Source organism: Oreochromis aureus, linkage group 4, assembly GCF_013358895.1.
Source record: "Oreochromis aureus strain Israel breed Guangdong linkage group 4, ZZ_aureus, whole genome shotgun sequence".
In the NCBI taxonomy this organism is placed as follows: Eukaryota; Metazoa; Chordata; class Actinopteri; order Cichliformes; family Cichlidae; genus Oreochromis; species Oreochromis aureus.
Window position 1 is genome coordinate 11,039,701 of NC_052945.1, and position 60,948 is coordinate 11,100,648.

Consider the following 60,948-nt stretch of genomic DNA (forward strand, 5'->3'; position numbering starts at 1 on the left):
CCTGCCGATTTCTGTCCCATACTTCAAGTTGTTATGATTCAGATTTGCCAGAAGGCTTCCTGTGACAGACAGAATGGCACGTGAGTCTTTTTGATTAAACGTGGAAAATGCAGAATACACCTTTAAAAAAATTTTTTTTTAAAGCTACTGAGTAACCTCTTTTTGTGCGGATGTTTTCCAGCCTGAAGGTCTCGGGTGTCTCAAAGGCAAAGATGGAATCGCTCTCTTGTATGATGTCGAGATCGTCATCATCGTCACAAAATGAACGATGAAAGCCGTCGTAGTACATTTCAGTCAAAACAAACTACAAGAGAAAAAGAATAAATTTAAACATTGTAGCAATTATTCTGTATTAAGTCCATATCAGTATTACAGCAATTCAGTAATCTTATTAGCAGCCGTATCCTGCTTTAGCTGTAATTTACATATGCTCCCAAGCCCTTTTTTGTCTGCGTTAACATGCTGCTGTAGTACTAAGAACAAATGTTAGAACTGCGTATTACCTCCCAACTATAACCTATAACAGCCAGGGGCTTGGAGCAAAACTCGCTTCCTTTTTAGAACTGGCTGTGTCGACACTGTGCCCGTAATATAGTCTCACTGTGGCAGACCCTGATAAGTGACAGGAATAGCACCTGGTCCATTGGGATCTTAGTCTCGCGTGACACAGCATCTCTGAGGCGATACACGGTGCTGTTGAGCGGAACAGCAACTCCAATCCTCATACAGTGAGAGTACTTCCCCTGGTACACCACCGTCACATACAGGGGCCTAACAAAAACGAAACAGGAATAAGCAGCACAAATAAACACACACACAAAAAAAAAAAAATAATTCACACAGCCTATTCAAGGCTGGACAAAATGGGGAGGGTGTGGTGTTGCAGCTTGGCCTTTAAGTAAGCCGGAGCTGAATTGATATGACGGGAAGGGTGCCACACTAGACGCAGGCACTGTTGTGTAACACCTCACACCTCTGATTCTGCATGCTACCTGAAAGTACACACTAAGATAACATTACGCCAGCTTTGTTTAGTCCATGACGCTGTCTTTGTGTCCAAGGGCTACAAAGCCACTTTTTATCTTTATCATACTGCAACCATAAAAATACCTTGATATGTAATCCAAATACTTGCAGCCTAAAAGCGTCTGGACAGTTACACAATATTTGTTCTTTGGCGAGTCCAGAACAATCAGTGTAAAGTATAATAATGGATATTACAATAAAGTAAATATTTGGATAGGATCATATCATAGAACAGAAATACCTATAAGCCTTCTAATAGCAGAGCCCTGGTGATGCCCAAGCTCCAGAGGTTAAAAAGTAACAGGATGGTGACGCGCCAAAACCCTCATATTTCATAGTTTGTGGAAATCTGTTTGTCAGTGACCTTTAGACATCGCCATACAATTTGTAGCTTCCCTGGTGACATCTTCCTCTTTCTTTCACTTAGCTAGGGAATCATCTTTACTTTATCAAAACAGTAAAGCTTTGTTCAAAAACTCTTGTCAGCGCTTCTTTTGTATGCTTTTGAAATTTCCGTCTGGGTCTTTCAGTCTCTGAGGCTTACTGAGTGTTTGTTTTCTCTTATGAATGCTTTAAGGTTCTTGTCACATATTCTCAAATTCTCTTCTTCGTGGGAGGATTCGTGCTTTTTGGCCTTCCAACTCATCTCCAAAGGATTTTTATTCCTTAAAATGTCAGACAACCTCCATACACATTCCAACTGTGTCACCTCTGAGCCACATGTGAGCTCTTTTCTTTAGGGAAGAGATTACTTTTTAGCTAATGGAATTCATGTTAAGAGGGCCATATCAAATCCTTTCAGTACTGATGTAAACCTCATCATGGCTTTAGACCTTCATGTAAAAATCTATTATTTTAATTGAAATAAAATGTGAACATTATGGCCTGAAGAACACATTTTTTTTTTAAATTTATAGAATGAGATGTATGCTCTACAACACAACAAAAAAAAATCTACTCCTGGATGTTTAACATGCCCACTTTTGCAATCACATAGACTGTATATTCTGTTTTACTTCCAGTGAAAGGTATCATTCCTCTAAAGACCTTTAAACACAACATGTCTGCTTAAAATGTAGAAATGCAAACAACCTGGTAGAGCAACAAACACATCAGAAACATGTAAGAACATGTCATCAAAGTGTTGTTAACTGATCACTCCCTGACCTATAGCACAGCTCAGGGGGAGAAACTCACCGTGTGTGAGGCAGCGGGATTGGTAATGAGATACAGAGGAAGGGATCAAAGGTATTGCTCTGCTTTTGGCAATGTGGGCAGGTAAGAGAAGACCTGTTGGGAAAACATTAAAAATCTTAATGTGGTGCAGAGACATCGCGGTCACACTGTCAGAGCAACAGAGCTTCTACTGAACGTAAGGCTTACCTGTACTGAGCCTGAAACAGTTCTTGTACAAACGACCCAGCAGAAAGGGGAGGAGATGGTCCTTCGATGCTTTGATCGTCTTCTTCAATAGGTGGCTGAACAACAACAAACAGGTCTGTTTAGTCTGATTACTTCATCATAATAAAATTCTGGTCTATCAGGGTTTACAAGCTTCTGTGGGAGCTATACAGTCTTGTTATTGAGTAGCTCTGGGGAAAAAAGAGAAAACAAAGCCTGGCAAGCCTAGATGAGCCAGACTGTGAATGCCGCTCATTTGGAAGCTGCACCAAGTGACCAAAACACCTCGAACACTGATGAGATATAAACTGAAACAAAATAGCCTTGGAATGAAAACTGATGAGTTGCAATGAGGAGAAAATATCCAGTTAATGATTCACAATTGTGGCTTGATTAGGGGGGGTTACGAACATTAGAACACCAAATATTTTCTGGATTCACCTTAATAGCAGGCCTGCTGTTGGGGTTGACGGTGTTGAGATCCTCGTGTACTCTGTCCAGCAGCCACAGCAGAAACTCTTGAGCATCATGCTGAGCGTTTCCTTTAAACTGTGTGGCATTTTTTGACACAACATTCTGCAAAAAACAACATGGCCCAAAAGTTACGATGCCTGCCAAAATCACCACCGTTTATCCTGAAATGACTCTGAATATCTAGATCATTGAGTAAAGCTTTATTAACAACAGGTATAAGATTTGTGTGGTGTAGGTACGCAATGTTTTTACCATACACCATTATAAAAATATAATCCTGGGCATCTTAACTTAAAGAGGACCTGTTATGCTCATGCAGAACTACTCTACATTAGTAGTTGTGCATCAACAACAGTTCAAAATAATCTTTATTTCTCTCAGATCCCTTATCACCACTCCTGCTCATCCACGATCTAAAACGAGCCCATTCAACCTCCCTTTAAGCCCAGTTTATTTGAAGTGGTTGGTTGCATCAACAAACAAAAGCAGCCACCGCAATCACTGACATCATACAGAGCCAAGAGTAGAAAAACAGGCTGAAGCAGGCTGAAGCTTAAGTTTGGCCCAAAGGAATTACTTGTTTATATAGTACACTGCCCTCATTGTTTGAAACTTTGGTCATGTTAAATATGACTATATACACTACTGTAAGAGTATAAGATAGAAAACATGAAAAAGCATAATAGGTCCTCCATTTACTGGTGTTATCTCACCTTGATTTATTGATGTCACTCTTACCTTGAAGTCCCTGCTATGCTGGGGGGTATACTCAAACGTCCATAAAGCCCGCACAAGTCCTGACAGCTGCTCTGTGACCTCTCCTTTGGCCAGAGGACCCTTCTTCTGCAAATGCACACCATTTGTCTTTGGTTGGTCCTCGTCGTCCTCCTCGCCTTTGTAGTGCTCCAAAACGAGGTACTCAGCAAAGAGTTCAGTGTTACTGAGGCACTGCAGAATTGCATTCATGAAGCAGGTGTTGCCGTGGTTTTTTAGACCGGACACCCCAGGAACCCTCTCCCTGGATAGAAAGCCCCCCAGGTCCCCATCTTCCATGGGTACATCTTTACTTCCAGATTTAAACGTGGAAAACCCTCCATCATCTTTGTCATCCTCGGTTTGCACTTCGGATCCAAAGTGTGACAGCGCTGTGAGTGTCCTCAGGAGTTTACTCATAAAACTGCCCACAGAGCGTACAGAGCCTCGCCTGAACAGCTTCTTGCTGAAGCTGGACTTCTTGTCCTTGGTTGCCGCTTTACAAGACATGATTTCCCCTCTCACAGACAGCTCACAGGCAGACGGAAAACTCAGATGTGCTGCACGGAGTCCGAGTCATCTTGCTGGCTAACTGATGCTACATCTCAAAATATGTAGACAGCAGCAGTGGTTAACGTTAGAGCTGCAGGGAGTGTTAGGTGTGTTAGCGGGTAACATGTTCACTAAGTTGTGTCTTCCAAAAGCATGCAGCGGTCTTTATGTTGTCGAAAAACGTTAGCTAATCCTCCACAACAATCCTGCCTACAAAACAAACCAAACGACCTAATGGCGGAAGAGATGCAGCACTGACATCGCTTAGGTTAGTTGTTTATGCCTGCAACTTGCTTCAAAGTTACCTTGTTGTTGCGATCTACTGCCCTGCAGCACCGAAGCGACAGCGGCTGTGCTGAAGTAAAAACAGCAGCGTTAGCTAATTCAGCTAACGGTTCAACAAGAGCAGCAGAAACAGCGGCAGTGCTTTCCGGCCCAGCCATCACGGTCCGATACGAGCAGACAGTCCGCCATGGTATGCAGACAATTACGCTCTAAGCAGAGAGTGTGCGAAATCCAGTTAAACCTCACATCTTCTAGCACATTCAGAGGCACATTCGGGCTAAGCTACCAAGTAGCTTGTCGTTTACTTCTTTTTCTTCTTGTCCGAGGAGTAGTCGGCAGATAACTCTGTTTAGAGCTAATATACCGCCACCTATTGGCTAGGAGTTGGGTCAGCGGCTTAAGATTATTTTCTTTTGTTAACTGGGAAAAAGTACCTACCGTAGCTATCATTCAGTTATAATTAACTCTAAAGGGCTGATCAAAGGTTTCATTTTTAAGAGATATATTAGTTTCAGAAAAGAGATCTTAAGAATTTAGATTCATGACAGTATTGGGCTGTACTCATCACAGGGGTGTAATACACGCAAAGGCCTAACCATGCTGATACCAGTCATCGTCTGTCTCTTATATTGATCATTTATGAATCTGTTTGCAGTCATTTGCTCTGTGTCCCACTGTTGACACTGTTTTTTTGTTTGTTTGGTTGGGGGGGGGGGGTGCATCTTTAGTGTCATTTTGTGTCTCTTTGTGTTATACTTTGTTTTATTTGGGGGGTTTTGTCTCTCATTTGGTGTTTTTATATCTCATTTTGTGTCACATTTCGGGCTTAGTGAATTTCTCTTGTAATCATTTTGCATCTCTTAATTTTCTCAAATTGGTTAGATCACATCTTATTCTGGGATTTACAATTCTAGTCTGAAGTTGCACACGTCATGGACATGAGTAATTTGGGGATTTTAATGATTTCTTTGAAGTGTTCTTTTTCCATGGTATACAGCATATGCTGTATACCATGGAAAAAGAACACTATGTACTTTACAAAAATGATAATTGGGTGCACAATGTGAATTTATTTTGGATTTCCTCTAATCCACAAAGAGTCAAAAGTAAGCATACAGGCTCTAAATACATACACCAACACTAATATTTGGTTAAATGTCCTTTGGCAAGTTCCTCAACCAGAAACTTTTGGTAGCTACTAACCAGCTTCTGACATAGTTCTATTTGGATATTTAACCACTCTTGTGTGCCAAACTTAAGTTGGCTGGTTTCTTGGCACAGACCTGGCTTTTAAGCATTGTCCACAATTTTCAACACAACTTAGTAGGGTTGAGGCCAGGGCTTTGGGAAGGTTATTTCAGAATTCAGTGTTAAGTTGTTAAGTTGTGTGCACACTGGAAGCAACTGTCTCATCACGCATTACTTTCAGTTCACTATTCTGCCTGAAGGAGGTGCAACAAGCATTAAAAAAGGAAAAGGAGAGCCACAAGCGTGCCTATTTATCTGAGTAACTGAAATACAGATATTAGAAGGTGGTATATCTACACGTGTGTGAATTTTGTGTGGCCATACTAGCGTATGGTTGTTCATATCTTTGTACATTTTCTCAAACAAAGAATCAAAATAATTAACGCAGGATATGTCTGATAAAATAATTGTCGTGACTGTGAGAGAAAACACACTGTGTGTTGCTATTTATTTATTTATCACTCCAAACGCAGCAATTCATCATTTAAAAGCTGCTTGGTCAGCTTTTCTAATGTCCTTGTGTCCAACTTCTAAATATCAAAGCAATGGTTTAATTTTATTTTTACTCACTACCAAAAACCTTCTTGCCAACAGCATCATGTGCTGCTGTTAAGTGATACCAAAGTACTGCTGCTATTCTCATAATATCAATAAATGCCATGCAAGTTTTCTTGGGATAAAAACATTTCTCTGATGGTGAACTCACTATACAGTATAAACAGTGACACTAATCATTTCCCTGAATTCCATGTGTAGAATGACACAGATCCATGAAAGCAGCAGAAATTAAATATCCAAGTCAAATCTGATATTAGGTGTGTTCAGTCTGGGGTCATATGCATTTTACTCTTAGCTAGTTAGTAGCAGCTACATTGTCAGATTGACTGTTATTTGTGAAGTGTTTTTGTACATGTGTTTTTGTGGGTCATAATTTAACTCATAACTTAACTTTGTTTTGATGCTCTCAAAACAGTCAGGTAACATTCTTGCTACTAACATTAACAGGGTTACAGTTTTTCCAGACATCCCTTTTTACTGAAGATTAGAGAACAAAGTGGGCCAATTGTAACCTTTTTTTTCGTCAAATAAAGCATACAGTGTTGTGCAAAAAAGTTTGAGCCACTCCACCCTATTCATTCATTTATATTTTGCTAGAAAAAGGAGAACTAGGTCCAGTGATTTATTGAAAGATGTTTGTCGTACATAGAAATACACTATATAGATGTAATTTAAAAAGAGTATGTGCACTTCTAAAGAACTTTAAAGCCAATGTTTGCTATGATCACTTTTATTCTCCAACACAGGCTAAATTCTCTTAAGAGGTTTCTAGTAACTCTTTGAGTACTCTCCAGGCCTATTTTGATGTCGGCTGTTTTTTTTTCTGTTCTCTCTAAGCTGTTGCCAATCCTGTACTTTCCAGATTGTATGGCATCATAATTCCACCAATTTTGACAAAATCCCTAATACCACTGACTGAAATGCAGCTCCAGACCATGATCTTCACTGCTGTACCTGTTTCCTTGAAGCAAAAAGTTCCAATTTGCACTCGTCACTTCATAAGAGCTGTTGCCGCTGATTTCCTGTCCAGTTATTGAGTAATTTGGCATACATCAGTCTTTTCTCCCTGTTTTCTTTTCTTAAGAATGATTGCTCGACAGCCACCCCATGGACACAATTTCTGGTGAGGCTTTCGTGAATAGTACATGAGTCCATCTGTCCCTGTTGAAGGGACAGATGGATCTCTCAGGTCCTCTGTGTCACATCCTTCTTAAAAATGTGACTTTCAGTTACTGTTCATCTCCTGCAGATAAAGGCTAAGACCCATTAAATTCTCATTCGTGATCGTGACGAACTACAACTGGCAGTTTTCTCTGTGGCAGCATAAAAAGGCAGCATGGAAGTAAAAGTTTGGATGTGTCACCACTTTGCCAAGGTCTGGAAGAAGACACAAAAAAGGATTTACCACCAAAACTCAACCTTGCCAAGAACTGGAAACTGCTAGAACACCAGCGTCACATCTCCCACGTGAAGCCAGTTTTTTTATCACCATAAACTGAGGGTGCAGACCAAGAAAAAAATTTTAAAATTCAGTTCCCCAGTTACCCACATGGATAAGCCAAATGCACTTTGGAAAAATGTTTTATGGTCAGACAAACACTGAGCTATTTGACCACAGTGATGAGAGGTATATGTTTGGAGGAGTGCAGTTGAGGCTTTCAAACCTCAGATTTCAAGCATGTTTGCAGTGGCATCATGCTCTGGGGATGTTTTGCTGGTACTTTGGAAAGCCCTAATCTCATCTGTGAAAATCTGTTCAAAATTTATGCTTAGAAGCCGGGTCCCTTCTAGGAAACCAACCAGTTTAGATTAACTCTACCAATTCTGCCAAGAAGAGTGGTCAAATATCCAGAAGCTTACTCCTGACTACCAAAAATGTCTGGTCAAGGTAAAACTTGCTAATGGACAATTAACAAAAATGTTAGTGGGGAGTAAGTATACAATTTAGCTTGTATGTAAAATTTTGACCCTGTGTGAATTAGAGAAAATAAAAGATTCCAACTAACTGTAATCCCAGTTATTGTTTTTTAAAATCAATAAAGCTGTACGTACCTACTGGATCTGGATACCCTTTATGCAATGTATAATGGATTTATCTGTACAGAGAACGATGTTGCAACTGATATACATATGTGCTGAGAATTTGACGCTGTTGGGTGGGTTGGGGTTTTCAAGGTAGGAGAGATGACTACAGGGATTGCTTTATACATGTTGGTGTATCATAACTTGAAAACCTAATAAAACAAACAAAAAAGGATGTACACATAATCATTCAATCCCAGTAAAAGAACACTGCAAAGAAATAATCAAAAGCCCACATTATTCAAGACATTCATGCTAATGTTGAGTGTGCATAAGTCTATCTGTAGACAGAGCACTGGTCCATCTCTTGAGTTAGGTGCCTTTTTATGTTCCTCATTGCTCTGTGAATGGGCAGGTACAAGGACTGGACTGAAAATGACTGTAAAGGGAGCCAATGTCCACAGAGATGCTTTCAAAGCCTTTCAATATTGCTGCAGCTGTATGATAATCTAAATGGCACATTCTCACGGGTGAACCTGGTATTTAAACAGAGAAAAGTAACTTGGTTAAGAAGAAGAAAAGAGGTACTCTGGTTCACACACTGAGGTGTTTCACTACTCAGACTAACAATTACAGGAAGTGCATTTTAACCACCTTATAATGGTTGAAAAAACTGAAGTTGTTGGTGCAGTTCTCATCAAGAAAGTGCAAAGCCGTGCCTCGTTCAATGGAAGTAAATGATTCAATGGACTAAATTCCAAGATTATATTGAATATATTCTATAATTGCTCAATTGTGTGGCATCTGTAGGACTTTAATCTCCTCGAGTGCTGGACTTTGAAAGTCAATTTTGCTTTTGTCTTCCTTTTGAAAAATCCTTCTCTTATTATTTGCCACCAATACTTCAAGCACTTGGAGCCAGCTGGGGAAGTTCGCTAATGATGTGTCCATGGAAACAAGGCACAGGGTCACATGTGTCTTATCACTCAAGACAGGAAAAGCCCTGTGCTTGATTTTTTTAGATTTTAAAATGATGTCAAAATACATCAAAATCAAGGAACAGTCTACCTTTTTGGTTTTCCTCATTAGTAGATTTGATAAGGCTTTTGATATTATTCTTCCGACTCCAGCTTTAGAGTCCTTGTCAGTCTATTTTTGTATTATTCACAGGAGGCACTTGCAATCAGTCATGAAAAAAAAATACGTCTCATAAAAAAATAGAAAAGAAAAAAACCCCTGAAGAAATAAATAAATAAATCAAATAAACAGGCTCTTAACATTGGCAATTATCCCATCATGACCCTCCCAGTGATCAAGTATCAATTAGGAAAGGCTTTGAGCAGAAAAACAGCAAAATATAAGATTAATTTTGAAGACTGAACTACAGCTCTTATGTTCATGAATGCCAATGTGTTTACTCAAAATACAGCTGAAGTGCTCTGGTATTGTTTTGGCTTTAATTGGAATGTCAAGAGGCTCTAAAATAGATGTAAAAACTTTTGTTTGTTTATGCTGATTTGCAATAATATGCCAAATTATTTCCATAAAACATGTTGATGTTTTATGGAAATAAAACCTGGGCTTTATAAGCAAAGGTCGCCCTTACTTAATTTAAAACCATTGTAACACAATAACTGCTCCAGGCCTTTATGTAGATTACTGTCAGTAAACTGTGATAAATGAAATTCCCTAATAAGATAAGCTTTGACTTTGTTGACGCTGATGAATAGTATACATTAGTGAATTGCCAGTCCTACGCTACAAGATGATGCCTGCTTACACCTTCTGTTATGTCTATAATTAGAAAAAAGCAATGGTATGATTAATGTTCCTGAGCCAGTTTAAAGCACATACCCGTTCATTCATGTGTCGTGTGAGAAAATTTCTGACGTGTCATAAAAGAAATGACTCCCATATGCTGTGTTTTATCTATTTAACCCTTAGAGTAACATTATATTACTGCAATGAAAAACAGGCCCTGAACTTATTATCAAAGCAGGTGTATTGCCAAGATGTCTAATTTAGCTACGTAAAGAAAAGGATTATTTCCATCATTTAAATGCTAATCCCGTATTTTTAAATTAAATGGGAAATGATTATTAATAATGGATTACCTACAGTGGCCATTATATCCAATTGTGTATTAGTAGTCTACTTGAATTTTTTTGGTTGCAGAATGTTTACGTTTGTCCCTTTGTCCCACATTGCTCTGCCAGTGGAGAAATGTTCAACACATAATGTACATTCAGAACTAATAGTCTGTATTTAAAAGAAAGAAAGAAAGAAAGAAAGAAAGAAAGAAAGAAAGAAAGAAAGAAAGAAAGAAAGAAAAAGAAAGAAAAGAAAAGAAAAAAGTGAAATATTGTCTTTCTGTATGAAAATGAGACCTCAGTTTGAGAAACCTCTAATGTCTTTTTGGTATTCTGCATAGGGCATACTCTACTTTTATTAAAGTCCCGTTTAGGTGCAACAACGCTGTCAGAGCACCGGAAGAGCTAATTAAGCAGAGCAAAGAAAAAAGTACATGAATCTCAATCTGACTGACAGCTGAACTTGCTCCCCTCTGCCGCTGAGAGGATTATTCTCGGCGACATCCCTCAGCAACAGTCAAATGATGCCTTCAAGTGAACAACGTAAACTTCTGAATTTCACTAAAGTAGCTTGGTTAGTAACAATCAGCATGAAACAGGTAGAGGACAAGAAATACCTGTACTGTAAATCAGTGTTGGAAAGCGTTCATTTAAAAGAAAGAAAGTAGACTAGTAATTTTACTGACTTAAGTGGAATATGACTGAAAAAAAGTGACTTGAATATTAATAATAAATGATCAGAGGGACAGCTCAGGCTTGAGTTGAAATTAAAGTTCTAGACGCAAGGCTGAGATTGTTTGGACATGTGCGGGGGAACGATATTGGATATAAGGGAGAAGCATTTTGAAGATGGGGCTGGCAACCCGGAGGAAAACAGGAAGAAGACAGAGAAAATTCATGAATATAGTAATGGAGGACGTGCAGAGGGTTGGTGTGAAAGATGATAGAGGTGAGGTGAAAGTATGGAAGATTACCCGCTGGGGCGAACCCTAAAGGCAGCAGGAGGAGGAGAAGTAGAAGAAGAAAAGATTACTCTTGTATTCTGCCCAACTTGTCATCAGAAAAGAAATTCTCTGCTAAACCTACCTCACCTCTCAAAAGTACAAAAAATAAAATAAATAAAATTACTAACATAAAAAAATATGTAGACTAATACTTTTTATTTTTTAATTTTCACTTTTAAGTCGAGGTAGCAAATGTTGCCCATGTTACACGATAAATGATTCGACTGTTTCGTTTCTATTTCCTTTGCCTTATACTTTTTTTTCTCCTTATCGGTTAACCAGCCATATTACTTACTCGTGTATAAACAGTAACAATCAATCTACGCAGTACACTTTGTTTAACGATCGATTGTCCACAAAACGGTCAACGCTTAATAGCCATACATCCGACAGTATTCAAGGACATTGAAGTATCGCGGCACTTCCTATGGCCATATTTGGAGTGAGCATCGGTGGAGCGTGAGCACAGGAAAGCATTTCGAAGGACTAAAATGAGCTTTTGTCTGTCGTCTGTCATAAGAAAAAAAATCCAAACGTTGTTTTCACATAAGTTGACTGCGCCGCGTTCACAGAGGGAAGCAGCGTCCTGCTGCAGTGAGCTTTGATTCACAGGAACTCTGACACGCAGCAACAAAAGAACATTTGACACTGGGAAAACTGTCAGGAGACACAGGTAAGGTGTTTTTTTTTATTTTGAATCATTTAGCACCTTACAAAAATCCCCTCTTTAAACTAATTAACCAAAGAAATTAGAAAAAATGCGTCACACAGCTGCAGACTCATCGTCATTTATAAGGATGTTAAATTGGCACCTGTTGATCTGCATTTCCTGTAGTTGGAAATCATTTGAAATTAGTCTTTTTAAAGGATGATAAAGTTCTGTCCTGATGATATGAAAGTAGGCTCTACTGGAATAGCACATGAAAGACGACGTGAGGATTTATGCACTGGGCAGCATTTATGGCATTTCTCATAAAAAGATGCTGCACAATCTCTCTGCCATATGGCCAAAAGTTCCCCTCACTGCTCAACATACAGATCATAAACATGGTCTTCAAGATTGATCAGAAGCTCGAGCTGCCTTAGGCAGTAAACACTGGCATACATTAAATAATAAATATTCATTTTAGTAGAATTATGTTGGCCATAAACTCTCACAGGTAGATATGATTGTATGGTATCATCATTAGTATTATTACTACTATGTTTTATGCATGTGGTTTTTATAATTGAGCTGAGGGTATAAAGCTGTTTACTCTTCAAATTTCTATAGATACAATGCCCCACACCCATAAAACACACACACACACACACACACACACACACACACACACACACACACACACACACACAGCATCACAGCTCAACTCAAACCGTGGCTACAAACACATTTTTCCAAAATGTTTTTAGAAACAGAAAATTCTTATGCTTTATTTTGGTCTTCAGGTTCTCTAAAATAAGTTCAAATTCTTAGGAAGATAAAGGTAAGTTGGATTTAAACCTTTTGATTTGTTTTTTTAACCACTTAATCATGTCAGTTTTCAATCTTATTGAGCTTATTTGTAATGCTTACTGAGCTTTATGCATAAATCAATGTTCTGTCATAGAGATGTTTGTGAAGCGCACCCTGTCTCTTTCTCTCTCTCTCTCTCACACACACACACACACACCGACTTCTCTGCTTGAAGCGTCTTTTCCCCCAGTGAAAGCCGCAGCAATAGTGAGCTGGTAATTTACCTGAGCTATTTATATTGAAAATAATTACATGTACAGCAGATTAAATGGGTAATAAAAAGGATTATACCTCATTATTCACCATCTGTATAAAACTCAAAGCGCTGGTGGTGTATGAAACAAAACAAAAAACCCCCCAAACAAACACAGTGATTCTCAGTTTTGCAGAAATCATCTCCAGTTCATAATTCCTTGCTCTCTCTGGCCTCGTTCAGCTATCTCCTTATGAGCCTTGCTGCTGCAGGTCATAGCCCCACTTTAAAGTCATGAGTCCATTAGACATTAATTAATCGTTACCTCTTTTTATCATACAGGGTGTCAGTGGTCATTACTCACAAACCTGTCTATGTAAAAAGCCGCTTGCGCACACTCATAGAGACATGACAAAAGGTTATGGTAATGCTGTACAAACAGAGTATTCAGATGTTTGGTAGTACGCCATTAATTATAGCCTTTGTGACGTGTTGCATGTCTTCAGAGAATCGTATTGTAGCTCAGTGTCTTGTAGATGCAGATTGATGTTGTTGCGTAAACTATAGAGCATTATTGCCGCTGCATAATAAGTCAGTGGTTTCTATTTTTGAGAGTAGTGTTACTGCTGCTGAGCGTTTTCAGGGTGACAAAAGATGCATTGTGTGTAGTATAATAAGCAGGGATTTTCATTATTGTTTAAATTTTATATTTTGTGCGTGGCTGTCAGTGGTTTCTGCTGCCTTACTGTGCTGCAGACGCCCTTTACAAAAGCTCACTGCCGTCAATTCCTGGGATTTTCTCTGGCAATCAATTTCCAAACTGGAGTGCCTGTCATGTGCCTTGACAACACCGACTCTGTTAGCTTCTGGGAATAGACAGCTAAATGTTCAGTGTTTTTTAGGTGAATCATAGATTAGGTGTTATCTGCAGGTGCATACAGTACAGGTCACTACGATGTAATGTCTGCACTTTTTCCCATTGATCCCACTGAAAAGATTTTACAGAGAGCTGGCAGTTTAATCCATTTAGCCTTTTGTGTCCCCAAGGGCCAGCCACATAATAACATTCGGGGCCAGTGACGAGGCTCTTGGATTTGACTTAAAGGTGGTTTTTAACACGGGCAACTCTGCAGAATAATCTACTTAGAGTTATGATATGATCTGAATGTGTATCCCCTCCGGCTGCCATGCTTAAATTAAGTTTTGAGGAATATGCAGGTCAAAATAAGCACGTCTTGTTTTATTCAATTACATAAACTGCCATAAAGGGATGGTTAATTGTTCCCTTTTATTTCAGCGACTCAAGAGGAATGTAATAGCATTTCAACTATGTTGATCGAGGTGTCTCTTTAGAGCTGTTGTTAATCAACTATTGCAGAAGACGCTACACTTTTTTGAGGTTATTGATTTTTATTCTTTCGCTGTCTTTTGGACAGAATTGGAAATATCAAATGGGACCAAGTTAAAAGTATGAACTGTAGTTACTAGCTCATGAGTCACACTGAAATATTCTCAGGACTGAGCATTAGGTGAACTAATGACTGGCACTCAATAGGCAAAGCAGTGTTGTATGTGCACCTTACACATTGTTCTATGTATTCTTCTCACTTCTACTTGTGCTATGGGTCAAAGTGGCAGGATTGCAATGTGATGTCAGTATCAGCTTTGTATTTTGCAGCATTAAAGTGAATGCATTATAAAATCCAGGGTATTTTTTTCAGCCTTTGCAGAATTCCATTTACCTGTATTTACCGACTCCTTTCCGCTGCTGTTACCATAGAGACTAACCATCCCTATCAGCAAGTCGCCTTTGGCTGCCGGGCTCATTGGATCTCAGAGGAAAGAGACACTGGTGAGCCAGTGTTTCCCTGGCTTGATTTCGGCACCAGTGTAGTGAGAAAGGCATTTGCTTGGCTTTGACAGTGTTTCCTTGGCAGCTGGCGCCACACCAATAGTGGCACGTCGACCCATTTTGTCACTATGGGTTGACAGCCGAGACAGAGTGAAATCAGCTGGGAGAAATCCACTCCCGTAATTGAAATGAGTTCACCTGGGAGACAGCTGCTCTGCGGCGCCTGTTACCTGTCAACAGTCCACGCTTGCCAGTCTGCATGTAGTGGATATAATATGATGCCTGAGCAAGTCTTCCACTGGTGGCGCCATAGTGTGGAAGTTGAAAGAGATTCTTACCCTTACCACAAAATGAGCAAACATGCCTCAGGTATTTCAGCTGTGTGGCCTTTGTAAGATGTCATCTAAAGAGCATAACTCTGTTAAATAGATGTTCTGCGATAAAGCTGTGGCAAGTGGCAAGTGCACATGAATCCAGCTCGAACATAACATTTGTTAAAGTTACAATTAATGCTTTTTTGATTTTTATTTTTTTATTTTTGTGATATTAACTGACTGACTAAGAAACTTTTTTTTTGCAATATCTATTTTTTTATACAAATCATATAAATATTTGCTTTACAAGTACAAAATATCCCATACATACCCTCAGCATGAGCCTTTTGTTTTTCCACTGCACTTTGCTTTCTGTTCCGAATACTTAAATCTGTGGATAACTGCAACACTCGTCATTGTTCACTGTCACTTTCCTCTCATCAACAACTCACAATAAAGAACTGGAAGTCAAAGGAGTTTGCAAAGAAAAGCGTCTGGACTTCTTTAAGTTGCTTGAAAACGTTTCACCTCTCATCCGAAGCTTCTTCAGTTCTAAGGTCAAATGGCGAGAGTCCCAGATTTAAACTCAGTGGGAGTATCCCCCAAAGAGGGACAAAGGACCCCTGGTGATCCTCTAATCACATGAGCCAAGGTGTGAAAGCGGGTGTGGGACCTAATCAGCCAGGGTTTCGGGTGAGCTCATTGTGAAACCTGGCCCCACCTTGTCATGCTCACAATGAGCTCACCCGAAACCCTGGCTGATTAGGTCCCACACCCGCTTTCACACCTTGGCTCATGTGATTAGAGGATCACCAGGGGGTCCTTTGCCCCTCTTTGGGGGGGATACTCCCACTGAGTTTAAATCTGGGACTCTCGGCCATTTGACCTTAGAACTGAAGAAGCTTCTCGGATGAGAGGTGAAACGTCTTCAAGCAACTTAAAGAAGTCCAGACGCTTTTCTTTGCGAACTCCTTTGACTACGATGACCTGGATGACTGAGAACCTTCACAGAAATAAAGAACTGGAAGGACTTAACTGGCGTTTCCTGTCAAACACTGAAGAAGCAACATTTAAGCTCTCGTAAAAAGCACCCTGAAAATTAGGCCACAATTGCTTCCTTTATTAGCTACTTTTTGGCAGTCAACCAGGAAACCTAGTAATTTGGAGTTTCCAATACTGGAAGGTTACAAGTGTATCATATGAATAGGAAGCAAACTAAAAATGCCTCATTTATAGCACCACTTAGATATAGTGTGGTCTTTGATTATCATGCAGAAAATGTCAATACAAGTCAGAAAAATAAGTGTTAATAACTGCATTTGTAGGGGACTAGGAGTCTTAACCCTACTGATCAAACATATTTGAACACTGAGAATCTCAATCAATCATCCGATTAAGAATAACTTTTCTTCTTCGACTGCTTCCTTTAGGGGTCATCACAGTGGTTCCTCTTCCTCACCATATCCCTAGCATCACTGTCTTTCTCACAGACTCTTTGCATGCCCTTCACTACGTCCTCCTCCTCCTCTCAAAATGCTCGACTTTAGTCATTTCCTAATTCTGTCCTTCCTGATCACGCCAAATGAAAATCTTAGTTTCAACTTTGCCACCATCTCTAAACCATATATCATAGCAGGTCTTACAGTTTACTCAATTATTGTAAAACTTGAAAAAAATAATGGTGTTGTCGGGGCTGGCTGTGGAGTCGGGCAGGAGTCGGATCGAAACACAGGACTCTAAAACAAGAGGTAAACTAAAAAGCAGCTTTATTGCTGAACTTAAACTAACTACAAAATAATGCAGGTCAAAATACAGGGAAACCAAAACAACAAGCCTGCTATGGGGATAAATTGCAAGGGAGGACAGAACAAAGACAGAGGCAAACTGAGGGTATAAATAGATAAGAGGAGATTGGGGTAGAGTGGAAACATCTGGGAAAACACAGCTGAACTGAATCTAACTAATGAGACAAGGGGAAGCAAAAGTAGGAAGTAAAACAGGAGATAACAAACACTGGGATCAGGACTAAGACATACAAACTTGAGAGAATTAAAAAGGGACCCCAAGGCAGCACACTGAGAAACCAGACCAACACAGGGACACGACAGAGGAGACAGAAAGGGACACAGACATACTGACAAGCCTAGGGCAGACTGGACAGGAAAGAAAACTAACATGATAATCAAAAGAGGATAGAAAACAAAACTCAAACAAACACAAACAAACAATATAATACTTCAAAAGGACCAAATATAGAAGTAGAACGTTTCAATGCCCAAGAGAACAGAATCACAAGTACACAACAAAAATTAGTTTTAATTAAGTGCTGGCTCAAAGTGCCCAGGACCAGGAAAGATTATGTGAGGATGTGATTGAAAGAAATGTTATAGTTGGGAGTTTAAATTTAATTTTAAAAACATGCAATCTTTCTTAGTCCTGCTGTAAATCATTAGTTAAAGTAGTTAAAGTAATTACTGGCATGTCTATATGTATAATCACCATCACTGATTCAAAACAGCAAATTTACGCCTTATCACTACCATTTTGGGAAACATCGAAAATCGCTAAGTGAGTCGAAGTAGAGGAAATTCCAAGAGTTTCCGTCTGTGGGGCACTGGAAACAAAACACTGATGTTATCTAACAGAGAAGAAGTATCGACGCTCGAGTCTAACAAAGAAAAGTGTGAATTCTCCATGTGGACAACAGATGCCAGCCTCCAGGATCGATAGCATACTCTCCTTTGGCACAGTCAATGATGCAACTTCTACCCCGAGCTTCTGGCTTACTCCGAACCGGAAAGCCGACTGCATGCTGCTCTCTCTGTGCAGTTGGCCTGGTGCACCGACTGACAGTCACACACACAAATACAGTATGTTTCATTTTCTGGATTCATTTGGTGTAAGCAAATTCAATTCAAACAGGCAACCTTCATCAGCACCATCCAAAAAAGACAAAAACAAATCAGCATTGCCAGTAAAATGGGCGCCATCAGCTCAGAATCTCTTCCCACATATACACCAAGCTAATTATCCTCTAACGTTGATATTGTGTCTTGTAAAAGTCAGAACAAACCCTTCCCCTGGCTCACTCTGTTTCTTTCACGTCGATGCGCAGACACTGGCTGTCAAATATTGAAAAGGAGTCTGACTGTTTGAGGCTGTCTGACTGTCTTCTGAAACAACTTCTCCATCAATCAAACCCTCTCTCCGTTGTGTCCTTGTCATTTCTTTTTTTGAGTGTTCTGTCTCTTCTTCTTTCACTGTTTTTCGTGGCACAGACACTGTTGGAGTTGCACAAAAGCCACTCATTCATCCAGGTGGAGCTGCAATCTCAGTCCCATTTATACAAATTTCACATAAAAATTTAAAAGCCATAAGCAGTGTTGATGGGAAGATCTTAAGGGGATTCTTGATACTCTACTCATCAGTTACTAGACAGATACAAGCTGCGTGATTAATGAGGTTGCAATCATTGTAAAGCCTTTTGACATGAAGAGTGAAATGAAAAGTAAACACAACTATAAACTGTTTTGCTGCTGCGGTGATTACAAATGTAATGTTAGTGCTCAGAAATGTGGCAGCTAATAAGTACACCGTGCTCCTGTGAAAGTCTGGTAATCAACATCAGTTAAGGCTGAGCAAATAATATGCTGCTAAATCACAATTTTTCATATAATTCAAGTGAATGAATGACAGAGAAGAACTACAGAGGCCTGATGTCCAATCTACACAGGGGGGGAAATGTCAGGGTTTACCCCTGTGTCTGATCCAGGCACAAAAGAGGGAGGACAGGTGGTGATCAGGCAGGTAACTATTAATCATGTTTCCAGATGTCCACCTCTGAAAACCTCCTTATGACTTTTACTTCCTCTAGATCAATCTTGTTGACCAAAGCTCATTTCCTGTCATGTGCTGTCTGAAGTAAACAGTTCAAAACATGGTTTGGGCTTTTAAGGAGAGGTGAAAGTGGAATGCTGCAAAGAAAAGGCGTGTGCTGAATTCATAACACAGTAAAAAATAAATGGTCTTAATATGGTCATTTGAGACTATTTTACTTTGTTGCTTGCCACTCTTAAAACTCCAGGAAAAACCAGTATGTTAACATCAGAGGTGGGACACACCAGCCACCACAAAATACCATGTGATCACAATATTTTTGACATTTTTTCAGTATGGTAAGTTTGCAATAACATATAGTGAGATTTGTAACCTTTTTCAACTGCAAATGATGTCCTCAAATTGAAAGTTTGTCAATATCTGTTTTATCAAAAAGATAAAGCTGTCTCATTTGATGACACTGTCAGCAAAACCTGCCATAAATGTTGAGTCGAGTGCCCTTAGGTTGTGCTCATTGATAAAGACTAATTCAGAATGACAGCAAAATGTTGGCAATCTGTCTGCATTTATAAATTAGATTGTGAGATATGCAAATAATTGCTATCTCTTTGAGGATGATTGCTGTCAGTCCAAGCCTATTTAGTCACCACAAGTTTGTGTTTACTACCAGAATGTAAAAAAAACCCCCAAACATTTCCATGCAATTACCATGTAAGGAATTTATTTATTTATTAATTGTGACTGAGGACTCCTGTGACTGAGCCATTATTAGGAGCTAGCTTTATCAAGCTAAGTGTGTCCAATGTTGGATAGTGGTGTGTGAGATTAGCCTTCCTGTTCGTGGTATTTAAATTTATTTAATAAAATATAGATATTTAGTGTCCTTGTATCAAGAGAATATCACCATGCAAAATATCACAAAATTATGCTCTATTGATATTTTTCCAGTACCCCTGCTATGGATCAGTACCAAATTGATATGGCGTTAGATTTTGCCTGTAGAAATTGGTCAGCAAGGTTGAAATTGGTGAGTGTGATTGAGTGTGAGTGAAACTGAAGACTGGAAATAGAGTGAAAAGAGTTAACCGTTCTTCTGATATCACACTACAAAACAAGACAGGAAATGAAATACAGCAGGATAATCATCGTATCTTGATTGCGTTTTTAAATAATCACTAGAGCCTAGAATCACAATTAAAAAGAAAATATGTTTAATCATCCACACCCTAACTTTAATATTGAATTGCAAGCATTTGTAGATTAAGTCCTAATAAACAGCACATGTTTCCGACATACATAAAGAAGTTCTTTGCTTGACAAAGACAAAAAAAAGTGAAGCTTAAAAAAATATTTTTTGTGTCATAGTTTTGGTGCAAACTGTGGTTATAGGCTAACCACAGCTGATTTTTGATATTCTTGATATCGCAAGCTTTATATTGTGGTTCCTTCACATATTTGTGTTTACTCCTTTACATGGTGAAAATGACAGCATGTGCAGCTCATTTTAATATTTCCATCCAGAAGAATTTGTTTGATTGTTTGGCTCTGCACGGAGCTGTGACAGCATGTGATATTGTTATTAGGACATATAATTTAGTTACACTTGAAAGACACTATGAAGCCAAAATGAGAATTCACTTTATGGCAATTGGCTTTGAGAGAGAACTACTCAGTCTCAGAGAATCGCTTAGCAACACAGTGCCAATCTCTTTCAGGATGTTGCATAGGCTCAGATTTCTAAATTCATATTTCATACTCATGACAGCCCAAGGATAGCTTTCTTTATATATGCTCAGATCCCATTTTTGAATTTGTTGGGGGAAAAAACTGTCATGTTATGAAATAACTATATAAGAAATTAACTATTGGACATAATCTTGTTTAATTAAATGTATTATATGCAAACAACTGTTAGTTATTGTTTGCAAAGATAACAGTCAACCTGGTTTCATCCTGTGTAGCTCAGCTGTCCACTCATTGAATGTTTCAGTAGTGTGTGTGGCATAGCTTGATGAATGGCTCCTTACTTCAATAAGTCTAATTGATGCTGTTACAGATCGGTCATTTACGAGTTAAAACATCCATCATTCTGAATAATTGAATGACCAAGGTCAGTTTGAGATCAGTAAGTTCCTTTAGGGGATTTTGTTTTGTTTTGTTTTTTACCCAGATGGAATTAATAAAGAATTTTAATTGTGATCCTGACTTTCTAGCCAAAAGACAGATGAGAGGACTGATAGCACTTGTCCCAAAAATGAATAAAAAACAACAGAAAACAGCTGGTAGTCTTCTGAGCTCCAACCTATAGGGAATTGCCAATCTCTGATTTCTCAAAATCCACCTATCATTAGTCACCACATTCCGTAATATCTGTTTTGTGTAATGTACATAAAACAGAGGGTAAAGGCAGCCAGTTCAGTTATCAGTCTGTGAGCTAAGCCAAGAAGAGCAGCTGAAGCTGCCAGCATATTATTTACTAAGAGACGAAAAACTTGTATCAATCTTCTTAATCAAATTTAAGCGAGAAAACAATTACGTTAATGGCCAATAAATGCAAAACAATCTTGTGCAAAAGTTGCAAAATCTCAAGATGTTAAGATTCCCATTCATCACACAATACTGAATCCCCCAAAATGCAGCTACATCATAGCTACATCAGCCACCCATTATTTGTCTATATTTTCTAGGAAAATTGGGAATGGAATCTTTATTTATTAAGAGATTTATTGACCAATAGTGTTCCACTGTGTGTTTTCCTTTCCGTTTACTGCACTAGCAGCGTGTTTAGGATCATTGTTAAGCTTAAAAATGAATATGTTGCCAATCAAATCAGGTATTGTATGGTGGATCATGCACATACTGATTACCATTTAAGCTAAAGAGTTCAAATTTGCACTCATCCCTTCGTAAGATCTCATAAGTTCTTGTGTAATTTGGCTTACCTCAGAACAAATTATATTTTTGCATTAGGCACCTAGTAATAACGTGCCTAAAGGAATTTAAAATCATTTTTTAAGTTGTCTGATTTGTCTATTTTAAGTCAACATTAAGTGGCTTAAACAAACAAACAAACAAAAACAAATCAATTCTTCAAAAATGGTCAGGTATGAGAACTTGAATAATTAAGTTTACATCAATATTAACCGCTTTCAATATTGTTTTGATTATGCAAGATGTCTTCTCCAGTCACTGCAGGCAGGGTTAATACAGTAGGTCATGCTAGACAGATTAGCAGCAAATTAAAAGGAAGTGAATAACATTGATTATGTTGATACAATAGCAGTTGATAAGGAGTGGGATACATAAGTATTGTATGTAAGAGAAGGTCTGCTCAGGTCTATGTGTTATAAATTTGTCAAAATCAAGGCTCCATGCAAATGTATATGTGCCTGCTGAGTTACTGTGACAGCCTGTGCAGACACCACACTACCGTGCACTGACTTATAAAATGTATAACAGGAACAAATACTTGGTTAAGGTGTGCTGTCTGTGTTAGTGTCTGCAAGCGAGTACAATCCTAGTCTAGAACAGAAAGTGAACAGTTTGTACTTGATGTACTGGAAGCAGGAAAAAATGTGGATGACTTGGCAAAAGAGCAAATTATAATGGCAAGCAGCAGGGTCAAAGCAGCTGGTTTTATGATATGCAGTGGTTAGTACCTAATAAGTACCTACTAATTCCCAAGAAGGACAAATACAAAGCCCATTATAGGTTTTGGGATGACCATAGCTCACTGATTCCTGACTGGCTCATATTGTAGTGTGAACATGGTGTGATGATCTGGCTAAAGTTTTACTAAGAAATCCTTGGTCCTGGCATTCATGCAGATATTACACTGTCAACTACCACTTACTTAAAATTATTGTAAACCAGATACCAGTATGGTGGAAACTCAGTCCAGTCCACAGAAGCTCTGCCTCTAACTCATGTCTGGTTTCCTGACACACTAGAAGATCAAGCAGAGTCTGTGCCTCGAGCAATCTGAACTGTTTTAGTAGTACAATGTAGAATTGCATAAAATTACATCCTCACAAAGACCAGGTCTATAATTAAGACATTCATTTCCAAATTTAGTTTATACGTTACTCATTATTTTTTTTTAACATATATTTTATGGTTCTTTTAATTATAAAACACCTTTTGTGACCATTACTTTTATGCAGCCTTGTTTTTCCACTCTGTGACTCTTTTGTTTTGCATATTTTTTACAAAGTGCAGTAGAAAAAATAGGGTTCAATTGGCTCTGAGCAGACCAGACATAAAGGTGAAAGATAAATTGCATACCCTGCAGCATCAGTTAGGTGCAGACAGAAATAGAACACAGCTCCTGTTGAGGAAGAGAATAATTATGTTAAAGGTGAAAGAGGGTGATTATGCAGCTGATTAAACTAAAAGAAGTCTTCAGACCAAGTGTATTTCTAGAAACAAGTAGTTCTATGAATATTGTCTTGTACCTAAAATCAAATGTATTATGACAAACCTTCCCAGAGTTGAGCCTGCAAATTACTAACTCTCAGAGGTTGCAGCGAGTTGCAGTCTTAACATTTGTTCCCTGTCTCCACCTTGCAGTGAAACATCATGACTACGCTGCTGGACCTAAAAAGTAGTGTGCTGAGGCAGGTGCAGAGGAGCCAGTCACTAAGGAGCCGAAGGGAACCTCCTCCTCCGACTGCCAGCAGCCCCCTTACACACTGTCCTGACCCCATACCTCGCAGGTGAGTCAGCCGGATGCACATACATGTGCCAATGTACCACAAACAAATTAACAAACATTCAATCATATATGTTCACCAAAAATAAGATTTCCATACCCGCCTTCCACGCCACCTCTGGGGAAAAGGACTTTTGTTAGGCAGAAAGATCGAGCTGGAAAGGATGTGCAGCAAATTAGGGATATTAAAATGTACCAACGAGCGAAGAGAGTGCCAAGGTGGAAGGAGTACCTTGAGAAGCTCATGAATGATGAAAATGAAAAAAAAATGGATGGATGGATGGGTGAAGGTTATTGAATCAGGTGGTAAAAAGATGGTGGCCCAGGTATCACATCAGTGCAGGGATGGAGATGTCTAGGTGAGAGGGCAGTGAGCTTTTTAACCATACTGTTTAACACAAAGTTGGAGAGTTGGAGAAGAAGTGTACTGCTGTTCATTTTCAAGAACAAGGGTGATGTGCTGAGGAATAAAATGGTTGAGGAGCCAAATTTTGAAAATATGGGAAAGAGTTGTTAAAGATATGTTAGGAGAGTTCAGTGAGCAACAGTATGGCTTTATTCCGAGAAAGAGCACTACAAATGCAATATGTGCTTTGAGGGTGTTGATGGAAAAGTATAGAGAAGGTCAGAAAGAGTTGCACTGTTTCTTTGTGGATCTAGAGACAACATATGATAGGATAACATGAGAAGATCTGTGGTGTTTTATGAGGAAGTCAGGAGTGACAGAGAAGTATTTTAGGGTTGTGCAGGAGATGTTTGAGGACAGCAAGACAGTGGTGAGGTGTATGGTAGGAGTGACAGATTGGTTCAAGGTGGGGTTTGGACTGCATCAGGCATCGCCTCTGAGCCCCTTTTTGTTTGCAATGGTGATGGACAGACTGACAGTGGAGCTAAGTCTCTGTGGACTGTTTATTCATAGTCATTATTGTGGTCTGTCTGAGGTGGAGGTATTCTCTAGAGAGAAGACAAATGAAAGTCGGGAGATGCAAGACAGAATACATATGTAAATGAGAGGGAGACAGGTGTTACAAGAAGCTGCAAGGAGCAGAGGTAGTGAAGGTGGATGTGTTTAAATGCTTAGTGTCGACCATAGAAAGCAACTGACAGTGCACTAGAGAGGAGAAGAAGAATAGGGTGAAAGGGAAAATTTACAAGATATTAATTAAACCTGCTGTGATGAATGATCCTGGAAGAGTTGAAGATGTTAAGGTTTTCAGTGAGAGCAACCAGAACAGACAGGATTAGAAATTGGTATATCAGAACAGGTTGAGTGTTTTGGAGGCAAGGTTAGAGAGGCAAGGTTAAGATGGTTTGGAAACGTTGAATATTGAATTGCCAGAGAGGAGGAAATGATGAAGACCACAGAGAAGATTCTAGGATGTGGTGAAGAAAGGCATGCAGAGTTATCAATAACATCTATCTAATTTTGGGTCATGTTATAGCAGCCTTCAAATCTAAGTATGTGTAAAAAAAAAAAAAAAAATGTTGCTAGGCAAAGTAGTAGTTTTACATTAATATCCTATGGCTTCAAAATGACGTACCCGGCAGTTCTGGGTAAAAGTGTTCATAATTTTTTTTCTTTTGATCCCACACACGCAAAGATTTAATATTTGATAAATAAGCCAATTTTAGGAAAAGTGATGAAATATGAGATGATGGGGTTTTAATTTAACATGATTTTTTAAATGCCAAGAGGTCAAAATGACATGCTTAGTAGTTGTAGTGTTAACCAAATGCCTTAGTAAGGTGCTAAGACATCCATGTGCCACCAGCATAGCTTCAATGCACCATGGTATTGATTCTTGATTCAATTCTCTCTAGCTTCCTTGTTTTGAATGATGATGAATGATTGAGTCTTTCTCGGTGGTGGTAGCGAGTGCTGTTTAACATATTGATCCAAACTTTCACATGTGCACATGTGAGATCTGCTAATTCCATGTGATTCGCATCATTTTCAAACATTTAGTGGCCCCTTTCAGGCTTATTGTCATTCTAGATAAAAATGTGCTTATCAGGATAGAAATTGTCATGGTCCCTGTGTCTCCCCGGCCAGCCCAGTGTGGCCACAAGTGTTTGTTGTTTCTCTCTCTCTCTCTCTCTCTCCCCTACCTGTCTGCCTGGGCGGAGCTCTGACTGGGCTCCTGCCCTTGGCCCACGCACCTGCAGCTGATCACGAGTGATTTACAGTGGATCTCTGGCTCTTCTTAAGGCTGGGGCTCTGAGCTATTCGTCGCTGGAATATTGAGTAACCTCGGAATCCCTTTCCCTTGGTGCCCTGGGCGTGCTTAGTTGCTGGTGTGCGGTGTTTCTGGATTCCCTCGTGTGTGAAGAGCCCCTTTCCTGGATCCCCCTTGCCCTCTCACCTGTATATAGTCGCACCTGGTGTCGTGTATCAATAAAAGGAACTGTATTTTAGCTGCCTCGTCTGCGCTTGAGTCCGTCCACCAGCGTGACAGAAATGTTATGTCGTAGGATAGATCACTCCAAAAAACTTTGTATTGATTTATAGAGACTCTTCATTCCAAGGGGGAAGTGGGCCTTGACCATCCTTGTCACAGCCCCCTCCCCTCACTAGCAGCTGAACACTTAAGCAATCGTTGAGATTCATACCACTGAACTACACTTTATGAGGAATTTAAAAGTGAGTAAAGGTACCATTTAAAAAAGAAATGTAGCATTGTAGTATTAAAAAGTTACCTGTGGTATTGAAAATAGTGTCAAAGATTTTCCTGGGTATCCGTGTCAAGTTTAAATCCTAGTCCCAAAAGGTTGATTCTGTTGATCCAGACGTAATGTTTTCAGTGGGAGAAACATTTAAATCCTAGTATTGTGAAACCCTAGTCTCCTGTGGATACTCAAGAGTTACTCAGCGCACAAACATGACAGTTTTTGCAAAAGCCCTAAACACCATTACCATGAGGCAAAAATAAATCTCTGCCAGATGTAGAATCAGATGTATAATGCTCATGCTAATCTCCCTAGTGATAAGAGGAAGTCTCAAAGCTCATTTAAGGAAAAAAATAAATGCTTTTTCCACATTTTGGCACCTGCAGTGAAAGCACAAAAGACATAGTTCAGTTGCTTTAAACTAGACCTCTCCAAAATAACAAAACACATTTAATAGACGTTGAGTTTTCCCTCATTTAACAGTTTCCTATTACAAATTGAAACGTCTGCAAAGAATAACTTTTAAGTGAAACCTTTACTGCACTGAAGATCCATCCACAATGAATGTAGAGTCAGGATTTGACAAGACTTTAACATTATATTATTGTTAATATAATCATTCCGGAGCTGATGTTTAGTTCACTGTGTTCAGCCATCATACTTTATATCCTACTGTTAAATAATTTGCTGTTTGTGACTAACTGCAGATACTTTAGTCTTCCTCAGGTAGCGAGCTTGATCGCACTTCTTTCTAAGTAACTACAAAACTAGCAAGAAAACTGTGACCTTATATATTCCTCTTTTGAAGGCACTGTATTCTTGAGTGTATGAAAAACATTGCCTGGTTACTGTGGCTCTGTTACCGTCATGGATATGTCTGTATAGAGTTATGAGGATCATTAACGTAAAAGTGACACATTCACATGACAAAAGCGCCGTGATGGTGACAGTCTGATGAAGCCAGTAATGTTACAGATCCTATTTCTGAAATGAGATTATGGTAGATAGAAACCTTGTGACAGGCCAGTGAAATGCTAACCTCAGAGCTTTTTTATGCAGATAGCCAAGAATAGAAAACTAAATGGATAAAACCTATCTGAATCTCTGAAAGAGCACATTAATCTGAATCCAGCATTTTAGTCACCCTTTAAGCCAATATATACAGTGGTTGCCCTGTATTGTTCATCTTCATGCCATACACACATATTTATCTATACTCTACAGTATATCCACTAGATACCTTGTGTTGTTTTCTATTTTTTTTATTTTTTCTCTCTTATAATGCTATTTTTAATTAATTTCTTATATCTGTTACCATTAGCTTATGCTAGTTATGTTAGTGGAGTTTAGTTTTTTTCTTTGCAACAAGTGGAATAGGTAAAAAAAGAAGAAAAAAACAGAGTCATCTGATTTATTTCAGTCGTGTTTTGAAGCTTTATATAAAGCCAAAAGTAATCGTATGAACCTGAGGTTTCTATAGCAACCTAAACACAGGCTGCTGCCGTGATGTGAACTTATACTTGTAATAACAACCATGTCTATTTTTAACATGGAAGATAACCTCAATCGCTGCGTTGAACACTAATCAAATTTGAATTTGAAAGTGTGATGCTGGACATACAGATGATTTTTGATGCATTTTTCACATACATTTTAATTCAATGTATTTTTTAAGATAACTTAAAGAGGTTTTAATATTTTTAAGCAAAATTAATAACACATAATAGAAGCTGATTTGTGCTCTTTATTAAAGACCTGATTTATTGTCTTCATTAAGCCGTGATTCGACCTGACAGTATCGCACCTTTCTCTCATTTCCCATGCCAGCTTCTTGGTGCTGCAGCTTCCCCACTGAGTCTCAGCTGTGTGCAAACCCTGAGCCCTCATCATTAGAGGCAGGCTGTTGATCTTTGTTATCCATTCAGACGGCTGCTGACCTGGATGCACTTTCACTTTAATTGAGAATTTGCAAATGAGGCCGGGTGGATTTAGGCGGCTCCATCCACGGTTGTTGACCCAGTAGTACAGTCGACTGTCAGAGCCGAGCCCTTTCCGAGCAGAGACCTGCACATCGGAGGTGAACTTTTTAATTCAGTGGAGCAAATTATGTTTTTACCTCTATGTGAGCTGTTTTTTTAACAATGTGGAAAAGCACAATACACCGTCAGCAATCAGCTCGACTGGCGGTACAGCATATAAACCCACCAGGGTTTATATTTAAATTTATATTTTGCTTTTTTGTTGCTGTTGTTGTTGCTTGATTACTTTGCTGTCCGCTTCCACATCCATCAAGAGAAGTAGTCTTCATATTTCACACTTGACTTCACTGTGTTTTGAATCCCCAGCTTGCTTAATGGCTCTGACTTCTCAGTGTCACGGTATCAAGGCTCTCGTTTTTTAATAATGCAGAATAACACAGTCAATTGAGAGTGACATTAAACAGAAACCCCTAATGCAATAAAAGTCAACACCTGCTATTGCAAAGTCAGTCAAGACTAGTATATTTTTAATTTTTGCTTTACAAGTCCTTGAAACGAGCAGGACCTACCATGTTTTACTTTATTTTCCTGACTTCCTGGCTGTCTTCCCAAAACCTAGGAAATCTTAGTAAAACTTTATTTCTTTGTGTATTAATTAAATTTTAAAAGAGCTCAGTAAAGTAGCTGAGAATCTCAGCTTTTAGCATGTCAGTCAAATAATAATACTGCACTTATTTGAGACTGCTTCCAGCATCATATGAGTAGTTGTTTTTGCATTCAAACAAGAATTTAGATCGTATTGTGGGAATAACCAACCGGGGATGGAAAGTAACAGAGTAGTTCTGTGCATGCACTATTAAAAAAAGGCAGTTGTGCTTTCCACTCTGATTTGGATAAATATTGTAAAGTTGACTGTTTTACAAGCTCTGCAAAATATAATATGGTCTCCTAAATAGGTTATTTAAACATAGGCTATATATAAACATCCTAAAGTGTATTTGTTCCAAACAGCTCCACCTGTCAAGTATCAGAGGAGCCAAATACAGACTCCCAGGCAGACTGAATAAAAAAAAGGAAAGCCCTTTATTTCAGCTGATACAAATCCGAAGAAAGAAAAACAGAATCCAAAACAGGCAGAAAACACTTGGGGAGGAAAAACAGATGCTGTATGGACAAAGGGTACACATACACACTGATGGTGAATTAGGAATTTAGACACAGCTGGGAAGAAAGGAGACACAGGTGCACACAAGAATAAGCTTGGCACAGGGGAAAGACACAGGAGGATAGACAAAAAGGAAACACAGAGGATAATACTATAAACAGTACTAAAATATAGCAAAAACTGAAGCTTCAAAATACTGGGAATAATTGAGAACCAAAAGCTACCAAACAAAACCCACAGACCGTAACACCACACTGATCAGGATAAAATTTATATGCCGTTCCTACAGGGAATCCTTATGTTACACAAGCTCCAAATAATGACCATATGTGGAAGTAGTCACAGTGAGACAAAATTTCAGGTTTCAGAAGTTAAGCTTTACGCATTTCTTTTAACTCTTCACTCTGTATAACATCATTTAGAGGCAATATCTTTATTATAATCATTTCAGATATCCTCAATCACCTGTTTAAGCTCTTGTTTATAAGGGACAGTGATTCACTGGAAAAGTAGCTGATGGGATGCTCCAACTTCTAGAATAATAATGATTAAGTTCAGTTTCCTCGAAGTATGTTTTGCTGATCTTATTTTTTTCTTTTAGTCAAACAAAATGTTTAATTTTAAATCCTTCTCATCACATACAAGGTCTTGAATAACCAGCCTCATTCTAACTTAAAGATCTCATGGTACCATGTCACCTCAATAAAGCCTATGCTCTCCTATGCTTTCCTAGGGTATTTAAAGTAGAATCACTACTTTTTAATTTTTGCATTTTTCTATAGCCTTTTCTTTAACTGATATAAATATCAGAATGTATCTTATATCACAGTACATATTATAATTGTAATGAATAAACATGACACAGAGTGAAACATTGTTGCACAAGGATGTTTCATGAATTAAAATGAATTAAAATGTCAAATTTAATTAGCCGGTTTCTGGCATTTAGAGCATCTTGGATCAGATATTGGAACATTTTGAAAAATACTCAGTTTGTAGTTAAGCTTTAGTTTAGTTTAAAGTTCAGTGTTGGATTTGGTTTTTAGTTGTGGGAGTTGTGGAAAATATGAAGATCTAAAATATTGCCAGACTTGTTCTGCAAACAGGCACCCTGTAATGCACATTTAGTTGTGTCAGTAAGCAGAATGTTACAACGCTTGGTCAGGACCTGTAAGGATTGCATTGTAATATGCTGGGACTCCATTTAACTTCATTTTCAGTGGGCAAGATAGTTCCACAGAATTAAATAGCTAGACTTTGGCCAACTGTCAGTTTTATGGGATCTTGGGCTTGTTGCAGATGTGAAAAGTCTTCCTGGTTAATGTTGTATACCCTCACTGGCCACTTTATTTGGTACAACTTGCTAATACTGGGCTGGACTCCCTTTTACCCTCAAAACATCCTTAATTTTTGAAGATAAAAGGGATGATCTGCTCTGAGACTCGTCAGACCAGATCATGTCTTTCCAAACTTCTATTGTCCACTTTTGAATGTCAGCCTCACCTTCTTGTTCCTAGCTGATAGGAGTGACACAGTGTGGTCTTCTGCCACTATAGCCCATCTGCTTCCAGATTCAACATTATATTTGAGTTAATATTGGTTTTTCCTGTCCAAAGCAGATTGGCCATTCTTCTCTGAACTCTGGTATCAACAAGGCATTTTCTCTCTCACTGCCACTCAGTAGATATTTCCCCTTTTGGAGACCATTCTCTGTAAATGCTAGAGATGGTGGTGTGGGAAAAAACACAGACAAGCCTGTCTTCAACAACAATCTTGCCACATTCAAAGTCATTTATGAAATGACCTTGTCTCCCAATGCTAATTCTGGGGTTGATCTTCAGTGGATTGCCTTAACCATGTCTACATGCCTAAATGCATTAAATTGCATTTTTTTCTTAAAAATAACCAAATAACAACAGAGAAGACAAATCAAACACAAAAATAAACGTGTAAAAAAACAAAGTGGTCCCACACATTTTTACAACATTTGAAATGTTATAGTGATGCGCTATTCTTCATGGTAATGAGACATGCTGTGATGCATGGCCTGGGGACACTAGCACTAACAAAAAGACATGACGCAGAGCAGGACGTGGCAGAGATGAAGATGCTAAGATTATCATTTGGGTGACAAGAATGGGTAGAATTATGAACAAGTATATCAGAGGGACAGCGGAAGTTGAGACATTCAGAGACAAAGGTGACGATAAAATTCTGAGATGGTTTGGACATATACAGTGGAAGGATAGTGGATATACTGGGCAAATGATGTTAAATATAGAGCTGCCAGACAGGAGAAAAGAGGAAGACCACCCTAGAAGATTCATGGATGTAATGAAGAAGGACAAGCAGAGAGTTGGTGTGACAGAATAGGATACTAGGAAATAGTTAGATGAAGGCAAATGATCCGCTGTAATGACCCCTAAAGCGAGCCGTCAAAAGAAGAATAAGATTGTGCATGCTCAAAGAGCTCTGAGGGGGCACATCTTACTTAAAATTGTGACAACGATATGTGATAAGTGGGGAAAAAGTTTAAAGAAAGGAATAGCCACTTACTCAAAGTATCCAGGGGAATTGTCTTATACCTCAGCGATCCTTTAAATGTGTCTTTGTGTCAGATTTCTTGTTGATACTGCTTTTGTTTTCAGAAAGCATGCCAAACCTTTACTTTAAACCTGACATTGGTCTGTTTTAAAATATGTCAGATCCACAGTCAGCCACTGACCCACGGAATGAGAAAGTAAAAACTGTGAAACGCAACTAGGAAGCAACCAAGAAGTCTTGAGTTGGAAATAATTTCACACCAGGCTACTTTTATGTCTGTCAGTACCACTGGCTGCATGAGCGACTGCAGATTCTTCCACGTTATTGAATGGAGAGATTCAATCAGAGCTTTTGTGATTTTATCTCCACGCTGAAGCCTTCCACCTGTAATGTTTCGCTGCTTAATCAAATGTGTAATTAGAGTATAACAAACAGTCTTCTGTGTTGTGTTGAGGGGTTCCTTGTCATAGAGATCTCAGTTTATGATTGGAGCCACAGGCTTATATTATGGATTGACATCCATAAGGAATCAGATTTAAAAAAATAAATAAATTAAAACAACATTTAATTTTATTAGAATGCATACAGACATCACTTTGTTTTTCATACCGCAGATGACAGTGATGTCTGCAATATTAATTACTATGTATGCACTGCCATCATATATTGGGGTTTGAAGTGAAGGGCTTCTGTCATCTTCGCACTCTCTGTCAGTTCATGTTTATTCTGAGATATTCTTTTAGACAGAAGACGTTCTTGTTTTTATTTGTTTTCCTTCTGATTTACTCTCCAGACAGGAAATCATAATTGAAGCATTTGAATGAATTCGGAAAATAAATTACAATAAAATGAGGTTTTAAAAAAAAGGACCTGTTTCCTAGCAACATCAAATCAGTTTGTTATTCTGGTAGCGTGCGTGCGTGTGTGTGTGTGTGTGTGTGTGTGTGTGTGTGTGTGTGTGTGTGTCTGTGTGTGTTTGTGTGTGTGGATGAGAGATGGAGAGAACGATTTAACTTAATACATCCTTAATATATCTTTTTGATGTATCATATTAAAATGGACTTGATTTGCATCATTTGTGCAGTACTGCTTCCCATGAACATGTTGTCCCAAGCCCCCAGAAAGAAAAAAAAATATCCCAGACTGTTTGGACAAATCCTCAAGCTGACTGACAAAAGATGGGACAGATTTCTGGATACAAGAATACTCTGGGCAATTCAACCCGGATGTGGAGAGAACCGACTGTCTCTAAACACAAGTCTTAGTGTGGAATGAAGCTTATTTGTACTATCTGTGCAAATGAAAACTGAAGCTCCGTGAAACAAAGCTCCCAATCCCTTGTTAGTGGAACAGGCTTTGTCTTTGACAGACTCGGTTTGGGGTTTTCTTTCAAATGCTGTCTGAGGAGGTTTACTTACTAAAAACAGCTGTGGTTTTATTTTCTGTATAATGCAGGAGGGTGGTTGAAAAATATAGCTATGGGTTTTATTCAGAACTGTTTTAATGTAGAGCAAATTCAGCAGCTGTCCTGGTTATCAGTTAATTGCTGGATTTTTTTTTGTTGTTGTTGTTGAAATGTCGCAAAGTCACTTAGACAAAAGAAGATACCATTTGTTTGGGGATTTTTGATGGGAAGAGGCAAGAAATCTTGAAGCAAGTTTGAGTGTCGATTTTTTTAATGAGTTAACATTAAATAATGCTTAGCTAGTCTTACTGACATTCAACAAGTTCCAAACATATTCAAAAAGGTTGGGGTTTTTTTTAAGTTTTATTTTATTTTATTTTTATTTTGGGGATGTGTTGAGAGAAATTTGGGATTTAGTATCTGACCCAAAGAAACTTCAGATTAGATTAGTTGGGGATCAAATCACTAAGGCAAGATTCACAGAGGATTCAGGCTTTCCAGAATTTTGAGGTCAGGATATCTTTACTGGGGCAATTGTCATAGCAACTATAACCAGTCATCAAAAGACAAGCTAGCAGGGCTTTGACTAATGTTAGCATTAGTCAAGCTAGCTAATGCTTGTTACTAACTTTGTTTATATCCAATAGCTTGATTATTCACTGCAATGATCAATTACTCCTATAAAAACTAAACAGACGGGCCAATTCATGCTCTCAGGATATTTGCATAAAAAATTTAATTGACTAACAGCCATGCTGGCACTTCAGAAGTTGAATTTCTCTTGACTTTCAGCATGTGTAGCGTAAGCAAAGAGAAGCAACTCATCCGTAATTCATTTCAGCAATGCATGACATCACCCATTCAAAGCGACAAGAAGTGAGAACACTGAAGCCTGAAATGCAGCCGTGTGAATCCTGCCATAATGACCAGTAAGGCTGCAATGACTCAGTCACCTGAAATGAGTTGTGGACTTTTTATGGGTGAAACAATAATGAAGAAAATACTCTTTAGAAAATATTCATACATGATTTATTCCCTCCAAATATCTATAAGCTGTCACTTACCTACAAAAAAGATTTCTAACTGAATCAATTTTACAAACAGAGTCAGATGAAATGGCATAATGCAAATAAACTGCTTTGGTAAAATGGTTTCTTGGCTGTAGATTAAAAAAACAACCACTGAAGGCCTAACATTAATCACCGATGTTGGGAGGATTGACCTCATTGTCAAGCTGTACACCTCACTTTTCTTTTCTTTTTTTTTTGGGGGGGGGGTGTGTATACCAAAGGCATGACACTCAAAGATAAATCAAATACCATTACAATGCAGTATTTTTCTCTTTATCCCTGTTCACTCTTATAAACCCATAAAAAAACACTATGTGGTTATAGCCATGCATGAGTGGAGTGTCATGTTAAAATGAAGATGAATGTTTTAGTGACTCTGATATGGTTATAAAAGTTTACCCAAGGAAACTTTCACTTTTCCAGTTCAACTGGGCCTCACCCCAGTGGAAACTTCACCGACTCTCCCAGCATGGCAGCAATTAGTATCCATTAAAAACCTCATGGGTTTACCATCTGCTGCCCCACCACTGTGATATTCAGTAAGTGCTGGGATGTGGGATGCTGGGATGCTAATAAAGGAGTGTGTCAGGGCCTCTGTGGACAGTTCTTTCGAAGTATGCCAGGGTGAGAAAAGAGGTAGATGTGGTGGTAGGGTTAGGTGGTGGAGGTGAGAAGTTAAAGGCAGACGGCATGGCTGATCCTGACGGTTCCGCTACAGCTCATATAAGAGCAGCTGGCAGTGTCTGTGAATTCCATAAAGGCTGAGGGGAAGATTCCCCCTAGAGAGATTTGGCAGATACTGGGAGAGATGGGGTGTAAGTAGTGGTGGTGGTGGTGGTGGTGGTGGGGATTCCCAAGGTGTTCAGCCAGCTCAGTGAATGTGCCCGAATCACCATGACAACTGGGGCTGGCGGGAGTCCGGGGATTCACTCACACCTGGAGGAAACAGAAACATCATTTGCATTTTGCACACAGCCCGGCTCATAGCAGATTAACATGGTTCATGCAGGGTGCAGACATGCTGACTTTTTCTTTTTTTAAGCTTGAGACAAGAGGGTGTTTGATAAGTAATAAAAAGCTGAACGGTAGGCGACGGAGTCCAGTAGTTCAACATTAAAAGAAAAAGATCCTCTTTATTGACAGATGCTTCTTCAAAGTGTCTACAAACAGGATGCTGTGTGATCCCACAAATGTCACTGAATCCTGCTGTAATTACCATCCATAAATAATTTAGGTTGATCAGATGGTGTATGTGTATAACAGAGCGCAACATGCATTTCAACTCACTTTTTTATTTTCCCTCTCTATCTTTAGAGATAATCGATTTTCAATGTGCTCCGTCTACTTGGCAGGATTTCAGAGGAGAGCGTGGAGTTCTTTGAGCGTATGAATGCCATCCTGCAGAAACAGGAGAACATGATGCGGGCGGCCCAGGCGGAGGTAACCCCCACCTAACTTCCGCATTTCTGTCTGTTACAGGCTTGAAACATGTACAGCGTGTGTAGCGAGCATAGATCTCTGTGCTGTCTTTCAGCCCACCACCATGACCACTCTGACGTCTATAGACAGACGGACTAGGTTAAGCAGGGCGCTCAAAGGGCTGGAAACTCGGCTGTGACAAACTGCTGTCGAGGCTGTGTTCAGTTTCTCCTACTGCCAAAGCTAGACAGTGATGCTTTTTAAAAATGTTTGTAGCGAATGCTTGATGATTTCATTTCCAATTTGCTGTATCGCTGTCAGCAAAATAGCCAGTAAGCCCAAAACAAACTGCTGACTGTGATCAAAACAGAAGGTATATTCACTCAGCATGCCATTTATCATATTGTCTTCTGGAAACATGATTTTTTGGTTTGTTTGTTTTGTTTTTCCCCTATCCGTCGGTGACTAAATTCATGCTTATTTATTTATTTTGTTTGTGTGTGCAAGATAGAAAGACAATTGAACTCTGAATTTCTATTCCACCAGAGGGATCAAGTTGAGTCAGATTCATTTGTATAGTGCTATTCAGGTAAGTTAAAGGGCTTTGCAGAGGGCTTTCCATGCAAATGAACTTGAGTGACATCCCATTCTTAATACATTGGGTCTAATCTGATTTCAGCCCATCCCTTTCCACAAGGTTTAGGAGTGTGTTTGTAGAAGTTTTTGACCATTTTTCCATAAGCACAGAAGAGATCAGACATTGATGTTGGCACTGATCTACGAGTTGTAAACCCGTCCATAACTATTGACCATTTCTCCATTCTTGAACCAGTCGTCATTGGAAGTTTAACTTCAGTTCAGTATTGTGCAGAATTCATTGCTGAATCAATAACTACAACCTGACTGGTGTAAGGTTCTTTTCATAGCTGTCATTGGTCAACAACAAACACATGTACAAATATTTGTGGGCCAATGACTTTGATCCATCATGAAGAGCACATTCCTTTAGGCACGGTTTTTATCCTTGTGTTCAGTGGCAGGTTTGCTGTAATGTACTTTTTGGAGAACAAAGGCATTTGGCTACCCTTTAGTTTTTATGATTTCTTTGACACCACCAATTACCTGCAGATCCTGTTAAATTTTTTAGGTTTTTATTCTTTTTCGCAAAAGAGGGCAGCTCTTGGGATGAGTTGTGCATTCATGGAAAAACTGCAAATCATTTGAAATCTGTGACACGTACAGCAGGAATTTTTTTAATCAGACGTGTCTTGAAGATAATTTCCATGAAATTTCCTCAGTTTTCAGTGAGGCTTCTTAGATTGTAATTTTCTCTTTTGTGTTTTTAGTTCAAAAAGATTATTATTTTTATATTGTTGTGTTGGTGCTATTACCCAAATAAATGGGCTGTATACTTCTCCCACCACTGGAAGATTTTTTAGGTTGAAAAAAAAAGCAAACAAACAAAAAAACAACATGTGTCTTATAAGTTCTTCCTCTCAACATAGCCTTTATGCAAGGCCAATTTTATTTTGGCTGAACTGGTTTTGTCCTCTTGCAGTGCCAAAGAGGGGCCTGCACAGTTCCACCACCCCAAGAGCATGTGGACCAGGCCTTTATCCCCGACAGAATCAGCAGGACAGAGGTGCGTGAGCTCAGCTTCACTGTTTTCATCTTATTTCAGCAGGGATTAAATCTCAAAACTCACAATAACAACACAGTTGAGGCTTTTTATTCCTGCTTTTGATGTGCAGTGGAGCAGAACGCATAAGGGCAAAAGAACACAAGCTTTTTATTTTTGAAAGGTTGTTATTAACTGGAGTGTGTTTTCATGTAGCTGGACCTGCTTTATGAGGAAGCTGTGTACACGGTGGTCAACAGGGTTGGAGTGCCCTCACCCGAACATGTGAAAAGTGACGATGAGCTCTTTGCTTACCTGCTGAAGGTATCTATCTATCTATCTATCTATCTATCTATCTATCTATCTATCTATCTATCTATCTATCTATCTATCTATCTATCTATCTATCTATCTATCTATCTATCTATCTATCTATCTATCTATCTATCTATCTATCTATCTATCTATCTATCTATCTATCTATCTATCTATCTATCTATCTATCTATCTATCTCTCTGTCTCTCTGTCTCTCTGTCTCTCTGTCTCTCTGTCTCGTGGACACATGAGAAGAGCAGACTGTATTTCTTGAGCTTCATTAAATCTCTGTCAGTAACACTGATGGTAGCCTCAGAGAGAGCGTTATTTGTTGTGAGCGGGCTGTAAGAATCAGAGCAGATGCTCTTGGCTCAAAACTGATTAAACATCAAAGCCCAGTCACACTGTGTACTGATATTCAGCTGTTATATTACATTCATTCAGATGATGTCGTCCTAAGAATCGTAGTCTCCTTTTTTTTTTGTCTGGAGTGGGCATCTGTTTTTTGGCTTTCTTGTTTTAACAGAAGCTTAGCTTCTGCCAGGGACTTTGACCGAATTATGTTTTTTATATTTCAGAGCTGTTTTGTTAGATTTAAGCAGTAACTCTGTTATCTATTTTGTATGTTGTAATCTTGCTACCTAAGAAACTCTAATTCAGGTATGGTTAAAAGGTCTTTTTTGACTGACACTCTCCCCCTAAAGGTTTTTGATATGGGTGAGGAAGAACATGAAATCATTCTCCAGAAAGTTCAAGAATCCAAGGTGAGATTTGTTTGCAGCATTCAAGGAAATTTTGTGTCTTCTGTAATAGAAGGACAGGCAGAATTCAGCTGCAATATTATGTGAGTTATATCAAATATGCTTTTTTCGGGTGAGCCTTTCAAGATATCCCTAAGTTAAAATGAAACATTGTAGAAAAAAATCCTGCAAAAGTCAGCCATGCCCTCACAGGAGGTGCTTTAATGCATCGGAAAGGTTCTGGAGTAATAAGTTGAAAGCATGGCCTGAAGAGACACAGTTGGGGTGCAGTCATGCCCTTGAAGATGTTTGTGAAATGTAAAACTTGTAACAAGTAAAAGCTACATTTTGTACAGCATGTTTTTTGGGGTTGTGTTGGGTTTTTTTTTTTTTTTTGGGCTATTTACTTGACTGCCACTTTACACCTTTTAATATCCATGTAAAGAACTTTGAAGTGTTTTGAAATAGAGGTTGCCTGAGTTTTACTGCCTTTTTACTTGAAGTTTATCAGGAAATAGGAAGTTATCATTTTTTAAAATTCATGCCCATCATCCTTGAAATATACTCAGATGTTTTAAACTAAACAGACATAAAATTCTTTTCCACAGAGAGCCAATTTTTCCTTGAGAGTTTCTGTTATGAAAGCAAAGAATCTAATGGCCAAGGATGCAAATGGTGAGATTTCATTCATTACATGATCTTTTTCTAATATTTATCGAAATGTGCTTCATCCACTCACTTTTCTTCCCCACTCTGACACTTTGTACAAAAAGAAAAAGCTACTAAGCCTAAAGTGTAATGATGAGTGCTGATGTTATAATCAAAGTAGTCGGATATAATGTTTAATCTATGACAAATGAACTACACTAATGAAACAGCAGTAACAGTAACTATCCAACACTGTCTTCTGGTTGTCACCCTGCACCCTGCCAGGCTACAGTGACCCGTATTGCATGCTGGGCATCCTCGTGGGCCAGAGCCCTCGGGAAACGGAGGAGAAGAAGGAGAGAAAGTTCAGCTTCAGGAAGAGGAAGGACAAGCTGGAGAAACGCTCCAGCACCAAGGAAGTGTTACCAGCCAGGTGCATTCAGGTGACTGAGGTCAAACCTGAGACTCTGAACCCAGTGTGGGACGAGCACTTCGTGTTGTGAGTACAAGACAAATTCTAACTTTTATCAGAGATCTGCACACGCTGGTATGTGTCATATGCAGGAATCACGGTTTCATTAGTTTCACACTAACGCCCAAAGCTGCTAGTTATGTGACCAGTGCGCCACAATGTCATTTCTGTGAAAAGAGCCACTGAAGAATTGAGCCGATTATTGTCGGTGTTGCTGATGAAAATGAGCGTTTAAACGATGATGTTTCCGGGTCTTTAGTTTTTTATTGTTGCTTTGCTGTTGTTGTGTTCTAGTGAAATAGATGATGTCCACAATGACCTCTTACATCTGGACATATGGTAAGATGATTCAATTCAACTTTATTTCCTATTAAAATCTAATAATATTCAATTTAGTTAAATATAAGGCAGCATATTCTTTCGGCTGAGAAACAGAAATCATCACATTTTGGCTTTTTTGGAAAATTATCAGTCAAAAAAAGTTGATATTTTGTGTTTCAGCAACAAAATCATCTAAAATAACTCATTACTGCAGCTCTAGAAAAGTCACAGAGCTCTATCTTTTTTATTACTTTGTCAAAAGCTTCACAATCTGCCCAGTTTAGCGCCTGGTTCTGCTCACTTTCTCAATTTTAGCGGATCAAAGTTTTACAAGCAAAAGAGAAAAAGTCCAAAGTGAAGCGAAGCAATCATCCTTTCTAATTATGCAAAAATGTAACAGTTTTATCCGCATCATTCAGTGTGAATATCATTATTATGCAAATCAAATAGCCTGTTAAAATGTGATGTTCTAAATTACAAAATGTCCCCATTATTCAGCTGTTACCGAAACATTTCCTGCCTCTTGTCATGGTAAAAGTTGCTTTTCTTAAACAACAATGGGCCTGGATTATAGATCACCTTCTCTTCTCAGTTTATTACAGCTTCTTACAGCCTCTCATGTGTTGCAGTATGTGAGAGCGTAACAAGCTTTTATTCGTCTTCTTTCCTTCAGGGATCACGATGACGACGTATCTGTTGCTGAGGCCTGCAAAAAGCTCAATGAAGTCAGTGGACTTCGAGGAATGGGCAGGTAGAAGAAAGTACTGCATGCTAACAGTACTTCTGGATTTCCAGTGTAATTTTGTCAGAAATCCTTAAAACTTTTCTAATTTTGGGAACAATTAAACTTGTTAATTCGTGAGTCCAGTTGACATTGCAACAGTAAAAATATGAGTCATTAAATGTGTCATTTCCATGTGAATTATTCCAGAAGTTCCAGCTGATGAGTATAGAGACCTGGTTTGTCTGCACATGTTCAAAAAGCTGATAGCAGCCTGCTTGTTAATTTTACAGGATCATTTGGTATTTGCCCTTTGAAAGACTGACATACAGAAAACCCTGGTGCCAATAAATCTGTGCACACAGAGAACATGAGGAGATCAGCCAGGTCACAGAGAGACTAATAAATAGCAGACATGTCTGATGAAAACCTGAGAATGTCAACCATAGCCAAGGGATTAAAGGATCCTCATCCCGTGGTGAAAAATCTGCAATTTTTATCCAACAAGAAAGTAACAAGTGGTCAGCTGGCATCAGTAAATAAATGCAGTATCTCTAATTGTGAGTCACACATAATGAAGGCATTAGCTAAATGCAGAAAAAACTGAAAACTCACCCTTTACTTTGTTCCCTGCATTTTCCGCTCAGGTATTTTAAGCAAATAGCAAAGTCAGTGCGTGCGAATGGATCTGCATCATCGGGCTCTGAGGAGAATGTAGATGACTTCCTCGGATGCATCAATATTCCTTTGAATGTGAGTGAACAAAGTGCAACTGTCTCCGCAGAGAAATCACACACAAGCTTTTCTTCTTTCAGCTGCTCCCTTTAGGGGTCACCACAGCGAACCATCTGCCTCCATCTCACCCCAATCCTTAGCATCTTCTTCCATCACACTAACCCTCTGCATGTCTTCCTTCACTGAATCCATGAATCTTCTCTGTCACGAATCTTCTTTTCCTCCTGCCCGGCAGCTCCATATTCAACATCCTATGTACATGTCATCCTCCTCTGCACATGTCCAAACCATGTCAGCCTCGCCTCTCTACCTTTGTCTCCAAACTGCTGAACCTGAGCTGTAACTCTGATATACCCATTTCTAATTTTGTCCTGTCACTTCTGGTCACTAACAATCTTACCATCTTTAACTCTGCTAGCTTCCGCGTGGCCTCTTTTGGGCTTTTTTTTGGTTGATTGGTTGGTTATTGTTTATTTGTTTTTTTCCAGTGCCACCACATCCAAAGCAAACATCACAGCATGTCTCACACCATCTTGTAAATCATCTCCTTCTCTTGCTGCTATCCTTCTGTCACATATCACCTCTAATACTCGTCTTCACCCTCTCCATGCTTCTTCACTTCTCTTATGCTCAATCCGTGGCTTCAGATGGTTTACCCCATTAAGTCTATCCCTGCCCCTTGCATCTTCAAAATCTCACACAAACTCAAATACATTAAAGGACATACTGTAAAAGATTTGGCAGTATGTCAAGTCAAGCTGCTTTCCTTCTTTAGGAAATTCCCGTTATGGGCTACGACACCTGGTTCAAGCTTGAGCCACGCTCGAGTGCATCTAAAGTTCAGGGAGAATGTCACCTGATTCTGAAGCTCTTCACCAGCCAGGTATTAAAAGTACAACAGTTATTCATTATATAAAAACGTGTCTTCCTCTGTGTACGATAAGACTTCAAATGTTCATTTGACCTTCAGAGAGACACAGCTTTGTCTAAGAAGGAGACAAATGTCTCCATTCACAAGAAACTGCTGAGTCAGATTGTGGAGTATGAGCATGCTCATGTCAAGGTGAGTTTCTTTTAGATTGTTTATTCTAAGCACACTCTATTGTTTTCTGTTTAACTATTTAGTCATATTTTTTGTTATTAAATATAAACTTATACAGATGGAAATAATCCTGCTGTCAGAGAGTGAAAGGCAGGGTACACCCTGCATAGGCTGCCAGTTTATCACATGGCTAAAACGACTGTATTTAGAAAAGAAGCCTCAAAAGTGCACAAACTGTACAAAGAGTTTCTTCTTACATTGGTTGAAATGTGATTAAAATGACTGTAATCTTCCACATGTATTTCCAGCGAGAGCCATACAACTGGAACGGGCAGGTTTCTCCTCCAGCATGGACTGTGCTAACTCACCATGCTGTGCAAACTGATCTCTCACCTCTGCAACAGGCTATTATGTGAGTATTAATGGAGGAATAAAATTGATCGAATGTTATATGAAAGCTTTAGCATCAGGTGGAAGGTGCGTGTTTCATTTTTAATGCAGTCGCTGGCAGTGCTACAGCAGCCACCATCGGACCCAGAGGGTGTGCTACTCCCTGCTGCTGCGCCTCCTGAGGACTATCGATGCAGAGTGGGACCCTCCCGCTGTGCGGGGAGACCTAGTAGGTTCTACACCGTTGCTCCCCCAACAGGGAAAAAAACAAAAACCTTTCATCATCTAGAAACAGTCACCTCATTAGCTCAGCTCCTCACTGACATTCATCAAGGTTTTTGGTTCAGCCAAAAATGTCTCACAGCCAGTGTACTGGAAGCTATAACTGAGGGCCCTTCCTGTGTCCAGGAGAGGCAGCTGTCAGACAGCTTCAGGCTGTACACAGAGCACTGCCTGTGCCTGATGAAGAACATGCGTCAGGTTTTCCCCTGCACCAGCGCTGCTGCCATTACACGCTACGAGCTCATGCTGAGGTAAAGGCACACCACCATCACATCACGCACTCGCCCGTGCTCTCATACCGACAACATGTTCAGCCATTCACCCCAACAAACACAGAGAGACTACAAGCAGTCAGTCACACTCTGTGGAGGAAGCAGTGTTGGGTTCCTTACTCACTAAACAATGTTTTAAATGTCATTGCTCATTACTCGTGTCAAAAGAGCTATAACACCTTTTCCTCAAAGCCCAATTTGTTGTAAAAAAAAAAAAAAAAAAAAAGACTAACACCTGACTAATGTACCAAGGGGGAAATTTTAACTAGAAGTCTTGGATAACTAGAAATGAGAAACCATCGACAAGCAAAATCTGGATCAGCAAGAGAAGAATCGCCATCTTTTGGCTTTTGCTTGTATGTAGCAGTGACCAAAGGAAGAAAGTAAGAGCACAGAGATAAGGAGTCTGTATCTTATAAATTGCAGTAAAAGCAGCTAATTATTGAAGTTCATGTGCCTGGTTTGGACTAATTTAGGGGCGACTGGCTTTTTATAGAAGCTTTTACAGTAAGAAGTCTTGCTCTGCCCGGTTATCAGCATCTCAAGGGAACTCTTTTCTACACTCTGAAACACACACACACACACACATAAAGTGACTCACCTAACAGTTAAAGTTATCTTTCTCATTTTCTCCACAGATATGCAGAATCTTGCATACAATTAAAGTGCAATAGATATAGCTTTCATATTTTCTGAGGTCTAAAGAACATTATGTTACTGTATAACTGCTTTATGATATAATCGCACTCATACATTGTCGCTGGCTTTTTCTGTCTGTGACTGTCAGGGGGATTGGGTACATGCAAAACATGCGTGCCTTTAAGACTGTGTGTCCTCTTCGAAATGACCTGCATCTCGACATCACTACTGCTATCAAGGTAACAAGAAAACTTGTGTGGGTGACCCATGAAGTTTTTGACCAGCAGGATTTTTTAATGTAGTAGATGAATTAATTGTTGTCCTTCATGCATGTACTTATGAAACTTTATTAGGTACCAGGTGCTAGAACTGCCCTAAAAAAGCCTTGGAAAAAATGTAAAAAACCTCACATGTAAAAAACCTCGGTGTCTACCTTTATGGTTCTTTTAAATTGAATAAGCAGGTGAGTGCAGTAGTCTAATCCTGCTTCTTTCAGTTAAGACAGCTAGCCAAGGTAAAGCCATACCTCCCAGCTAACGTCTTCGAACGTGTCATTCACCTTTTCCTTACTTGCAGATTGGACTACTGCGATTCATTGTATTTTGGTCTCGACCAGGCCTCCATTCATCGTCTTCAAATGCAGCTGCTCGCCTGCTAACTGGTAGCAAACGGAGAGAGCGTATAACCCCTGTTTTAGCTTCTCTACACTGGCTTCCTGTCTCCTACAGGATCCAATTGTTTTTAAGTCAGTTAACGCCGGAGCCCCTTCTTACCTGTCTGAGCTCCTTTCTGTTTATGCTCCAGGAAAAACCATTAGGTCTAGCTCGAAATTAATGCTATCCATCCCACGGACTAATCTCAAATAGATAGAGCCTTCTCTGTGGCAGGTCCCAGACTTTGGAATAGTCTTCCCCTAAATATTAGATCTGCACAAACACTTGATCAATTTAAATCACTACTAAAGACAAATTTTTATGCCCTGGTTTTTAACACACTATGACCCAAGCATTTTTATTTAATAGTCTTAGTTATTGTTTTAATTCTTTTATCGTCCTATCATTGTTTTATATTGTTATTATTGTTTTACATTGTTTCTTTTTAATGGTATTTTTATATTGTTAAGCACTTTGTGCAGCATCGTCTATCTGGAAATGTGCTATATAAATAAATTTGACCTTGACCTTAAATCTTCATAGTGTAAATTCAAGAAGGTGCTGGAAAGGTTCCTCACAGATTTTGGTCTATATTGTCATGAAGGATCTGCTGGTTGTGGATACAGTTTGAACACAGACTCATTTTCATGTTTAAAAAACTGTTTGAGATGATTTGAATTTTGTGACATGCCATGGAGGACATGCTCAGGTATGCTGTGACACTGAAATGATGCTCATTTGGTTTTAAGGGCCCAAAGTGTCCCAAATAAAATATTCCCCACGTTGTTAAACCAAGAGCAGCAACTCAAACTATTAATACAATCCCGGATGGATCAGTGCATTCATGTATTTAATGAGAAATCCTGACACTAGCATCGGAAAGAAAGTGAAATTCATCAGACCTGGCAATGTTTTTCCAATCTTCTATTGTCTGTTGACCTTGTGTAGATATTTTTCTTAGCCGACAGGAGTGGCACCCAGTGCCATTTTATCTTTTTCAGACCATTCTCTGTACAACCTACAGATGGTTGTGTGGGAAAGTCCAGGCAGATCAGCAATTTCTGAAATTCTGAAATATACCGACAATCATACGTAAATATTTTGAGTTGCTGTCATGGCTGGTTAGATATTTGGGTTAAGCAGTTGAACAGATGTGCCAATAACCTAGTCATTTAGAGAGTGTGGTGATGTACTGCATATCTGTGGATGTTATTGTTGGTCTTAATGCAGCAAAGTACCAATAAAATATGGAAATATGGATATTAGTTTTAAATGAGGAAGTAAATGTGTTTAACACTTGAGCTTTTATTGATTCACAGAGTGTCTTATGATGACAAATGCTGAATGTAAGAAATACTTACTAGTCAATAAGAGCCCTTCAGCCCAGTTATTCTCCTTTTAATCTTTTGAACAGAAAGGAACTGCTGAGTGGTACGAGAGCTTAATCGCTCGATATAAACCAGAGGAAGGAGTAAGCTTGTTTTGGTCCTAAATCATAGATATCTTAACATCTTTTACACAGTGTACCTTGAGTTTTCTTATCCAGGATGATGTTCATTATATTCTGACAATGCAGACTCTGGAGGAACAGCTGAAGAAGCTGGTTCAGGTGATTGATGCTGTATGTGCAGACGTCCAGAGGGCCCAGAACATCTACAACAAACTTTTCTACAGGTGAACAGCAGTTTTCTGCAAGACATCTGAGGGGAAAAAAAACAACCGCTAAGTGTCATGTTATTATTCAGTGGTGACACACTGATTTATGTGCTTGGTTGTTGATGGGATTTCATATTTTTCTTTGTTTGTGTGTTTGTTTTCTCCACAGTGCAGTGAAAGTAGATTTCTTCAGCATATCATACAGACTGTTGGAAAAGCAGGTATGTCACTGAAAATGATGCAAAAGGTCACTGTAAACATGACATGACAAGTCTGTCTGAGTCATATGTTGTTGTTGCTGCTAACTTTTACACGGATGAAACACGCTGACTTCCTTTGACCTGACAGGTAGCTGATGATGTGAACGTGGCGATGGAGCGGGTGTGTGGGACTCTCGAGCAGGAGAGCTCCAGACTGACTCAGACAATGGGAGAGACCATCTTCGAGCTCTTCATGTCCTTGAAAATCCTCAAAGGCTTTCGAGAGTTTCTTCCTCTCAAGTTGGTTATCCTTTCGACTCTAACCTGTATTGATGTAACAATGTAAAAGACTCTGAAAGGAAGTCATGTTCTCATGAATGTATTTCTCTTTTACAGGGATGCTAAAATGTTGGCCTTGACAGGTTTCCATAACTGGTTCAAGTCCTCAATTCACAAGTGGCTGCAGATTGTTCACGACAGGTCCTGTGACAGGATTCGCAAGGCAGTGGAAACAGATAAGGTGAGAAATGGCATAAATAATAGAAGGAACATAATAGACTCTTTCTCAGAAGACAAGTCAACTTACAGAAGTACTGAACACACAGGTGTGTAAAATATGGCTGCGTGCCACATAGAGTAGGTCCTTCTTTCATGTCTAAAGCTTTAGAACAAGTTAAAACACATTAGGATTGTAGCTGTGAATAGCTGTAAAAGCCCCCTTTAATGTGTTATCAATTAACACATTATCACAGCATCAATGTACAATTAACATGTAATATATTATTTATATATTGTATCCTTATTTCTCAAAAGTGCTCCATTGTTACCAAAGGTGTACAAAATGTATGAGACCGCCAGCTCACTTGTTTTTCTATATTTTTTCCTAAGAATGAAAATATTTTGTACAATAATTATTTATTCACCATTATTGAACATGTACAGTGTTCACTTTAAGGAGAAGCATTAATCTGCTGATAAATAATTTGTCTGGCTCTATAAGCTAGCATTGATTAGCTGATCAGCCAGTACCTCAGTCAGTTGACAAGTTATAGTGGTCCACAAATGCAGTATTAAAAACTTGTTATTCACAAGTGATTAAAAAAAAAAAGAAGAAGAAACCACATCCTTAACTGATTTGTCAATCTTCCTTTCAAGGTCTGCTTTGCGTACACCACTGGACCACTTCCAGTGCTGCTGTTGTGCATAGATCACTCAGGTCCACTGTGGCAAAATGGGTCCTCTTCAAATTGATATGAATTTGGCCAAGTTGGTTTGGTCAAAAAACTGCGCTGTGTGCTGGCAGATAATGGCCAACACCAAAGTCCAGCTCGTAGCCCTTTGCTAAGTGTCTTCCCCCTCTCTCTTTCCCCACTTTCCTGTCTATATTCACTGCTTCACTTTCTAATAAAGGCTAAAAAAAATAGAAGAACTATGAGCTGTAATAGAAGTGATCCAATTAGAAGAAGCAGCATTGGAAGTGAGCTTTACAACTATATGACCTTAAAGTGGAAAATTTAAATCAGGTCTGTTTTTTATGCGTGGACTGCCTATTTTTTAATCACAGGTCATGTACCTCCTTGGAACTACATTAAAATGTTTTATCGTGTTAAGTTTAAAGCATTTATTCATTCCCTGCTTGCAAAACATGCTAAAATGTTACAGATTTTCATGCAAGTAAAAAAATGTAAATATTAGGAAATCCATGTTTTGTCTTTTTTAAAATTGATTTTATTTTTTTGTGAGTAGCTTGGACCTTTGCAGCAAGCCAAGCACAGTTCCTCAGCAGTTGAAGTGACAGCTTGCTTCAGCCAGGTACGCGAGATCTGGGTCCAGCTGGCCTGGCCAGACTCTGCGGGGGCCTTCATCTTTGTCACACGTTTGACAGACGTGAGTGCCACTTATAGTGTTGCCACACTCACATACTCATATTCTGTGCACATAGAAACATGACACATACAGTTTATCAGTTAAAATCATAAAGGAAACTGAGGGAGCTGTGCCGTAATGACAAGACTGATTTTATCTACTGCAGAATTTCTGCAGTGAGGCCGTGTGCTACTCAGAGATGATAACGCACAAGATTGAGAGGAACCAGCTGGGCCGAGACCACAAGAGTTTCACAGTGCAGGTAACGCCTGTAGCAAGACAGAACCGGGGGTGGGCACAGAATGACGTCAACGATGTCAGCAAGCTCTCTGTCAACACAAAGGGCTCAGCGGGAGAGCAGATATGTTATACACACAAAAACAAAGCAGTTGCTTCTTGTCGTCATCAATCATTTACACTCACACTCAATCCCTCCACTTCTCTGTAGCCCTGCTTCTTTTCCTTCTTTTTTTCTCCACCTCTACCCTCTGTTTCTCCGCCTTTGCTCCTCCTCGCTTTCTGCTAGCTCTGCATCGCCCTGAACAATATAGAGCATGTGCGTGTTTTCCTGGGTCACCTGCCCCGGGACCTGGACTGGCAGGGTGTGGAGCGCGCCATGGAGGAATCCTGCGGGGTGGAGGGGAAAGAGCAGGTTTACAAGGCTCTGAATGGACAGCTGTTCAACATGGACCTGGACCTGCAGAGAGAAGCTAAACGCCTCATCACACTGCTCACTGACAAGGTGAACACGAGGAGTATAATTTTCCTGTTTCTCACAAACCAGTTTGTAGAACTTTTTGAGCGTATGTGGACATCGATATACTTTAAGTATGCACCATCATCCTGTGCAGATGCTGCCTGAGCTGCGGAGGTACATCCAACACATCAGCCTGTCTCCTGACTCCATTAACAATGATGACGTATGTAGCAATGGCCGCCTAGCCTTTTTTATCCTTATATTAGCGGTGTTTCGTGGTATTTATGTAATGTGTGACATTCTCCCAGGCTGTTTCCCCTCTCATGAAGTACTTACAAGACACTATGGTCATCCTGACAGAAAACCTTGTAAAAGAAAATCTAACCAGGTACTTTTTAATTCTCTTTTTACTATTAATATCCAAGTATGTTTTTTCTTGCATTTCTTTCTAAAAACAGCACACAGACTTTTTTTGTTGCCTTTAGCGAAACTTGCTTTTTGAGTCACTATGCAATGTCATCACAAGATGCCAAAAAAGGCAGGGGGGAGGTAGACTTTAATGCGTTAAAAACTGTTGTGAGTCACAATTGTGCTAAAAGAAATAGACATTCAGTACAAAACCACTGAATCATGTCATACACAAGACAGAACATGAACATAACAAAGAACATGAAAAATCAGAATCGGCACATACAGCTCATAGTTGAAGAGGCATACATGCAAAATGTCTGTGAAGGTTCTCAGTCATCCAGGTCATCATAGTCTAAGGAGCTTGGAAAGAAAAGCGTCTGGACTTCTTTAAGTTGCTTGTAGACATTTCACCTCTCATCCGAGAAGCTTCTTCAGTTCTAGGGTCAAATGGTGGAGAGGCCCAGATTTAAGCTCTGTGGGAGTAACCCACCAACAGGGACAATGGACCCCGTAATGATCCTCTACCTAATCACATGAGCCAAGGTGTGAAAATGGGTGTAGGTCACAATCAGCCAAGGTTTCGGGTGAGCTCATTGTGAAACCTAGCCCCACCCTGTCATGTGATTTCCTGAGGTCAGATGGCCCAGGATGTGAGTGGGCGTTAAGGCGTCTGGGAAGGGATCTCAAAACTGGATTATAGATGGCAGACAGTTGGTGTCGTAAACCACCACCTCTGTTCAAAGATGGTCGCTCACATCAGACACTAACTAGGGAGGATAAGAAGGACAAACGCAACAACATTGTCATCCCCTATGTAGCCGGGGTATCAGGAAAACTCAGGAGAGTCTTCTCCAAGCACGACATCTCAGTATACTTCAGACCCAGCAACACACTCAGACAGAAACCGGTTCATCCCAAAGACAAAACTCTTAAACACAAACTTAACAATGTGGTGTATGCTGTACAGTGCAGCGAGGAATGCCAAGACCTCTACATTGGAGAGACCAAACAGCCACTTCATAAACGTATGGCACAACATAGAAGAGCCACCTCCACGGGACAAGACTCGGTGGTCCATCTGCATCTAAAGGACAAAGGTCACTCTTTTGAGGATGCCAATGTACATATTTTGGACAGAGAGGACAGATGGTTTGAAAGAGGAGTAAAAGAAGCCATCTATGTCCACTGTGATGACTATCTTTGAACAGAGGTGGTGGTTTACGACACCATCTATAATCCAGTTTTGAGATCCCTTCCCAGACGCCTTAATGCCCACTCACACCCTGGGCCATCTGACCTCAGGAAATTACATGATAGGGTGGGGCTAGGTTTCACAATGAGCTCACCCGAAACCTTGGCTGATTGTGACCTACACCCATTTTCACACCTTGGCTCATGTGATTAGGTAGAGGATCATTACGGGGTCCATTGTCCCTGTTGGTGGGTTACTCCCACAGAGCTTAAATCTGGGGCTCTCCACCATTTGACCCTAGAACTGAAGAAGCTTCTCGAATGAGAGGTAAAAGGTCTTCAAGCAACTTAAAGAAGTCCAGACGCTTTTCTTTCCAAGCTCCTTAGACATATATGCAAAACTAATCAGAACCTTAATTTGAGTGATAGTCAAAATACTGTGAAAATAAGTTTGACTGTAGCAGGAAAAGACTGTTCTGAGGCTTATTTCAAAGTATGATATCTTTATACTAACTTAAGATGTGCATAACCCTGATGCAAGCATCCAAGGATCTAGACTTTCTTGTAATGTTTCAAGGTGGTCTTGAGCAACAGTTCTCCAGGCTTTCCGAAGCTTTGGAGGATTTCTTTAACATTGACTGCTTTTTCACTAATTTTCCGTCCAGTGCTTGTATCTTTTCCAGGCTTTTTCAGAGGAATGTTTTTATTTTTATTTTTTGGTTTATTTAAGCCACTTAACACAGATCTATGAATCATTCAAGCCTAAAAAGACACGTAACAATGCAATTAGCAAATCACCACTTTCAAAAAAACAAAGGTCGAATTTAAAACTCTTACCCTTTTGTTTTTCAGTAGCCTGCCGCAAACACACATAATTGCCCCCATTTTTGAATCTACAGGAAATGATGACACAGATAACACAGTTTGACAGGCATAAAATAGCAAGATTTTATTTTTGCCTTTAGGATTCACCTTATTGCACTACAACAAGGTTATTCCCAAAGAGCTATTAGCCAAAAATTGACATCTTGACACAGGAAACTGGACAAGCGGAGGACAAAAAAAGAAGTGGCAGGCCTGAAAAACTATCTACAGCAGATCAACAGTATCTGAAAGTCATGTCCTTAAGAAATAGTAAAAAAAGATCTGACGAAGGACCTGAGAGATGTATCTGCCCTCCAGTTGATCCATCTACTGTTCACCAAAGCCTCAACAGAAATGGTGTCAGTGGAAGGGAATCAAGGAGGCTGAGGTGTGTGAAATTACACAAAACTGGACTAACCAATAAAATCTGGCAGAGGCTCTGTCATAAATTTCAGCCACATTTCAGTCAGGGTTGTTGTGAATCTTGTCAAAGTTGATTGGATTATGAACTCAGATCCATCATGCAATGCCCTCTGGAAAGCATCTGATTGGCAACGGCTTCATTTTTCATTATAACAATGATCCCAAAGACCAGAGAAAGATACCAATATAGGGAAACCCACAATGGAACACTATCAGTCAAGAAGTGGTTTAGGCTTGTTAGAACTGTAGAGACTGTATAAGTTTGGCTCAAGATTTTTGCACTGTGCTATAAATATGATTTATTGTGGCAGTTCAGCCAGCATGCACCACACCAAATATCCCCCGGTTCCTTATGTTTCCCATGCACATAAAACACCGCATGATCAGCATATATTTGATTGTTAAAACCACAAGGAATCCAAGCCAACCCAAAATAGATTTCTGGTTCACTCCAACCGCATATGAAATGTTCCTCGACGAACCAAGTTACACAACAAAATCCATTGTTTCCTTTTCTCAAAAAGAGATTTTCTCTATTCTGTTGTACCATATAAAATGTGTGACAGCTCAGCAAATAAGATGCTGCGCTTGTGTATGAATGTAAGCGTTGCAATAATAATAATAGCCTTTAGCACTTACACCACTTACAAGTATTCATTATCGGGCTATTATCTGTGAAAACATAGTGAGAGTACATGGGGTGTAATTGGAAGAGCTGGTAAACACACGTGTGGGTGTCTCATTGTCTGCTTCCTGGTAGAGTTCTCCAGAGCATGTGGGAGCTCCTCCTGCGGATGATCCTGGACACGGTCACTGAAAACAGGGGTGTCCAGGTGGAGTTTTACAACCGCTTCCAGTACACAGTAGAGGTCAGTGATTACTGCATCGCACAATAATCCTATTAGTCTGTGTGCCCACTGAAAAGAATGGTCTGTTTAAAAAGACATGTGTCTAATATGTTAAGATTATCATTGCCGCTTGCATTCTTTAATTATCTCGGTATGCCCTTTGGCGTACAATCATTAGCATATATCAGATATTCATGAAGACACTAGGTAATAGTTCAGTGCCAAAGTGAGCTCCCTTATGAATGACAATGTGGGAACTGTTGTATATTCTAATTCCAATTTAACCAGCTGGAAGAGGACGTGACATATTTGCATGAAAAGTCATGGCATGACTTTGGAGGCTGGCAGATAGATGCAATGTTTGCCAGAGGTTTCATGCTGTTTGTGTGAACAACAAGTCTATCAAAAATAGAGGGATAAATGTTATGAGTCCCAGCTCCCGAGTTTAATGCTTTTATTCAATCGCTTTAGACTCTGTTGCAGTTCTTTCATGCTAGGGGAGAGGGTCTATTCCTGGAAGACATGAAGAGCGGAGACTACAAGGTAGGAACTCGTCCAATCTGTCAACCAGGAGCCGGCTGTATAAGTAATGTACATCTTTTCCCAAACATAACCTGATTTTTATAAACTAAAAAGTGCATGAAAAGTGTTGCGCATACTGCAGACCATGCGTACACATGATATGATGAAGTTGAGATTTTAAAAAGTGCAACAAAACAGGCAATTTTCACAAAACTTGTGTTTAATATTACACTTATTTTGGCAGGTGGTCCGTCTGTTTTGCTAATGGTTCATGTTTGTCTTCCAGCCTTAAATCTGCCGTGATCTTTTACCCTGAGCTTACAGAGTTGATGGCTTTGGTTACTTTTACTTTTACATTTTTGGCATTTTTCTTCTGTTCATGATTCCATAAACAAGGAAATTTTCTACAGTGCTTAACCAAATTATTAGACCACCACCCAATGCCAGGTTTATTTATATATGCCACAGCTGCTCTAAATTGTCATTGTTGGTAATTGCCAAATAACAATAATAATAATATTTTTATGTTTCTGTTATGGTTAATCCACCAGTATGTGCAAGGTCTTTAATTAAAATAATATTTTTAATGCTAAAATGTTGCATAAAACTGCAGCATTTCAGTTTTACATAAGGAAAAAAAAAAGTAAAATACATTATTTATTAAAAAAAATGTCATTAAAACACTTGATTAATTTCTAAGTTTCCAGAGAAGTTTAGTTTGGGTATAAAAATCTAAATTCAGTTTGTTATTTGGCTAATAAGTGATATAGTTTTTAGTTTTAAAGTTTTCGAAAGATTTCTAAAATATTTTTATTTACATGACAGATGCTCTGCTAAATTGTTAAACTCTACAAGTTCCACTTTCTGTAAAGTCCAAAGATTTATAAAAGAAGCAAATTTCTGCACTTTGTCCATTACATACACTTTTAGTGGTGAACATCTACTTGTACATCTACTAGTCTGGCTCCTGGTATCTTGATAAGTGGGTTTAAGGTCAGATTTATGTTGCCTTATCCATCATGCCATTGATCGCTTTGTGACAATCTCGATGCTGTTTTAGGTCTTGGATGAGGAGCTGAGGCTGAATAAATGTTCGTCCTTTGAGCTGATTGAACAGTACTATCTGGAGAAGATTTCCCACCAGGTGCGTTTCAACCTACAAGACTGACAATCTCATTTTGTTCTCCTTTGAAGTGAAGAAAGAAGTATTGATTGGACAGCAGAGCGCTCTTTCTTCTGTTGTTATACCTCTGATTAAAAATCTGCCTTCTCGTCAGCCCTTTGAAGACATGACACAACCCGCGAAATGTGGACGGTTGCATGCTGAATATTTCTGTCAATACTTAATGTTGCAGAAAACTCTCAAACATACACGTTACGGTCGGATCAGCGTGAAGTGCTACTATGATGCTCCAGAGCAGCGGCTGACAGTGGAGATCCTGCATGCTGCCGATATCATTGCACTGGATGCCAATGGTAAATATGTGAATTTATGAATTTAAACTTTTGTCTTAAATTAAATATTAAAGTTGAACGCACTACTTCCTCAGGTCTGAGTGATCCCTTCGTCATAGTGGAGCTATGTCCTCACCACCTCTTCCCTATGGCCAAGAGTCAACGCACGCAAGTGAAGCTTAAGACGCTGCACCCAGTGTTTGATGAGCTCTTTTACTTGTGAGTACTCTGCCCTTTTTTTAGGTCTCCCTGTTTATATGCACACACCCTGTGGCTGATTTGTTTGATTCCATTGTCTTCCAGCCACGTCAGTCCTGAACAGTACAGGCACAGGTTTGCCTGTTTGACCTTTACTGTGATGGACTACGATTGGCTGTCCACCAACGACTTCGCTGGAGAAGCCGTCGCTCCTCTCAGCGACTTCTGCTGGCCGGGGAGACCGAACGCCTCAGCGGCTGGCAAGAGCGTCCAGCCTGTCATTCTGCATCTGTCTCGCAGTAAACCCAGCGGTACATACGGCTCCGGGCGGTATCATTTATTTTGTTTCATTTTTTTGCTTTTGTTTTTTTTTTACTTGCTTTGTTTACTCAAACATAATATTTGCTTCTTGAAGACCAGGGGGTGTAAGTCTGGGTTTCCAATTACTTCTTCAATGCAGCATGAAAAGCCATTCAATCAAGAGATATTTGTGTCAGGTGTAGAAACTGTGCTCATCTGTTTTCTCTCGCCTCCAGAGAAGCCAATCATGGGGATGCTGGAAGCTCGCGTCGGGGACCGGGAGGCTCAGGAGTTTGTCCGCAGGCTGAAAGAGATTGAGAAGTCAATGGAGGAAGAGTAAAGGGTGACAGCGCTGCCTGTGTTGGTGTTTTCTGACCACGTCTTGCGACATGTGCTTTTGTACTGGTACAATGTTTACACTATTGAAATAATTTTTTCCCCTCCCTGATGTATTGTTTGTTCAGTAATTATACCAAAATGAAAAGAAAAGGAAGACAGTGAAGCATATTTCCGTTTTCTTACTGAATGAACGTCCTGTCACTGTGCAACTCGATGCTGTCTCAGTTAAACTATATTTTAGAATCCAGTGGATAGCTGATCCTAAATGTTACTAGTCTATATTTTTTGTAATGAGGTAATCGTTATCTTTGTTGTATACTCTTTGATATGATAGATTTAACATTTTAGAACTATTTTGTGGAAGTAGCTTACACATCGAATAGTAATTAGTCAAAGTCTATACCTCAGATATGCTCATTAGTTGAAGGGGAGTTTGACATTCTTCATGGACTTTGTGGAGATAAATTGTGGGAAGGACTATTAAGAAAGTTAAAGCCTGAACCCGCATTTAGTTTCCATTTCATAAGTGAAGTTTTAAATAGAAATTTTTAATAGAACTCATGAAAACATAATGCACAGCTTTGGGAAACTGCACCAGTCATTCACTCAGCAGCAGCAGGAGCAGCAGGAGGAGCAGCAGGGAAGCTTAAAGTTCCCCTGAGGCACACGCCACAGCTCGGGTTCATTCAACTTTTCAGATTGCTCCTCACAAAGATTGTGATGTGTCAGTGAAGAGACCAAAGACAGTGCTACCTTAGTGCTGGAAAGATCTATCCTTTGAACTCCTTCCCGTATTTTGTGCGACACCACTTTTTCAACTGACAGATTACACATCATATGTGTAGCCAATCCCTAACACTCAATTTCAGACAGTTTTTTCTGCTTTTCGATCTGACATGATGTCACTGAGAGGGATATCTATAATATGGTCATCTCAGCATAGAAGCTTTCCCCATCAGATGTACAAAGCTTTTGTTTCCAAGAGGCAGCCAATCAGTAGAAAGTTGGCAAAGTGAGAGGAGCTTAAAGAGCTTGTTCATCCAGAGATACTCTAGTAGAGTCCAAGAATAAAGATGCAGTTGAGAAGGAGTATAAGAGGTTCCTGTTAAACAGACAGTTGGTTCATTTAGACAGCAGATATCCCAAGGAGGAAATAACTCCTAATAACATTTGTACTCCCGAAGTTCAGCGTTATTAAGAAGTCTGGTTTATGGTAGGGAGTGTTGTTGCATTAATGCGTCACACACGTCGACTTATTAGTCACTTATTATTACGATCTGATATCCGAGGCAGCGTGTTTGGGAGATGGAGAGTAGAGCTTATGAAAACAGCAACACTGAACTCGCTGCACATTTAAAATTCTAATCTCGGAACGAGCTATCGAAAAGCACAGTCAGGAGAGCAATGGTAAAAAGTGGTGTCCCTCTCTGTTACCTTAGTAATGCTTTTATCCACATCTTCTCAAGTGTGGAAAATCATGCAATCAAGCCCACTCACCACCAAAAGACTTTCACTGCATCTGCAAAGCCACGGGGAATTGCTTTTTTTTTTTCAACTGAGTACATGTGAAATCCTTAATAACTATTACTCTTTACTACTCTGCTAGCATTTTAATGGTTGGGGGAATATATCCCCTGACATCCTCAAAAAGTAATACACTTTGTGACACAGTGTGCGGCCCTAAGCCCCGATGAAAGAGGTTAAAAAATATTCATTTGGTGAAACAGTAGTGTTCAGAAACCCATCAAACATCACAAGATCTCCATTGATCAAATTTGAACTCCTACTCATCGTAGTCCTTTTGCGAGGGAAAGAAATTAACATTATGTCATGTTCTGAAGTTTAATCTCTTGAGGTCAAAAGAAAATAAGGTTAATGAACCTGCGCAGTGGCTTAATTATACTTAAGGGGTAAAGAAAGCCCTCCTTACCAGCAGCTGCTCTCGTATGGCTGACAGAAATAACACTAGCCAGTCTCTCAAAGCTGTGCCAGTAACTGAGAGGTTAGGATGTTAAGATGAGGGTTAAACCACACCCAGAAATCCAGCCACTGTTTATCTTGTTAACCACATGGGATTGTTGTTATATTGTTATGCAACTTAAAGATTAACAAACCATTTTATTAAAAAAAAAAAAAAAACGCAAATATTTCAATATAATAATGGAGTATTCTCAATTTCACACTCATTTAATTCTAAAGGGCTCGTTTCCTAGGGAGGTTGAAATAAAAAATTAGCCAATTATGCTTTTAAAAAGAGGCTTTTTTAGTAAACCTCATATTTACTTTTAAAGGTGAGGTTGTGCATTAATGAGCTTAATTTCAGTCTTTAGTGTTAGAGGTCTGGTGACATTGAGAATAATATCAACAACCCGAGCCATCTTTCAGCAAACAAAATTTTAAAAAAGGAACAAAACATTGAAAACGAGCGCAGTACTTTGCAAAGAAATCAGCCACCCCTCATTTATTTGACTTTTGCCAGGAAAATGGGAAATACATGCAGACATTTGTTGAAACATGTCCTATCACACCTGGAAAAACAACATATTTTAAAAGTCAGTATTCGCTATGACCACCTTTATTCTTCGACGCAAACCAAAATCTCCTAGGCAGCTTTCTTGTTTTTTCTTTAAGTAGTCTTCTGGAATAGTTCTCCAAGTTTCTTGAAATATATTCAAGGCTTTTTGTTCTTTTCTCTGTCAAAATGCTAAGGTCTGACTCAACACTAATTCCACACCTTGAGTTATGAGCCTTTTTTATGCTTGAATGGGTCGGTTTATAGGTTCATAGGTCAGTGTTAAGTGGCTTAGCAAACAAGCAGCCAATGTCAAAAGAAAAAATCAGAAAGATCATCAGAAAGGCTGGAGAACTATCGCTCAAGATCACTTGAGTCTGCAAGGAAGGAAAATAAAAACAAGTGAGGGGTGGTTCAAGAGTTCTGCTGAGTACTGTACCTTTAATTATTTTCATTGACAGCCAGAACTTTTAAATTGGAGGTTTAATGCTTTATTTTTCTAGGAAGTTGCCCCTAATATCAAAAATGTAGCTTAAGGTTTACAGTTGTAATGCACTAGAAACTCTGAACAGTCATCTGCTGTTGGAAAAGCTACTTTCAGCTGCTCCCTTGGTACAAGGGGTCGCCACAGCGGGTAGCTCTGCATGTTTGATCTGGCAGAGTGTTTTATGCCGGTTGCCCTTCCTGACGTGACCCCAGAGGGGATTTGAGACCTATGTTAAAAGCATTTAAAAAACAGGAATACAGTCAGGGTATTGGGAAGTATTAAAATCGCAGTTCTAATTACGAATGGCACCTTTTTTAGAAGAGACAGCAGGATCACAGAGTCGTAACAGAGGTGTAGTGAAGAAACACTGAAAAACACTGTAGCAAGTAGCAAGTACTTAGCACCAAAATCTTCACACCGACAGCATTTTGATAGTGATGTAACTTTACAGTAGCTGCTTGTGTAGTGCTTTGTCGTTAACCTGTGGAGTCGTGAGGATGAAGCACCCAAAAAACCATATCTATGCCTGGAGAGTGTGCTGCATTTACAGGCATTGTTAAAGCGTTCGATAAGCCTGCCTTACAAACAGGAGCTGGGAATGCTTTCAGTCCATCTGAATAGCACTTGCCTTTACATTTAGTTCTTAGGATATTTCAGGTAGAATAGTGTTGGCGTTGTTGCAGAAAAAAAAAAATCACCCAGCATCTCCACTGTTAAGTCTGCAGGTTTTCATAGGCGTGATAAAAGGATGTAACTGTGATATTTGAGTGAGTACCAGTGTTGCGATTATATTTTCTCTGTATTATTTTCCAACCAGTTCTTCTGGCCAAATGTTTACAAAGAAAAATGCAACCTCATTTTGAGCGTAAGCAACTATTTTAAAGTCAGATAAATGTTATAAGATAAATCTTATATTGTAGGATCAACATGCAGGAGTAAGTTGCATATTTACAGTCAAATTAAAACTAACACTGACGATTTTAAATTTAAAAAAAAGAAGCCAAAACTTTTTTTTTCCAGAATGCAGTTGAAGAAAGTAACTATATTTTCCAGTTATTAAAGATTTGTCTATACTCAGTCACAGTTTTGTAAATTTCCTAACGTTGCCCTTAGACAGGCAGATCCGGTCAGTATTATTATGGATTTGTTCTGCTGATTATTCAGAAGCAAAGGAAACATTTTGGTCGTTAAATGTTCAGTTAAGTCAAAGTGTTAACATAGTGTTTGGTTCATTGAAAACGATGTAAAATGTTTAGTTCTGAATATACAGGAAATGTGGCAAAGGACATCAGACTGTGAATCAACACACCGTCATTATGACCTAGTGTCACGGCTGCCAGTGACTCATTTTATTTAACTATTATGTGATATGTTGCTGAGTTGAGCACCTTCTTTGGATGTTTAGATTCAAAGGCACTGCTGGTGAAAAGTATCTGCAAGAGGCAAAACTCTTTCAATTTGTTATTGTGAAAGTGAATTATTTGTCCTTGAATTGTAAATGCCTGTGTTGCTGTTTATTGGATTATACCTTTGGGAAATGTCTACATACCCAATAAAGATTGTATTTAACTTTAAACTCAGTGCCGTCACTTAGATAGCATTTGCTGTATCTGTGTCAGTGTGGAGAGATGCTGTAGGCTCACACCTATTTGTTCACCCTCCTACCCCACCCCCACCCAAGTTTTGTGTCCCTGGCTTTCAGTGACCTTTAATATTTTACGTCCCCTTGGCAGCAGTTACATGAAGATCAAATGCACCTTGTAACGCAGCAGCAGCCCTGCAGAAAAACCGCATACGACCACAGAAATCATATTCCACAGCCAGGGAAACATACCTCGACACAATCGCCTTGCTGTTCGCATTTCTCAGGGAGCTGCTGTGATAGTAGATTAGACAAGAATTTCTCACAGCTGGAGGACATGAATGTCTGCGAGTGCTTGTGCTCTACTGAACACTAGTCGATACCTTCTAAATTAGAAGCCTGGTGATGACTGAAGGGTATTGAATTGCATGCTGGCTCAGGTGTGGAGAGGAACTTGTCATCTAAT

General features: G+C 39.3%; 2 protein-coding genes across 5 annotated transcripts in view; one reads left to right on the forward strand and one right to left on the reverse strand.

Moving 5' to 3' along the window:
- Positions 1 to 4,799, reverse strand: part of usp31 (ubiquitin specific peptidase 31) — a 17,922-nt gene extending 13,123 nt beyond the window's left edge. Inside the window, exons 1-7 of the mRNA XM_031737357.2 lie at positions 3,640 to 4,799; positions 2,869 to 3,003; positions 2,410 to 2,504; positions 2,224 to 2,316; positions 636 to 771; positions 157 to 304; positions 1 to 59 (exon numbers count right to left, since the gene is read on the reverse strand). The exon at positions 1 to 59 is cut by the window's left edge and continues 122 nt beyond it. Of these exons, the coding sequence (XP_031593217.1) occupies positions 1 to 59; positions 157 to 304; positions 636 to 771; positions 2,224 to 2,316; positions 2,410 to 2,504; positions 2,869 to 3,003; positions 3,640 to 4,164 (1,191 nt within the window). The 5' untranslated portion in view covers positions 4,165 to 4,799. The remainder of the gene's footprint in view (positions 60 to 156; positions 305 to 635; positions 772 to 2,223; positions 2,317 to 2,409; positions 2,505 to 2,868; positions 3,004 to 3,639) is intronic.
- Positions 4,800 to 11,878: 7,079 nt separating this feature from the next.
- On the forward strand, positions 11,879 to 60,476 carry baiap3 (BAI1 associated protein 3). Of its 4 annotated transcripts, none has more exons than XM_039611461.1 (34): positions 11,879 to 12,086; positions 12,860 to 12,897; positions 23,692 to 23,837; positions 36,016 to 36,103; positions 37,641 to 37,724; positions 37,917 to 38,024; positions 38,721 to 38,780; positions 39,365 to 39,431; positions 39,690 to 39,903; positions 40,171 to 40,215; positions 40,871 to 40,948; positions 41,566 to 41,671; positions 42,429 to 42,536; positions 42,624 to 42,716; positions 43,004 to 43,107; positions 43,197 to 43,314; positions 43,494 to 43,618; positions 44,427 to 44,517; positions 46,346 to 46,402; positions 46,508 to 46,605; positions 46,757 to 46,808; positions 46,936 to 47,087; positions 47,184 to 47,307; positions 48,534 to 48,674; positions 48,820 to 48,915; positions 49,180 to 49,395; positions 49,505 to 49,573; positions 49,659 to 49,738; positions 53,000 to 53,108; positions 53,559 to 53,630; positions 54,670 to 54,753; positions 54,965 to 55,085; positions 55,160 to 55,283; positions 55,368 to 60,476. In XM_039611461.1, exons 3-34 carry the CDS (start codon positions 23,701 to 23,703, stop codon positions 55,900 to 55,902), a joined length of 3,756 nt encoding a protein of 1,251 aa, XP_039467395.1. In that variant the 5' UTR covers positions 11,879 to 12,086; positions 12,860 to 12,897; positions 23,692 to 23,700; the 3' UTR covers positions 55,903 to 60,476. The 4 variants fall into 4 exon arrangements, with proteins under 4 accessions (XP_039467395.1, XP_039467396.1, XP_031593218.1 ...); XM_039611462.1 differs by lacking the exon at positions 12,860 to 12,897 and having other exon boundaries at positions 55,368 to 55,592; positions 55,799 to 60,476; XM_031737358.2 differs by lacking the exon at positions 12,860 to 12,897 and having other exon boundaries at positions 55,368 to 55,573; positions 55,799 to 60,476.
- Positions 60,477 to 60,948: the final 472 nt, after the last annotated feature.

Bases quoted from the DNA above. Each gene is read 5' to 3' on its own strand.
- baiap3 (XM_039611461.1), top strand. From the start codon at position 23,701: ATGACTACGCTGCTGGACCTAAAAAGTAGTGTGCTGAGGCAGGTGCAG. The intron at 38,025-38,720 runs GTATCTATCTAT...CTCCCCCTAAAG, and splicing joins TCTTTGCTTACCTGCTGAAG to GTTTTTGATATGGGTGAGGA. The intron at 46,606-46,756 runs GTGAACAGCAGT...TTTTCTCCACAG, and splicing joins TACAACAAACTTTTCTACAG to TGCAGTGAAAGTAGATTTCT.